The 71,398-nt window shown below is 37.3% G+C and overlaps 8 protein-coding genes across 9 annotated transcripts; 6 read left to right on the forward strand and 2 right to left on the reverse strand.

Annotated features, from left to right (window-relative positions):
* Window positions 1-16,243: 16,243 nt before the first annotated feature.
* On the forward strand, window positions 16,244-17,889 carry LOC141608000 (uncharacterized). The gene is made up of 2 exons (XM_074427353.1): window positions 16,244-16,449; window positions 17,161-17,889. The coding sequence occupies exons 1-2, from the start codon at window positions 16,372-16,374 to the stop codon at window positions 17,323-17,325; spliced, it is 243 nt and encodes an 80-aa protein (XP_074283454.1). The 5' UTR covers window positions 16,244-16,371; the 3' UTR covers window positions 17,326-17,889.
* Window positions 17,890-18,568: 679 nt separating this feature from the next.
* LOC141607209 (agamous-like MADS-box protein AGL61) lies at window positions 18,569-19,204 on the reverse strand. Its single transcript, XM_074426568.1, has one exon. The coding sequence runs from the start codon at window positions 19,202-19,204 to the stop codon at window positions 18,569-18,571; it is 636 nt and encodes a 211-aa protein (XP_074282669.1).
* A 3,572-nt stretch (window positions 19,205-22,776) lies between these two features.
* Window positions 22,777-32,246, forward strand: LOC141605270 (uncharacterized). 2 transcript variants are annotated; one of them, XM_074423969.1, is made up of 19 exons: window positions 22,777-23,135; window positions 24,410-24,591; window positions 24,796-24,874; window positions 24,983-25,060; window positions 25,146-25,205; window positions 25,309-25,413; window positions 26,545-26,655; window positions 26,784-26,816; window positions 27,303-27,404; window positions 27,493-27,616; window positions 28,260-28,369; window positions 28,466-28,508; window positions 28,892-28,983; window positions 29,591-29,639; window positions 29,746-29,816; window positions 30,247-30,366; window positions 30,721-30,809; window positions 31,610-31,655; window positions 31,881-32,246. In XM_074423969.1, the coding sequence occupies exons 2-19, from the start codon at window positions 24,557-24,559 to the stop codon at window positions 31,917-31,919; spliced, it is 1,386 nt and encodes a 461-aa protein (XP_074280070.1). In that variant the 5' UTR covers window positions 22,777-23,135; window positions 24,410-24,556; the 3' UTR covers window positions 31,920-32,246. The 2 variants fall into 2 exon arrangements, with proteins under 2 accessions (XP_074280070.1, XP_074280071.1); XM_074423970.1 differs by having other exon boundaries at window positions 22,838-23,135; window positions 25,146-25,200.
* An 866-nt stretch (window positions 32,247-33,112) lies between these two features.
* On the forward strand, window positions 33,113-36,820 carry LOC141605271 (ferredoxin--NADP reductase, root isozyme, chloroplastic-like). Its single transcript, XM_074423971.1, has 5 exons — window positions 33,113-33,391; window positions 34,013-34,069; window positions 34,996-35,325; window positions 35,827-36,046; window positions 36,172-36,820. The coding sequence occupies exons 1-5, from the start codon at window positions 33,368-33,370 to the stop codon at window positions 36,669-36,671; spliced, it is 1,131 nt and encodes a 376-aa protein (XP_074280072.1). The 5' UTR covers window positions 33,113-33,367; the 3' UTR covers window positions 36,672-36,820.
* A 6,269-nt stretch (window positions 36,821-43,089) lies between these two features.
* Window positions 43,090-43,398, forward strand: LOC141607210 (ferredoxin--NADP reductase, root isozyme 2, chloroplastic-like). The gene has a single exon (XM_074426569.1). The coding sequence runs from the start codon at window positions 43,090-43,092 to the stop codon at window positions 43,396-43,398; it is 309 nt and encodes a 102-aa protein (XP_074282670.1).
* Window positions 43,399-44,448: 1,050 nt separating this feature from the next.
* Window positions 44,449-46,872, forward strand: LOC141607211 (bifunctional phosphatase IMPL2, chloroplastic-like). Its single transcript, XM_074426571.1, has 2 exons — window positions 44,449-45,349; window positions 46,644-46,872. The coding sequence occupies exons 1-2, from the start codon at window positions 44,706-44,708 to the stop codon at window positions 46,870-46,872; spliced, it is 873 nt and encodes a 290-aa protein (XP_074282672.1). The 5' UTR covers window positions 44,449-44,705.
* Window positions 46,873-47,326: 454 nt separating this feature from the next.
* Window positions 47,327-51,497, forward strand: LOC141605272 (non-specific phospholipase C3-like). Its single transcript, XM_074423972.1, has 5 exons — window positions 47,327-47,785; window positions 49,152-49,531; window positions 49,606-50,015; window positions 50,575-50,745; window positions 50,854-51,497. The coding sequence occupies exons 1-5, from the start codon at window positions 47,531-47,533 to the stop codon at window positions 51,204-51,206; spliced, it is 1,569 nt and encodes a 522-aa protein (XP_074280073.1). The 5' UTR covers window positions 47,327-47,530; the 3' UTR covers window positions 51,207-51,497.
* Window positions 51,498-61,619: 10,122 nt separating this feature from the next.
* Window positions 61,620-63,214, reverse strand: LOC141607212 (uncharacterized). Its single transcript, XM_074426572.1, has 2 exons — window positions 62,032-63,214; window positions 61,620-61,948 (listed from the first exon to the last, which is right to left on the reverse strand). Exons 1-2 carry the CDS (start codon window positions 63,212-63,214, stop codon window positions 61,620-61,622), a joined length of 1,512 nt encoding a protein of 503 aa, XP_074282673.1.
* Between the last annotated feature and the right edge of the window lie 8,184 nt (window positions 63,215-71,398).

The raw sequence follows: 71,398 nt of genomic DNA on the forward strand, positions 1-71,398 counted from the left end.
TATAAGGTTGCACCTCATCTTCGTTGTTTAGCACATACATGTGTGCTAAATGCAACATTTCACGTGTCACAATTTTTTCAACCCGGCCCCTAATACCTTTTCCGGTCATCCAGTCACTATGACGATTCTTAGGAACGCCAATCAACTCCTTCGGGGAGAGATGAGCGTAACAATATGAAAGAGCTTCGTCTAAAATAGCGCGTTCAGCAATACAACCTTCCTGACGATACCGATTAGATGTATAGTCCTTGTAGACTTTCATCAATCTTTCGAAAGGATACTGGTATCTCAAGTACACGGGCCCAAGGTACAAAATCTCCCTAACCAAGTGAATGGTCGGATGAATCATGATAGTGAAGAAAGAGGGTGGAAAATACATTTCCAACCGACAAAGAGAGGTTACAACGAGGTCCCGCAATGAATCCGCGTCATCGGGATCGATGACTTTCTCGCATATGGACTGGAAGAAGAGACAGAATCTAGTTATAGCATATCTTACCTTTTCAGGTAAAATGGAACGAATAGCCACAGGTAGTAATTGTTGCATCAAAGTGTGACAATCATGTGACTTTAACCCGGTGAGTTTTAGGTCTTGCATCGACACTAGGCTTTTGATGTTCGACGAATAACCATGTGGCACTTTAATTCCATTCAAGCATGCACAGAACTCTTTTCTCTCATTCCGTGAAAGGGTAAAAGCTGCTGGCGGTAAAAATGTACGATTACCTCTCTTCCGTGGTGCCAACTCTAGCCTAATACCCATCATTTTCATATCTTCCCTAGCTGCGGCGTTATCCTTTGTTTTACCAGGAACATTCAGAAGGGTATTGATAATATTATCACGGACATTTTTCTCAATGTGCATGAAATCGAGGCAATGCCCGACCTTCGGTCGTGCCAATATGGAAGTTTATCAAAAAATATGGATCTTTTCTTATACCCACGAGTAGACAATTTAGAGCCGCTCTTCTTCCCATAATCTATCTCAATATGCTTTACTTTCTGATAAACTTCATGCCCACTCAAAATTCTAGGAGGTTGACGAAGTTCTTGTCTTTCATTGAATGCTTTCGTCTCTTGCGATAACAATGGTCATGATACAAGAACCTCCTATTTCCCATATACACATACTTACGAGAAGACTTCAAGTATTCAGACTCGATATCCTCCCCACACAATGGACAAGCCTCTTTCCCATGAACTGTGTGCCCAGAAAGGTCGCCATAAGCCGGATAGTCAGTTATTGTACACAATAACATCGCTCTCAAATTGAAAGTTTCGTTCTTATATGCATCAAATACTTCTATCCCACTATCCCACAACAATCGCAAATCATCTAGAAGAGGTTCCAAATATACATCTATATCATTTCCAAGTTGTTTAGGGCCGGAAATTAACAACGACAACATCAAATACTTTCTTTTCATGCACACATATGGAGGTAAGTTATAAATAGCCAACACTACTGGCCAAGTACTATGTTGGCTACTCATGTTTCCGTGTGGGTTCATTCCATCAGTGGACAGCGCTAGACGTAAGTTTCTAGGTTCATTGCCGAACTCGGGATACTTAGCGTCGAACGATTTCCATTGCTTACCATCTCAGGGTGTCTTTACTTTCCATCATTTATTCTTCCTGTTTCATGCCAAGTTAACATTTTTGCATCATCGGGATTCGCATAAATCCTTATGACTCTTGGTATCAATGGAAAATACCACAACACCTTAGCCGGGATCCCTTCCTTATCCTTATAACGCCACTCCAAACATTTAGGGCAATTGGTTAAGTTTTGATATAATTTCCGATACAATATGCAATCATTTGGACATGCATGTATTTTCTCATATTTCATACCCACTCCTCTTATTAGTTTTTTCGCCTCATATGTCTTAACAGGTAGAACATTACCATCGGGAAGCAACTCCTTTATCAAGGCTAAAAACTAGTGAAACACGTGTCACTCACCCCATTTGCCCCCTTGATATTATACAACTTCACCACAGCCGACATTTTTGTGAACTTACAACCAGGATAAAGAGGTGCTTCAGACTCACACAACTTCTCATACATATTGTTAAGGTCATCCCAATTACTAGTGTCATCACCTACATCTTCAAAAGCAATGGACTCATCATCATTCTCTTCATTATCTATAGACCCAACATTCAACTTCTCTACTTCCAACTCTTCCAACTCAAAAACTCGGCAAACTCGGGATCATCGCTTAGCCTTTCGTGTACATCAACATCATCTTCTTCAGAGTTATTCTCTTCCTCTAATGATTCCCCATGAAAAATCCAAAGTGTATAGGATCGACTAAATCTCCACTTTTCTAGGTGTATTTTAACGTCCGGAAAAGCCATATAGCTAATATTACCACATCTTTCACAAGGACATGCAATACTAGAAGAACCATTCAAATTGTTCGAAACGAATTCATAAAATTCAGCTAAACCATCCTTGTAGGTGCGGTCACTCATATTTGCATCAATCATCCAAGTTCGAGTCATTATTCTACATTCGTAATAATAGGCAACTAATTCAGAAAATACAATAATAGGCAAACAAATAAACGAAATTCAGGAAAGCAATTAAGCTAAATTATCAACAAATTAGATAATAACCCAAAAAATCCTATATCTAGTTATAATAAGCGTTGCTAAGAAACATATATATACCTGATTGATAAACACGCGCGATGAGGGAGAGAAGACGTGACAACAGTGACGGAGATGAAGACAGAGAGACGATCAGGGAGGAATGGAGGATGATATAGTAGCAGTATTAGCTTGTGTTTGTGTTTGTAGCGTATAGCAGAATAAAGCAATATGTTGTTCTTAAGATTTTCATAATATTAATAACAACGGTTATTGAGATTACAACCGTTGTTAAAAAGTATTAAAAACGGGTTCTAATATAACCGTTGTGATTACTTTTCACTAATTTGGCGCCAAACCATTAACAACGGTTAAAATTTAACCGTTGTTATTAGTTTTTTCATTAACAACGGTTGTTTAAGTATGACCCGTTGTTAAAACAAATAACAACGGCTAACAACACATAACCGTTGTAATTAAGTTTGGTAAAATTCGCGGAATAAATTCTACAACGTGTTTTGATGATTTTCGTGAATAAGCTTTGTTAAAGGGCCGTTGTGGTTGCCTGTATTTGTAGTAGTGAACTTTTCATAAGAATTTGCGGGGATCCTTAAAGTGGAACTACCACCTCCCTTTTCGGAGAACTCAAGAACCGACTTATTAGCACAAATACTTTGAACCTCCTTTCCTTCCATGTTCACACTCAGAGTATCATTAATACTCACATCCTTTATACTCACATCACTTTGTTCTTTCATCACCTCCGTAACCACGCTTTCACTATCTTTTATACCCTTACCAGATGCCGATGCCGAAACATGAACATGAACAGACTTCTTGTTGTTTCCATCCAAGCAATCTTCAGTAGCAACCTCGAGAACTCTTTTACCATTTTCCTTGATGAGAAGGTGACCGTTTACCACCTCTAACTCCCTTAAGACATCCTTATTACTAGGTTCAACCATTAAGGCCTGAACCAGATCCAATTCAGCTTTCGAAAACCTTTTCAACTTCATATAAGCAACCGCCCTACGAAAAAGTGCCTTAACATTACGAGGAAAAGTGTTCAAAATCAAGGAGCATAAACCCGAGGTAGCTCTGTATTCCTCAAGTTTCAAGGCACATGCAGCCATATTAGACATAAGAGAAACAACAAGATCAGATAGTGCTTGAATATCTTCACCTTCAATATTTCCCAAGCTCAGACTAAGCAATTTACAAGCTTCAACGTAACATGCTGCGGCACTATCAAAAATTTTTTGCCTAAAAAGACCATTCCCTTTATCTTTAAGCTCCTTCACCTGAGCTAAGATTAACGGTGCTGACCCGTGAAAATTCATAAAGTAGCCTAACATCCTATCCCCATCAGTCTCCATAAACCCATCGCTAACATGGGCACTAGCAAAAGCTTCAAGAAACTTATGATAAACGGTAGCGGAAGCCATAAATACACAGTTCCGAAAAAGGGGTACAATACACCACAACAAAACTACTCATAAAAGCTGATAAAAACGGAAGCAAAACCCCTCGACAGAGAGCAAACACCCAGCAACCAGGCTTGAAAAGAGAAAAACAATTACCCAGAAAAACAAGCTGACAACAACATAGAGAAGACGATTGGAGAAGACGGTGTCCCCGGTGATTTTCAGCCACGAAATTACCAACAACAGCGGGAAGCAATCGATCAGACGATCAGACTATACCGAAAAAGGAAACAAACCTGAACCTTAAAAAGACAAAGATCAATCTAGAGGGAAGAAACGGAGATGCGATGGTAGGTATTGACAACCGTCATGCTCGCAGGCGACAAAGCGCAAGTCCCCAAATCCCAATCGCGATTGACAAAATGAAGCAAAACTAATGCGATAAAAAACTCACCGGTTAACAGTGAGGGGAAGGAAAAGAGAAGGTTAAAAGAGTCTCGCCGGCAACCCAAAGTGGCAGCCGGAGTAGCCGCCGGCGAGGAGAAGGTGGATATTTTGGGGTTTTTATTTTTGGGTTTTTTTTGGATTTTCTCTCTCTTCGGTACTTGATTATTCCGAATGTCCCGTGTATTTTTTGAAAACACAAATAACGGTTTTAAATGACCCATAACCAAGATAGTCTCTCTATCCTGGACAAGTAGTTACCTTTTTTTTTTTTTTTTTTTTGGCAAGAGTAAATAAAGGTTTCACAGTCTACACTCTCATGGCCTGACGTGCCAGGCCATGAGCTATCTGATTAAGATGTCTAGGAACAAAACTAAAGCTTACACAATGAAAGAAAACATAAAGGCTCGTAGATCATCGATCACGCCTTTGATAAAGTGGCCTTCCTTTTCAAAACCTGCTACTTGGTTAATCAGCTTAAGGCAATCCGTTACCACCTCCAGATGAAGAACACCTCTATTCCTAGCCCAAACAAGAACCTCTCGCACACCCACCGCTTCTGCCTGTAAGGCCGATTTCGCGCTCATTTTTCTCCCACCCCTAGCGATCTCCATCCCCGAGAAATCATAGGCCACCCATCCACAAGCAGCGTCAAGGTTTTTTTTCCAACTTGCATCCACTTTCACCCTTATACCCCGACATTGACCCGGTTTTCCAATAACGAAAAAAGGATGTCCTTCACGCAAAGCCCTCACGTCACGCTCAAGATCATTACCCCCCGAAAACTGAGGACTTAGTTTTTTATTCCGCCGTTCCTCCTCCTGCTGAAGACCATTCAGACTAGCCTCAATATTCATATAAAGGGACTTGAAAAGTAACAAAGGATCCACAGTCGCTTCCCTAAAGGTGAGGTTATTCCGTAATAGCCAGATTCCCCAAAGGATACCCATGAACTTGAGGACCCTCTTCTCTCCTTCTTCTAGTTTTAATAGGAAACGTATGTAACACCCCCATACTCCAAGTGCCTTACCAGGACCACTCAGGTATGGAGACATCACCATCTCGGTTGCCCGAGGTATGATAATCAAATAGACAAAATAGAAACAACATTTATTATAATAGTTTAATGAAAGAATACAATCCTCGAAACCAAATCGAAAGTGCAATACATTATTCAAACTGTCTTCTCAACTCGAAATGTAAATAAAGACTAAACTACAAATGCGGAAGACTCTATCGTCATGTCGTGGCCATCCCCGGCTATCCACCATCTCTATACCGCTCAATATCTGCTCACCATCCCCGAATGGATCCCCGCAGGTTTTACAAAACAACACCGGGTCGCACTAATCACACAATCAATATACATAACAACAAGAAGACAAATAGACAATTTGAACGCCACACACACACACGCACACCAACCAACCAACCGTCTCAATCACCGATCGTCCACTGGACCGATCCCGCCATGGGGACCGCACTGTTCCCACCTAAGCCCCGCTCATCGTACGAGCGATAACCTCAGATTAATGTGCACATCCCTTCGTGGCGGGTTCCACGAAGGCGAAACTAGGGCGTGAGATCACTCCCGCAAGTGACCCCACTCAGCCGAGAACGCATCTCGAGAGCCATCAACGAACACAACCACAAACACAATCACAATTACAATCATCATATCAATCGGCTAATTACAAAGACATCACCAATATCCCATTATGGGACTAATACCGAGTAGGAAATCCTACCGGAAAGCAAACACGCAGACGATCTAAACAAATTGCCTCAAAACGGCTCCTCTACGAACTCTCCTCCTATCATACATAACACATAAAGACTACCATTCAATTCCTACTCATAAAATCCCCAAACCCCAAATTAGGGTTTGACCAAAACTAGCAAAACATTATAAAAATTATGCTAGAAGCTTACCCTCGACGCAAGGAATCCAACAACACGAAAAACAACGAGAATCGACCGTCGAACTCCGGAATCGTTAAGGATGCGATTAGGAAGAAGAATCTTTGCTTTCTCTCTTAAACAAGTCTTAGGTTTTGGTAAAAGTGTTTTAAAACAAAGACGAATTGGTTTAAATACCCTAATCGCATAATTAACAAAACCCGCGAAAACTCCCCGTAAAACCGGCGCTCGATCGAGTACCCAAGGTACTCGATCGAGTACCCCCCTACTCGATCGAGTGCCCGAGCTACTCGATCGAGTGCCCAACAAGTCAGAAACTATTTTATTCTGCAACATACCCTTACTCGACAGAGTAAGGGCTACTCGATAGAGTACCCCCAAGACCATAAATACGGAGTATTACAGTCTTCCCTCCTTAAAAGGAACTTCGTCCCCGAAGTTCAAACCACAACAAAAACAAAGGTACTCCCTCAACATTCCCGACTCAACCATCAAACAAAAACATGATACAAACCCAAGCCAAACATCCCGACACAACATATAAAAGGTGTATAGAATCCTAAAAACTCTCGCGATCATCTCCTACCCCCCTAAAAGAAACAAGGTTACGTCCCCGTAACCATACATACCTGATCAAAAAGGAAAGGGTAGCGCTCTTTCATTATGTCCTCGGCCTCCCATGTAGCTTCCTCGGTCTCGTGGTTAGACCACAGGATCTTAAGCAACACTGTCTCACCACTCCTAGTCTTTCTAACTTTTCGGTCTAGGATCTGCTTAGGTACCTCAAGATATGATAAAGACTCATCCAGCTCTAAGCTCTCTGCCTCTAACACATGTGACGGGTCACTCACATACTTCCGCAGCTGCGATACATGAAACACATTATGCACCCTCTCCAATGCAGCCGGTAAAGCCAACCGATAAGCCACTTCCCCAACTCGCTCTAAGATCTCATAAGGCCCTATAAACTTCTGACTTAACTTGCCTTTCTTCCCAAACCTCATAACTCCACGCATAGGGGACACTTTCAGAAGAACCTTGTCCCCAACCTGAAACTCGATGTCCCGACGATGTAGATCTGCATAACTCTTCTGTCGATCCTGGGCTGCTCTCATCCGTTCTCTGATCATCTTAATCTGTTCTACCATCTCATGTACCATCTCTGGTCCTAAAACCACTGCCTCAGCACTATCGTCCCAACAGATCGGACTCCTACATCTCCTCCCATACAGCGCCTCAAACGGTGCCATACCTATACTGGTGTGATAACTGTTGTTGTAAGAAAACTCTATCAAGTCCAACCTCTGCTCCCAGCTACCACCAAAATCCATCACACAAGCTCTCAACATGTCCTCCAAAGTCTTGATTGTTCTCTCGTCACCCATCTGTCCGCAGGATGAAATGCCGTACTCATCTTCAAAGTTGTTCCCAACGATTCCTGCAACTCCTTCCAAAACCTCGATATAAACCTCGCATCTCTGACACTATGTCCTTAGGGACTCCATGTAACTTAAGACGTTCTTTCGATAGGCCATAGCCAATTGTGCCTTAGTCCATGTATCTTTCATTGGAACAAAGTGAGCTGACTTGGTCAACCGATCCACTATTACCCAAATCATATTGTTACCTTGTTGACTCTTAGGTAAACCCACAATGAAATCCATGGAAATGGATTCCCACTTCCACTCAGGCACCTCCAAAGACTGAACCTTACCTTGTGGTCTTCTCTGTTCCCCTTTAACCCTTTGGCATGTCAAACAACGGGACACAAACTCACTGTCTCTTTCTTCATCCTGTGCCACCAAAACGTTTTCTTCAAATCCTTGTAAAGCTTGTCTCCACCGGATGAATCAATATGGTGTGCAATGAGCCTCTGTCATGATTGTCTTTTTCAACTCCTCATCATTAGGCACACACCACCTACCATCAAACCTCAAACTACCATCTCGTATGAATGGAAAATCGGGACACCGTCCCCTTTTTCTACTCCAGCTCTCCACTCAACTATCTTAGGATCCAAAGCCTGCTTATCCCGAATGTCATCGTAAAACTCCATATGTACTGTCATATCACCCATAGCATCTCCTTTCTGCATCATATGAATCCCAAAGCTCGCTACCTCATCCCTCAGCCTCATCAAAGATAGAGCTGTACACAAGGAATGTACACTCTTCCTACTCAAAGCATCAGCAACAACATTGGCCTTTCCTTCATGGTAGATGATTTCCATGTCGTAGTCGCCAATCAACTCCATCCACCTCCTCTGTCTCATGTTCAACTCCTTCTGCGTGAAGATGTACTTGAGACTCTTGTGATCCGAAAATACCTTAAAGATTGCTCCATACGGGTAATGTCTCCAAATCTTGAGAGCAAACACCACAAAGACCCAACTCCAGGTCATGAGTAGGGTAGTTCTCCTCATAAGGCTTCAACTGCCTAGAAGCATAGGCAATCACTTTACCATTCTGCATCAACACACATCCCAACCCATTCTTCGAAGCATCGGTATAAACCTCAAAATTCTCGCTTCCTTCAGGCAATGCTAAGACAGGAGCTGTGGTCAAACGCTCCTTTAATGTTTGGAACGCCGTCTCACAACCCTCATCCCAACGAAACCTGTTCTCTTTCCTCATCAACGCTGTCATCGGTCTAGCTATCTTGGAGAAATCTTTCACGAACCGCCTGTAGTATCCAGCTAAACCCAAGAAACTTCTAACCTCCGCAACATTCTTTGGTGCTTCCCATTTTGTCACTGCCTCAATCTTCGCCGGATCCACAAACTACTCCATCTTTAGAAATTACATGCCCCGAAAAAGCAACTTCCTCCAACCAAAACTCACACTTAGACAAACAGCATACAACTCATGATCTCTCAAAGTCTCGCAACACGATCCTCAGATGCTCCTCATGCTCCTCCTTAGTCTTAGAGTAGACTAGGATATCATCTATAAACACCACTACGAATCGATCCAAGAACGTCCTCAAGATCCTATTCATCAAGTCCATAAACACTGCCGGCGCATTAGACAACCCAAATGGCATCACCACATACTCATAATGGCCATACCTCGACGTGAAAGCTGTCTTCGGTATGTCCACATCTCTAATCTTTACCTGATGGTACCCCGACCTCAAATCGATCTTAGAAAAGACCGTTGCACCACTCAACTGATCAAACAGGTCATCTATCCTTGGCAAAGGATACTTGTTCCTTATCGTCACACGGTTCAACTCTCTGTAATCTATGCACAGCCTCATACTCCCATCTTTCTTCTTTACGAACAGAACTGGTGCTCCCCAAGGCGATACACTCGGTCTAATGTACCCCTTTTCTATCAAATCATCCAACTGCTTCCTAAGCTCCTCCATCTCCTTAGGACCCATACGGTACGGTGCCTTAGAGATTGGCCCCGTCCCTGGCTTCAACTCAACGGTGAAATCTATCTCCCTCTTCGGTGGCAACCCCGAATCTCCTCTGAAAAACATCTCGCAAACTCTCCCACCACCGGTATCTCGTCAATCACGGGCTCTCTATCCGGTCATCTCTCACATGGCACAAAATCGAGGGACATCCCTTCCTCGAATACGACTTCAAGGTGACAGCTGCAATCAACTTAACTTTGGGTTTGACTAGAAACCCACGATAAGACACACTTACACCCTTAGGACCTCTTAGGGACACTTTCTTTTGATGACAGTCTATCTTAGCCTTATACTTTCCTAACCAATCCATCCCAACTATCATCTCAAAACCATTAAAAGGAAACTCTAGCAAGTCTACAGGGAAATCGACTTGCCCAACTATTAAAGATACATCCCTAAACAACCTCCCACACGATACAGACTCACCTGAAGGTATGAATACTTGCTCTTTAACAGACTCATATACTCTCAAACCCAACTGCTTTACATGACTCGAAGACACAAACGATTGAGAAGCCCCCGAATCAAACAAAACAAACGTAGGAATACCATTAACAAGGAAAGTACCGGTGATAACGTGCGCATCCTCCTCAGCTGCCTTCTTCTCCATCATGAACAACTTGCCACTGGTCTTCTGCCCACCTCCCTGGACAGTACTAGCTGATGCGGTCGGCTTAGCACCCGACCCTTGATTGTTGTTGTTGTTCATCGGTGTCTTCTGATAAGAATTACCGCCGTTGCGGTTGCCTCCACTCTGGTAGCTCTGACTTCCCCGGTTTGGCCATGATCCCGCCGGTCTGTTGCTCGCAAAGCTCTGCGCAGGTCTCTGGAAAGATCCCGGTGCACTCGTGCACTCATGTCTCTTGTGGCCTACGCCACCACAACTAAAGCAGGTCACTCCCCAGCTGTTGCTCACACTCCCACGACCTCTCCCAAAGGAAGCTCCAGCACTAAACCCAGATCCAGAAGAAAACCCCTTAGACTGATTGTGGTTGCCCTTCTTGTAATTAGATTGGCCACCACCCTCGCTCTCCGACTTCCTCTTCTCACCACCAGACCTCTCCTGAGCCATCTCCACTAGTCTCTCAGCTCTCCCAGCCCTCTCATATGCCTCCTTCACATCAGTGAGGACTCCCACGGGTAACTTATCCATAATCTTCGTGGTTAGTCCACTCTCAAACCTCAAAGCCAAATTCTCGTCACTCAAACCCATGTCCTCAGCATATCTAGATTTCTCATTGAACTGTCTGTAGTATTCAGCCACAGACATCTCAGAAGTCATCTTAAACTTGTCGAACTCCTCCCTCAACTTACTCCTCACATGTTCTGGTACGAACTCCTTCCTCACAGCCCTACGAAACTCCTCCCAAGGTATAGCAGGTAATCCTTGGTTGGTATACAACTCCTTAGCACTCACCTTCACCGAATCCCACCACTTGCCACCGCCTCCCTCGGATAAAATGCAGCTGGTCCACTCTCATCTCATCCGGACAATGGACTGAGTCCAAGATGTTTTCCATCTCCCTCGGCAACTATCGAGAAGGTTAGGCTCCTCAACTCCCTTGTACTCTTTTGGGTTGAACCTTGCAATATAAAGGCTGACTTTAGCATGGTCAACTTCCTTCTCCTTTTCCTTATTCTTGTCCTCGTTCACTTTCTTCAGGGTCTCAGTAAGAGCGTCCTGGTGCTCTAACATCTTAACGATGTCATCCATAGTCATAAGCTCTTTCTAGCGTACAAGGCATTTTTCTTGGGCGGCATCTTGAAACTATACGTATACAAGAAAGGGTAAACATGAACATGCGTACTAAACTTCAAAACACGAAAACTCGCGCCCGAACCTACTCGATCGAGTATCCAAACCCACTCGATCGAGTGACGGGTTACTCGATCGAGTGCCCCTATGTACTCGATCGAGTACCCAAACTCCGAACCAAACAGGACCTTCCGATCTCTAACCCACTCGATCGAGTATATAGGCTACTCGATCGAGTGATTTCCTACTCGATCGAGTACCCCTGTTACTCGATCGAGTGCCCCAAAACGCGATTCGGACTCAATTTCGCTTAAAAACCTATCCGATCGAGTCAGTCTTACTCGATCAAGTACCACTAATACGTAATGGCTACCCGCATATTACGTCACATACTAGCATTGCTAACTTTATAAAAATCGCATGATATCATAATCAATATGCTACGCATCTATTCTACTCATCAATAAAATCAAATCATCATGTTATTAGAGCCACATCATAAATCATTCAACATGTTATCATCTCATTAACATGTTTCAACATATAATCATTTTCTTTCACATGCTCAACCTCCTATTTTCAACACCAAACAATCAACATACTTCATCACCTTGTTGCACAAGTTACTAAGCACACACATGACTCAACACACATTTCCCCCATGTGACCGGTTCAAAGTTTGTAGGGCGACCCCAGCGACTTTAGGACGTCTCCCAAGCCTTTGCACTAGCTCCTACAACTTTTACCCCGGGTTCATTTTAATTGACTCCCTATGTTCATTAAGTTCATTGGTTACAGGTTTCAGGATCGTCGCTCTGATACCATTTGTAACACCCCCATACTCCAAGTGCCTTACCAGGACCACTCAGGTATGGAGACATCACCATCTCGGTTGCCCGAGGTATGATAATCAAATAGACAAAATAGAAACAACATTTATTATAATAGTTTAATGAAAGAATACAATCCTCGAAACCAAATCGAAAGTGCAATACATTATTCAAACTGTCTGCTTCAATCGAAATGTAAATAAATACTAAACTACAGTGGAAGACTCTATCGTCATGTCGTGGCCATCCCAGCTATCCAAAGACCATCTCTATACCTGCTCAATATCTCGCTCACCATCCCGAATGGATCCCCGCAGTTTTACAAAACAACACCGGGTCGATACTAATCACACAATCAATATACATAACAACAAGAAGACAAATAGACAAACAATCGCCACACACACACACGCACACCAACCAACCAACCGTCTCAATCACCGATCGTCCACCGGACCGGCCCTCCCGATGGGGGACCGCAGCCCGTTCCCACCTAAGCCCCGCTCATCGTACGAGCGATAACCCTGTATCATTAATGTGCACATCCCCTTTCGTGGCGGGTTCCACGAAAGGCGAAACTAGGGCGTGAGATCACTCCCGCAAGTGACCCCACTCAGGTAGAGAACGCATCTCGAGAGCCATCAACGAACACAACCACAAACACAATCACAATTACAATCATCATATCAATCACTAATTACAAAGACATCACCAATATCCCATTATGGGACTAATACCGAGTAGGAAATCCTACCCGGAAAGCAAACACGCAGACGATCTAAACAATGTCTCAAAACGGCTCCTCTACGAACTCTCCTCCTATCATACATAACACATAAAGACTACCATTCAATTCCTACTCATAAAATCCCCAAACCCCAAATTAGGGTTTGACCAAAACTAGCAAAACATTATAAAAATTATGCTAGAAGCTTACCCTCGACGCAAGGAATCCAACAACACGAAAAACAACGAGAATCGACCGTCTGAACTCCGGGAATCGTTAAGGATGCGATTAGGAAGAAGAACTGCTGCTTTCTCTCTTAAACAAGTCTTAGGTTTTGGTAAAAGTGTTTTAAAACAAAGACGAATTGGTTTAAATACCCTAATCGCATAATTAACAAAACCCGCGAAAACTCCCCCCGTCAAAAACCGGCGCTCGATCGAGTACCCAAGGTACTCGATCGAGTACCCCCCTACTCGATCGAGTGCCCGAGCTACTCGATCGAGTGCCCAACAAGTCAGAAACTATTTTATTCTGCAACATACCCTTACTCGACAGAGTAAGGGCTACTCGATAGAGTACCCCCAAGACCATAAATACGGAGTATTACAACGTATCCAACTGATTATCCAATCACCAATCTTAATACCTGTAGCACTTTCACTTCTAATGCCCAACTCCGAACCTGCCCAACTCCTAGCTGTTATACTGCAATCCCTAAAGAGGTGTTCCAGAGTCTCCAAGCAAGGACCATAATCTGCACACATACTACACATAAAATTTTCTCCAATTTTCCTCTTTTCAAACTCATTTCCCACAGGCAAAGTGTTAGTGATAACTTCCATAAGAGGATTTTCCACATAGAGGGACCCGGCAACCGCCACAGTTTTCCCCTACAAAAGTCTTTACCATTCCCACTTATCCTCATCTTGTCAGTTATCGACCCCTTGGTATCCAAAAATTTCTCATGGATGATACCATACCCACTTTTAACAGTATAGGTGTCATTCTCCGTAAAGGGCCAAAACACTTCATCATTAGCCCGTGAACGAGCAATTGGAGAAGCCAAAATTCTTTTAGCATAATCTTCTTTAAAGAGGAAGTTAACCATGGAAACATTCCATGTCCAATTTGAAGTATACAGATGTTTTACCAGCAAATCCCCCAAGTGGAGAAATTGAGGTTCCAAAAGGCAATCCCGTGGCTCTGGACGCACGCCATTTACCCAGTTTGCAGTCCATATGTTAAGGCTCGACTCAATCCCTGGTTTTCACCCTACCTTTTCCATGATAAGTTCCAACCCATAGAGAACACTACGTTCCCCCCATGAAACCCCATTTGTATTCCTTGGGTACATCCCTGCCTTAATCACAGATTCCCCGAACAATTTTTTTCGGAAAACCTTACTAAAGAAAGATTCCTCCCCCGATACTAGTCTCCATCCATGTTTTGCCAAAAGAGCCTTATTTAAGCACTCTACATTCCTAATTCCAAGCCCTCCCCTGCATTTCGGAATGCTCAAAAACGTCTTACTACACCAGTGGATATTCTTTCCCAGTTTACTTCCCGCCCACCAAAATTGCGACAAGAGTGAATTTATCTTCCTTGCCACACTTACCGGTATTTTGAATACCGATAGAAAGTAATTTGATAAATTTGATAGGACCGAATAAATAAGAGTTAACCTCCCAACTGGTGATAGGAAAATTCCATTCCAAGAAGAAATACACCTTGTAACATACTCCAAAAGAGACCTAAAGATCCCTTGTTTAGAAGCCTGAAACTCAGCAGGTATTCCCAGGTATTTCCCAATACCCTTGCCATTTCTTATCCCAAAAATCCCCATAATCCGCTGAGCCTTAGCCAGGGTAGTGCTTGGGCTAAACAAGATACCAGATTTTTCCAAGTTCAACACCTGCCCCGATGCTTTACAATAACAGTCAATGATACCTTTTAGATGGGAAGCTGAGTCATCTCTATCATGGAAAAAGAAAATCGAGTCATCTGCAAAGAAAAGATGGGATAGGAGTCTAATTCCTCTACACAATTCGATACCCTTAATTCTTCCCAATTCCACAGCATTCTCAACAGACCCAGCCATCACCTCCATAAATAGAATAAAGAGAAAAGGGGATAGAGGATCACCTTGGCGCAGCCCACAACCTGGTTTGAATTGAGGCAATGGATACCCATTAAAAAGAACCTCATAACTCACCGTTATAACGCAATTCATTATGAGTGTAATAATGTTTCCAGGAAAACCAAACTTCACCAGAACTGCTTCCAAACTAGTTACCTAATACCTATGCACCCTAATCAATTGTCGCATTTTGTACATAAAAGTAATTGTGACGTTGGGAGTACATGTATAATTTAAAAAAAATCAGTAAAAAAAAATCAGTAAACTATGTATATCAGGTTAACCATTATTTTTAGAGGTAATACGCTCGATAACACGCACACTCTTTGTGAGGTTTTAAAACTCTTGAAAATTTCACCCAAATTTCAATCACTAAACTCACTTTCACAGGTAGGTCCATATATGTAACTTGATGAGTCTAAGTAACATCATCTCCAGAGTCCGAAACCGAACTAAATGACCCAAATTTTAACTGCTAAACCCACATCCACGATATTTTCCTCGGTGAAGACCAGTACAAAATAATTTGTCGTTCACAAGTATATGGGCAAGGCGGAATTTATTCTTTCATATATACATTGTAAAACGAGTTAACTTGGTAACAACTTTTCCGTTAATATGGATAGATCAGGATGTTTTTATGGTTAGGTCCATTTACACATTATTTTAAAACCGTCTTAAAAAACTAACTTGTCGTTTTATTTTATTTTTTTCTCTTCTTCTGTCGTTGGATCTAATTTTTGTGTAGATGTTTTCAAATTAATTTACAATCACAAAGAAACTACTCCGTAATTACCAAAAACTATATCTATACTATTTCAGAATCAAATAAGAAACGCACGTTTTGGTGTAATTTAGATTTTAGTGGAACCACTATTAAAAATGTGCCTTACAAATGTCATGATTATAATCGCATGCTCTTCGTCCATCAATTTAAAATCTTAGAAAACTATAAATGTAGCAAATATTTCTTCAAAAATAAAATAACATATATCATCATAAATCTTTGTAATTTGTTAATTTCACAAATTAATTTATCGTTAATCATATTTACCGGGAGATAGAAGGAGCACATATTTAAGTTTCATATAAACTAAAAAAAACAAACACAAAATGCAGGCTATTAAAGAGAAAATTAATGAATATAGCACCATGAAGAAGGTAAAAGCAGAGCTCAGGGCAGAAGAGAAGGTAAATTATATTCCGTCTACCCGACCAATTCTTTACGTTTTTTTATTGATAATTGTCTAAATGAATTGGTTGTTGCCTTTGCTTTTTGAGCATATCTTTAGTTTATCGCAAATAGTATATCAAAATGCCCTTTTAAAAGTCATATGCACCTAGACTGGTCAAACGGGACACCGTATCGAGTGTAGGGTCAGGTCATTTATGATTCTTCATATATTTGATCAAATTGTGTCGGTCTAGGTCATTTTGGGTTCTAGTCATTTGGATCCTGGGTTGAGTCATTCCGGGGGTGTGTCACTAGTAGGTCATTTTAAATCGTGATTAGGTGTGCTTGAGTTAGGTCAATCATAGGTTCAATACACACTCGTGACACTCCAGTTTTTTCATTTGACTTTTCTCTTTATTTTTTTTTAAATATTGTATTATATTTCATACCTCTCATTTTTTTTCCTTTATATTTTTTTTTTGCCGAGGAATTTTTATTTACGAAAATTGGATAGATAAAGTAAGCGTATATACAATTTTTTTTCTGACAATTGGATAGATAAAGTAAGCGCTCCTATAGTAGTCTAGCATTCTTGGCAATATTATACGCAAGAAAGCTATTTTTAGACCAACCAAAAGAAATTGTATGTATGTTTTCCCTTGAAACTAAACAAAACAATAATAATAATAATAATAATAAATTAATAATGCATGTATGGATGGTTGTAGGAAGAGGTAGAAAAAGCAGAAGCAAGAAAAGAAATAGCGAAAGAAGTGAGGAAAGCAAAAGAAGCAGAAGCAGAAATGGATATGCATGTTGCCAAGGCTGCTGATGTTGCTGATGACCACATTGCTAAGCAAGCTGCTCATCATCGTGATCATCGCTCCGCCTGACCGCTTCATCATATGTTGTTCCTCATTAGTGGATCTAGGGGGCTAGCAAAGACAATCGTCTAGTTTCGATTTTGAATAAATACATCAGTCTCTATATAGTTAGAAATTAAACTTAGAATTAAAACTTACAAGTTTTTGTTTTGGTTATTTAGAGGTTAAGACGAAAATACTTAAACATTATAAATTGTAGGTTTGAATTCCTCTCCGTTTATATTGTATTGTTATTTCGCACCTTATATATGACACAAGTACACAACTTTTCTCCTTTTACCATTTATTTATATAAATAAATGATCTCAATAATCTTCTCATTTGACCTTGTACCTTCTTCAAGACGCAATTTAACAATTTCTTTTATTTATTTAAAAAATATTTTCGTGAAATCCCTTTTGTCATAAATTTAAATGTTTTATCATCATTTTATAATTTTTAATTCTTTAACACTCACGAATTGGAGTATTTAAGGTTAAAATTTTAGGATTTTGACCATAAAAAGTCAAATGAGAAGGCTGTGTTGAGATGTACTCTCTGGTAATTTACTAACTTAAATGATTTTGCATTTGTTTATCTTGTGTTCTCTCGCAAAACAATAAATATGTTTATCTTGTGACAATGTCAATAATAAAACACGATACAATGTTAGAGTGTTTTTCGAACATGTTAGAGACCTATCCCAAATCAATATTTATTTATGAGGCGGAATGAGTCTTACTTTCCGATCAATCAACAAAATGTATCATACTCCTACGAAATATGTCTTAACTTGCTTTCGAGTTTATAGAAAACATTGATTTTCATACTATTTTCAGAGAACATGATTTTCTTCCTTTTACGAGCTACACGTTCGATTTGAATGAGGCTGTTTACTATACAATCTTTACGTACATGAATTGGCCAATTGCCGTACTTGGAAGCCGCTTACGGTTAACATCGATTGAGTTTTTACACACTAACAAAATTCGCGATTCCGATAAAGGCCCTAATGAATATAATTAATATTACTCCGTATACAAAGTAATTGTTATAGAAACCAAATACTGTGAATGATCATTTTGATTTATTTCACCATGTAAAATCGGAAATCTCGACTGAACGATCTATTGAAATGAAAAAGTTCAACTCTAAACTTGACAATAAAGAATATTATCCCCTACAACAACTTTCTTTGCAAAATCAATGTTATTTAATGGTAAAAAAATTAACTAGTGAGATGCTAGTTATTAATTAAGAGATGAAATTATGATTAGCAAAAGTTGGGAGGATGAAAGTTGTTGACTAGATGAGGAAGGCAAAATCCTTCAACTTTGGCCTCAAGAGACTTAAGGTCAAAATGTTGAGGAACTTCAATACCATTATTGTTATCCTTTTCCGAGAACATAGTTAGACTGGCTATATTCGTCTTAAGATTTTCCAATGAAGCACCCAACATCTCAAGTTCTTGCAAACCAAGCTTATCAATAGGTGCCTCCCACCAACATTGACTTGATTTTCTCATGTTGTTAAACATTTCTCCCCTATTTTTTTCGGCCTCCAGAAGATCGGTTATCCTAGTCAATTGTGAATTGAGATCGCGTAGATTAGGGCTTTGTGGAGTAGCCTCAGATTGGATTGAAGTACCCGCGGACATTTGAGAGGACGTGTTTCTACTAAGGAAACGATCCACTAAGGAATCGACATCAGGGTATCCGAAAGAAAAGATTTTTTGGCCTGGGGAATACACTATAATGAACACCTCCACTCCACAAAGAGTGCATATTTCACTAGCTTTTTTGAAGAGGCCTAGACGACGCTTAGAGAAGGTAACCTGACGATGGCTCGGATTTTTAATCTTAACCATTTTTATTTTTTGACGACCTCTTGATTCTTTCTTTAGTGCCATGGCCAAGTGACAAAAGAAGTGTGAATTTGTTGTTGTGGTAATAAGGCTCACAAAACGGGTGTATTTATACTTGCCCTAGCTTAATTATTCATAAGTGTTGTACCAATTATTGTAGATTTAGGAGTTACAAAAATCCTATCTATTTAATATTTTCTCATTATGGAGATTCATTTACTTTCTATTTGCTAACTAATTATGTATCATCAATGCACAATATGGATAGCCGGAGGACCTTAGTTGCGCCGGAAGGGGCCAGTCCACGTTGATTTTTCATATTTTTATGTAAAATTATTACCCGGCTCTCCTCGGCTCGGTGTTTAAATATTAAAAATTTATACATAAAATCAATAGCTTAAATCTCAGCCCTATGAGACTAATTATCAATAGGTACATAGAACACACAGACATATTTAGACCATATTAGCATTTTCTTTAGTTATGTTCCTAGAATTTGTAATAAAATGATTTATAGACTAGCTAAAAGAGTCATTAGTATGTAATCTCGTTCCTCATCCACCTGTCAAAAAAAATATAAATAAATAAAGTGACTATTACAAAATAAAAAAAAAATAGAGGTGAAATATACTAATGAGTGTAATGAGATATTTAATTTAGTTCAATGGTTTTAATGTTATTATTAGTGCTTTGGATTCCTTCTTTCTATTTAGTTTGTTGGTTTAATTTTATGTTCAATTTTACTTAATTAGGGTACTAAATTACTAATAGACTGTTACGTTTTCTTCACCTTGATTACCCTAAGTTACTAATGTTCCTATCCATTATGCATTTTACATCATGTATCCTGCTTATGCAGCTAATGAGATTTGTTTCCCCTAGGAGAAGGATAATATAATATGTGTAGTAACATTGAACAAGTTTGTGTACTTCGCTTTTTAATTCATGATTTAAATCATATTTGTATTATGAGACGATTTTATTCGAGAAGGTAACAAATCACTTACGACGTAATTACGAGTCCAAATTAAGTTGGAAATTATCGACACGATTTCATTACCATATTGATTCACATTATTAAGTTAAAGAAGTTTTATTTGGAGTAGGGAGTAAAAATTATGGAGGATAATTGTAAAAAGGACCATTTGTATAAGCCACATTATAAGCTGAAAAAATAAGTCTTGTGGTTCAATTGATCGAGAGAAATTGCCAAACATATCATCAACATTTTGATTTGTATAATTATTAAAATTTGACAAGAAAAATTAGGGGTTGTTGCTCACTTGCTCCAGTCAAACACCCCTTAGTACCTCACTAGTATAAATCCATGGTAAATATTACACGATTTTTTTTTTTGGAGAAGTCTTATTCTTTTAGTATAAGGGGATTAGTTGCGTCATTGCATATTACACGAAAGAATACTTGCACCTACTCGCTTATTCGTAACTAGTACGGATCCCGCGCATACATGCGCGGTATTCATAGATCTGTTACTTTATAATGTATTATTTAAGATATAAAATTGACGTATTATTAATTTTTCATATTTTAATATGAGAATAAAAAATTGAAATGAAAAATTAATTAAAAGAATTAAGTAAATACATGAAATGTATATTTTAATGAAATTTTTCATCACAAAACTAATGATTACAATTTATAAATTTTCTCAAATAATTTTAAAGATTTTTTTTGTCAAGAAATTAATAATATAAGTTTATAATTTTTTTATACGAATTAAATACTCGTAGTTGGTAAAAAAAACATTATGCGAAACTAATAATATCAAATTTTTCGGTTTTTCATGTACGAATTTTAGATTTATACCAGTTTTGTTTTATTTTTAAATTAAAAGATTATAATTTAATTAAAAAAAATTATAATGGTTAAAGATTATATCTTAACTAAAAGATAATAATTTAATAAAAATAGAGTTTTATTTCTTTATTTAGCCAACTTCCTTTGGAGGGAAAACTATTGAAATTTTTTATTCTCATAGTAGTAAATAAAGGGGAATGCAAGTTGAAAAAATATTCCCCTTTTTAAATGTCATAGAATTATTTATTATATGAAATAAATCAGTATGACCTACTCAAACATAAGATATAATGAAGCCCAAAGCAACTCATTTAGGCGGGAAAACTTGAGAATCTCTTATTCTTTTAGTTTAAGGGGGATTATAGTAAAATATTTATTTCATATCATACTTATAATTCGTACAATTTCATTTATGTAACAAAATAAGAAGGGTGTTGATTTTCGCAGTACACATTTTACTCATCGCAGTACGCATTTAACAATTATACCCCTCTCATTTCCCCACCCATTTTCCCTCTCTAACTCATCACTAATCTCTTCTCTCTAATTTTACAACCCCATTCTCCTCTGATTTCATCCACCTATGGCTTGTCTTGTCAAACGATATCATAGATCAATAATTTTTTTCATACAACAAACAAATAGAAGTTGCACACAGATGCAATTCGGAAGTTAACAATCAATTATAAGAGCGGTGTTCCCAAAAAAACATAAAAGGAGAAGTAGCCATCTAATTTGTTATTTTTCCATTTACTCTCTAACCCACCACCACGTTAACCACCGCTATTTGTTACCGCGATCAACCACCATCGTATTCCACCGAGGACAACTATTATCGCCCAACATGGGTCCACCGATGTAAAAAATGACGGGTTTTTGCGTGGGTGGGGAAGGACGAATTGGTTAACGGGCTTCCGGTAAAAGGGGCTGAAAGTATGGTGCGTGACCGGTGGCTGGCGGTGATATGACGGTGGGGAAACGGGGGTGTATGGTGATGGTGGGTAGGAGTTGCGAATACTACGTAGAACAATTTTTGTGATTTTTCTTTTTTTTTTTGGTGAATGTAGTACACTAGTTTTTATCCAAGGGTATATAATGGAAAATAGTTGGTAAAAAGTACTATAATGAGTAAAAATTGTACTGCGAAAATAAATTGCGAATAAGAATATTCTATTAATATGTCTAATCAAATTGAATTTTTTTTATCCCTTTTAAATGGGCTAGAATTATATATTTATTACTTTGTATATGAAATTAGACAATATGGCCCAATTTAGATATGACATAATTAAGTCCAATTATAGAGTGGTTTCATTTTGGCGGGAAAATATTGGAGATCTCTTATTCTTTTAGTATAAGGGGGATTAGACCTGGCAAAAGCAACCCGATCCGATTGATCCGACCCGACCCGAAAACGACCCGAGCTTCTTGACCCGTAACTGACCCGACCCGAAAATGGCCCAATCCTAAACCACCAAACCCGAAAATGACCCGATAAAATATAACTGTAATTGAACAGAAAAGACTTAAAATGACTATTTCTTTATTATTTATTGACCCGAAAATGACTCGACCCAAAACATACCCGACCATCAACCCGTAACAGACCCGAAACCCAAAATGACCCGTCTCGACCCGAATTAACCCGAAATTAATGAAAGACCCGGCCCGAACCCGACCCATTGACCCGTTTTATCAGGTCTATTCGTAATCCACACATAATATGTTTTTGACCCGACCCGTACCCAACCTGATTAAAGCAGGAGTAGAAGTGTAGAACTAGGATTCTAGGAATATGTACTACATTTGTGTTCAATCAAATGCACCTGTACCTCTCTGGCTCTCTGTCACAAACAATCTAAGAAGTAACAACATACTTTCACTCACATCTTCTTCTTCTTCTTGGTCGTCGTCGTCGTCATCTTCTTCACCCTTCATCTTCTCATTATACAATTATTATCACAAATATCTCCATTGTCAAATTTCTGAACATTCATACCTATTCTTTTTGTATTGTTGTATATCTTGAATTCTTGATTGACCCACCTCATAGAATTTTCAAACCTCCAAAATATCCCCCAAATATTACATTTTAGCATAAACCCAATTCAATATATTGAATTACAAGCTTAATACATTATTATTTTAATGAATTAAGGTCAGTATCGATACCCTTTTTTTTATTTTGATTAATTTTATTAGTTTCATGCTCAAATTTCTAATGTTATTGTTTAATTGTATTGTTTGTGTATCCATGTTTAAATTAATTTGTTTGAGGTTATATATGTGCTTGAATCAAATTCATGTTGTTTTAAAAATTTAGTGATAATGTTACTTTGAACTTGTCTGATTGGAAAGTGTCAAAGGTGATTTTTTTTTTGTTTCTGTAGTGAAAACTTTGATTAAAATGCACCCACAGAAAATAAAAATGGTAAACAAATGATCGGGACGGAGGGAGTATATTGATTGACTTGTAAATTCAGGAAAAATGGTCAATAAAGAGCCAAATACTAGTGGTGTGGTATAAGTTTATTGGGAATGTTTCGTTCGGATTGCTTTGCCATGTTTGAGTAATCATGACCTTCTGTTTGTACCCGAAATGAATGATCTTTGCTGGATTAATTCTGAGCAATCATGGCCTTCTGTTGTACCCGAAATGAAGGATCTTTGCTGGATTAATTCTGAGCAATCATGGCCTTCTGTTGTACCCGAAATGAAGGATCTTTGCTGGATAAATTCTGAGCATTTAGCCAGTAAAGGGTGTAAAGAGTCTTTGCCAAATGCTGGTGGTGTTGTCTCATAGTTCTTGGTGTATTATAATGGTGGTTTAGATTCATTTTCGCTGTTGTCGAGTAGTCAGTGAAATTTTGAAATCTTGAAAATATGACCTGTTGTACAGCGTACCGATAATGCTGTCTTAGGATGTTTAGGTGTATTCCAAAAGTTTCGTTTGGATGTGCTTTTGTCATGTCAAGTATCTGTGTTCTCTTTTTATATAGAATAGTTTCTTGCTTCATCGTGCACAAGTGCTCCCGCGAATTGAGGAGTAAGGGGGTGGGATGTACAAAGTCTTACCTTTGTGTTAGCAACACGAGGCTGTTTCTGAATTACCCAAAATGAAAGTTGCTTTGAGAATTGCATTGAATGATTGCTAGTTCACCATTAAAAGAAGTGCAACCAGAAACATTTTGCTTTACTCCACCATAATCCAGAACCAAAAAATAAAAAGACCTTGGCAAATGAAAATGGGCATAAAATTTTACGCATCAGACACTATATGGAGTACGCATTGCATATCGGAGGTTATGTATGCATTAATGCATATTTTGTTACAACTTTGGGGAAAGAATTTTGCGAGGGAGAGGAATGAATTGATAGGCTATGCTGTTACTTACATCTTTCTTCTTGTAATCATCATTCCTCATTTTCCAGTGTATCAAGCTGTCTGGCGCAAACAATAAGGTGATCAGGCAGCATAAACTGTAACATGCAACATTCATGTGGTGGTTACGGAGATGAACTGCCCTTAAACTGTTTGGTGTTCTTTGTTTGAGTAAGTTTGGATTTCAGCGTGGTCTAATGTCTACTGATAGAAGTCCGGAGCAAATAAACAGGTTTGTCTCTTATAGAGCCTTGCAAATGCATTATTATTTTTCACCAGTGTGTATTACGTGCTTCTCGTTACTTTGCACGGTCATTGTGTATGTTAAGCTAATGAAGTTGGTGCAAATTAGTAATTTCGTTTTAATCTGCTGATGAGCTTTTAGTAAAGATTACTCTATAAAGCATGCATTGTTATATTTTCTCTATTTCTGTAGGAATGGTAATGGTAATCCTGCTTCGTGGAACTCAAAAGGAGATTCCAGCCTACATAACTCTCAGGAGCAAAACGCGGCGGTGTGTGTTCTTGACTATCGGATGTATCTGTGTTATGTTTAATCGACTGATAGATTTCAATCCTCAAACATCAATGAGCTCGAACTTGTATTGATTAAAAAAGAGCAGGAACTTACTGCAAAAGCCAGGGAACAAGAACGTGAGGTCTCCTTGCTAAGGAGTCAAATAGCTCAAGCCTACATCAAGGTAAAATAGGGCTCATTCAGGAATTTCGCCTAGTATTTGTATTTATTTCTTCTGAAAGGCAATCCCTTGTGTCCAAAAATAACAGGAGATGCAGTTACTGAATGAGAAATATGCACTGGAGAGAAAATATTCTGACTTGCGTATGGTTTGTGCTCTAGAAACTTACGTTCCTGCTTTTGTTTTAATTGTTGAATTTCATCTTCTAGAATAATTACGATTTAATGTGTATCAATCATGTTAACTGATAGGCCATGGACGAGAGGCAAAAGGAAAGTATAAGTTCAGACTTGAAAGATCTAGCTGACAGAAGAAGTGATCTTAATGAGTATGTGAGATTGACAAATGATTTGAAGGTAACAAGAATCTCTTTTCTCCATACAGTAGAAGAGTTATTCCTGTGCTTCTTCCCCATTCACCCAAAATCAGTATTTTTCGTTTCTTTATTTCTCTGCTTCAAGTCTTCAACTAGTAGGCTGACGTGAGATGATGTTTCTCGTATTCAAGTGATAAAAGACTTAAATAATCGTGAGTGGGGGTTTCTTTCGGGATATGGTGTTCCTTACACGAGTTGGATTTGTAATCAATCTCTTATTATATTACAGTTAAGTCTTATAAGAAATTACCGGGAAAAGAGAACGAATGGGCTATTAAATTTAAATTCTACACCTAATGGAAACTTTTTTTGATCTAGGGGTGAGGGATGGGGTAAGTGCTATCGGCTGGGACTATGGTGATAGCGTTTGGATGGTGTGGGGGATGTGGTTCGCTAGGGTTGACGTTGATTTTGGTGAAATAGGGGTAGTGGTGAGTGTTGGGTTTTGTAGGATAGGATTAGCTGGTGGTTGGGTTTGGATATGTGTTGGTGGGATGAGTCACCGATAGTAGTTGGGGTGCTAGGGTTCAACGGTGGTTTGGGTTGAGCTGTAATGAATTGGTGATAAAGTAGGTAGAGAAAAAATGTCGAGATAAGGGTGACAACTGACAAGCAGGGGTAAAGTAATGATTTGGTTTGTCACTAGAGCTCACCTAATTTAGAAATGTAAACTGTTGGACGAGATGAGGACCAAATGGAACATGCAAATTATTTGACTGAGCAAAGGGAGTTGGCACCTTGGCGGGAAACAGACCGTGCTACACATTTAAAGCTTATGTTGGCTGTTTTATTTGCTCAGACCAGCTGAAGTTAACAAATTTATCTTATACTCTTTCCATTCCATTTGATTCTATGCATTTGATTAAAATATACTTCATATATATTACACAAACATATAGAATCAAATGGAATGGACGGAGTTTCTCAAAAAAAAAAAAAATGGAATGGAGGAAGTACCATTTAAGCTTTCTCCATCCTTTATTCCTTGTTGCTTTATGTAGGTACATACGGAAAATATATTTTCATGTTTCTTGGTCTCACTACAAAATACTTGTGCATAGTTGTTGTTTGTGAATTTAAAGTTATTTCATTCATTTATATTCCAAAATAGGATGTAGAAGATGAGAGATATATCTTCATGACTTCATTGCTTGGATTATTGGCAGAGCATGGCATATGGCCCAATGTGACAAATGCCTCGTCCATTTCCATGTATGTCAAGGTAGGTGGTACAGCTGTAGAAGTGGCTTTCTATCCACTCTGGTAGATCTGATTAATAAGGACACTTTATGGGATGCCTGAAGTATAAGTTGACTATTGATACGTTTCTTTTTGTTATAATACTTGCAGCATGTATATGATGTATTGCAGTGGAAGACTGAGGTGAGCCTCTCAAGTCTCAACATACGTTTCACACACCATTGTATTTCTGTCAATCATATGTTAGCATCATCATATAAAATCCTAGTGTATTTGCATGAAAATTTTAACTGACGGACTTAAACTATGAGTGTGATTATATGAAAGTGATTCAAAGTAGTAAATGCTGCTAGAACTCTCTGGATGTGTGCACAGATTTGTCTCTCAAGAGACTGTCTCATACATTTAAAATGCCAGAGAGAGATCCGTTTTCCCATTTATAAACCCATATTAATCGGTAATTTGTGGGAAAGTAGAACAGCCTCACCCCAAACAAATTGTGTAAGTCAGTCTCTTTTAAGTATTTGTGGTGTACTTGTTGCAAAATTTGACTCGTTGCAATTAGGTAATCATAGTATTTAGTAAATGTGGTAATTTATGCTATACCCATCTGGATAATTCTTGAATCTTGACTGGGTACAAAGTTAGTTAATAAACCTGTTGCTGCAGGAAAAGACAAAGGAATTGAGCTCTATCCACGGAATGAACGCCCCGAATCAATACTACGAGGACAACTCTCTATTCAGTACTCGGTCTCCTTACACCCCCGGGGTAATTTTTAAATATTGATAATTCCATGTCTATATAATCATTTTAGCATTTTATCAACCTTCCCTCATAATATTGTTGATTAATGCAGAGGGAAACAGGAGTGCCTTCACCCGGTAATTATAAACCTAAAGACCACTTGCCAGCCTCCAATAATACACCACAATATGCGCATGATGACTATAGTAGGGATACTGGGCTGTTGATACTGAACGGTGAGATACTTCAGCCAACTAACACCTTTTTGAGAAGTTGCTCCGCAAACCTGTGTTACTAGGACACGCCGACACGTGTCGGTGTCCGACACGTGTCGGCGTGTCGGACACGGCTATTTGGTGTGAATTTTCCTGTTTTGTGGTCTAAATTGAAGTGTTGGAGTGTCGTGTCGTGTCGGACACCGACACGTGTCTTACACGCGACACGGCAATTAAGTGAAGTGTCGAAGTAACATAGCCGCAAACTTATTCGGCTTGCTATTCCTGAACATTGTAAAATAAACGCTACCAATATTTTTATTACCAAAATTACCATTGTTCTTTTATGCTATTCAATGTGTAGAATGGAGATTGCAACTTGGCCATTCTCTAATCTCTATTATGTTTAGCCATCATTAATCATGCTTACATACTACTACCTTTCATTTCTGTTTTGGCTGCAAAAACGGTCAAGGTTCGTGGTTTTAGGAGACACATTTAATGTAGGCCTGGTCAGAGAGTAATATTTCATGGTCAATTTGTTTCTAATCATTATCAAACCTTTAAGTGAGAAGTTCCTTTTTTCCCCTTTCATGTTATGAATGTACTAATCTGTTTGTTTCATAATATAAAAATTTCTCAATATATTTTCTTTCTTTTTTAGACGAGGGCCCTGGAATAGAAGGTTTTCAAATCATTGGTGAGGCTAAGCCAGGATGCAAGCTTCTTGGTTGTGGATACCCAGTACGAGGAACTTCTCTCTGCATCTTTCAGGTAATAACAAACAATTTTTCAGATGATTAATACAATTTTACTGCTCTTTTTAGATTTTGTTCTTAATAGCTAAATTGAAACACTTCTGTGTACTAGTGGCTTCGTCATCTCCAAGATGGTACCAGGCACTACATTGAGGGTAAGTACTGAGCATCTGAAATTCTGAATCATTGCGCTGCTTTTGTTATTTAAATCGTTTACATTTACTTACGGAACAGAGCTTTAGAAGAGAGGCTTGCAAGTGGGGCTGGGAACTTTTGAACTAGTAAGTTACAAAGTATGATACCCATGTGAATACGTTGGGGTTACGGTGAGGCTCATGGGACATGAGTTTGCTGTTTAAAAGATTTTTGGTAATTTGGCATGGCAAGATTTGTCCAAAACAGATATGTAAACAATTATGAGTAGATGAAACGGCTTGAAAGGAAACATAAACAAGCAAAAGGACCAGAAAGAATGGCCGAGAATAAGGCCCTTCATGTGAGTATTTTGCTGCTTGATCATCTTGTGTCCATTTGGCAGGTGCTACCAACCCCGAGTATGTTGTAACAGCAGATGACATTGACAAATATATTGCTGTTGAGTGCATACCAATGGATGAGAATGGCCGCCAGGTATTCTAAAATCTTCTGTTGTCTTTTGGATTTCCACTTATCTTTTCAAATTCCATGTTTGGCATGTATGCTGAATTGCAATATTGAATTTATGTTCGTGAGATGAACCAAACAACCTAAGCATTGCAAAATTGCATTAGACGTAATTTAACAATAGTGCATGCTTCTCGAAGAACAAGCATGAAGCATCCTTGTAAGAAACTATTATGAGAATATTCTTCTCTGACCAGCCCATATTGCGTTCATAAATGCCTGAAATATTTAAGGCATTGTTTAGACAGAGTATTAAGGGGAAAGGGGAGAGGAGGCAAAGGGAGTGAGGGTGAGGGGAGGGAGAATGGAGCAATGATGTTTTCCTTCCAAATCCTTCCTATTTTTGATTGGAAGGATTTTGATTATGCATTGGTAATATGGTCGTAGTTACGTGCTGTTACTTTTGATAATTTATTTTGCCACTGGTTTAGTGCATTTGGTTCCAAAAATTTCTTTATGATTTGAACACGGGGGTAAGGTTGCATTCATCAGTTCTGCTTAACCAACCATTGGTGGGAGCCTTTGATACACTCCGTTATATTTATTATCCCTTTTGTTCTGCTGTCATTGTCAGGGGGATATAGTAAGACGCGTCGCCAATGATCAGAACAAAATAACATGCGGTAAGCCTATCTGCTCTATATTAGTAGTTATATGTTTGATATGCTATCGTCCTTTTAAACCGTATGTGATTGTTTAGTTCTTGATGGTTGTCTTTATCTTAACTAGACCCAGAAATGCAAGAGGAGATTGATTCATATGTTTCTAGAGGTCAAGCTCAATTCATCGTTTTGGTGCTGGTAGGTTTTTGTGTTCCTTTTAGGTTATCTTTCACTGATACATTTACATCACATCAAAGCACTAAATGCTCCGTATTAATCTATAAATACTAAATCTCGTGGTTGATTTTGTTGGCTGTTATATCTGCGTCAGGGTGAATGCTAACCTAAAAGTCATTAGGTTTCATAGGGACTGATTTTACCGTCTTTTGGTACTATTGACCATGGTTTTGAGCTTGAGAAATCGCAAGTTCACAACCGTTATGTTATTTTCATTAATTGTTCTTTTTTAGTGTGAAAGGACATCATGGCAGTTTTCATGATGACAGATTTCAAACCTAGGTCATGAGTAACATCACTCATTGACTTTGTTAAGCTTCTGGGTTTGTATGAGGGGTCTATGCTTTCTACGAGACTCAAATGATACTTTCTGATACTTTTCATGCAACAGTTTGGGTCATTGGAGCAATGGGAAGCAGCCACTTTCATTTTGCATCGGTCTGGCTTTCAAGTTAAGAACAACGAAACAGGAGCTATTCAAATTGCTGAGAAGTTCTCTGAGAATTTGTCGGTATGTTTGGCTAAATTCCACATTTTCTTCAAAGTTAGTCATGAGTTATTGAAGTTCTCAGGCCAAGTTTGCCTTGGAAACCAACAAAACACACTGTTTAATGATGTACAAGTAAAATAAATGTTATATATTGACTTTCCCCAAATGATAAGGGTTTGGGCGCTTGGTCCCTGTCCAATCCTTCTAAACTCCATCGTTGGTGATTGAGATAGATAATTAAATTTTCGTCTTACTACTGTCTTACAAATGCCGGGGTCTGACTATGTAATACAGTATAATGGATCATAAGTAGTTTGGGTTTGTTTTAGTTCTTATGTGCGTATGATGCAATGAGCCAATGATTTGTGGTTGCAGATCAAGATTCCAGGAGGATTGTCAGCACAGTTCGTTGTAACATGCTCTGATGGAAATTCACACCCTTTTAAAACCTACAATGACCTTAGGTAAGACTGCATAATGCTGCTACAATACACAAATATTATGCAAGTCGGTGTTACATAAGTACTACTGTAAAATCGTATGTCCACTTGATCCAAATACAATGGTGCTGAGACTCGAGAACATGGTTCCTAAAAAACAATTAAAAGTAATATGCAGATATGGTGAAACAAGTGTCTTGGCCAATTATTAGACACATACATGACTCGTTTTGTAAATTACATAGGCTACCAATCCTCCATGCAACAGCCAACATAGAAGAAAGAAAGGAAACTTGATTGACCTTTTTGTTTCAACAAGTGTCTTCTCCTTATTCTGCTTCAAAGGGTTTTTAATTACATGATTGTACTCTTTTCTTTCTCTTTTGCTCTAATTTGATTCCATTGAAATCTCAATCTGAGTAATTAGTGAAGTGTCACTGTCGTGCCTCATTTTGCGCGTCGGACACATCTCGTGTCATGTCGGCCGCAAGACATATCAGACACACGACATGGTGACTAGGTGAAGTGTAGAGGTAATATGGCCCAAATAGGCAAATACCCTATGAAGTTGTGGTATGTCATGTGTATATGTATCTTTGCATGATGGTCTTACGACATCTTAGTACAAAACCGTTTTACAAGAGCCATTTTGTCAACAATATTACTTTTTGAGGGTCATTTTTTCATTTTATTCTATTTCTTTTTTTTTTCTCCTAATAATTGACCAGATCACGAACATCGGAAAGTTTGCTTCTCTGTGCCTTCGTTTTTGTCTCTTTTTATTTTCTAATCTAATCACATATGTTACTGTATTTTTGATGCAGAATGCGGGATACTATTGTGCTAACTATAAGAATGTTCCAAAGCAAGGTAAGTTTCCCCATCTTCTGAACAACAGTTTATTCGTCAAAACCTTTGTATGCTTATTTACCTCAAAACCTTCGTGTTTACCTTGGGGTAATTTTAATTTTAACATTTAAGTGTGAAATTATTTTTTAGGAATCGGCCTCATGTAAATTGTTTTTTTTAAAGAACTCCACTGTTATTCAAATAGACGTATGTCGTATGTTTGTGTAATGATTCGTCATGAAACAGGCTCTGGATGACAGGAGGAAAGGAAAGGCTCATTCTTGAGTAGACTTCATTCACCGATTGACGTAGACAAATTCATGTAATACTATCTTGTACTCCGTACAAGTTTTTCGTTTCATTTCCATTTCCTTAAATAGCTGTTTGTAGTTTATAATTGGTCGAGTTTAGTCAAATGTTGTATTGTAATTTAATGTACGAGAATCATCAATTTTGTGTTCGATGATGTATATGTTTGTTCATTCTTTAGGGAGGTATATATATCCCTAAAACCGGGTACTCTCAAGAGTCTCACTGTATGAATTTGTAGAACTACACCTTTTGGATATTGTATTCCTTTATACTCCTATATGATTATCGGATTATGCTTGATTTTGGGTTTCGATTGTTTTCTATCATCATATGAAAGTAATAATCAACAAAATTAAAACCGACTTTTCTATACCCATTTGAAGCAATGTACTCATTTTTCTATGCAAAACCAAATTTCTGCAATTTAATCTGCATTCCAAGGTATGGAATGATCGAGCATGTATCCTCTTCATTTCCTTCCATTTTCTCTAATACAACAATATAAAATCATTGTTTACTATCCACCTCACTAAATAGTTTATTGCTGGATTGTTTCGGGATAAAATCTAGGCTATTGAAAGGTAATGGAAGAAAATGGAGAGGGAAAGAAATGGAGAGGATCATAATTAGGAAAAATTATTGACAATATTCTTCACCTATTTGTGTAATTTTAACAATGCCCAAGTTCATTGAAAGTTTCCAGTTTCTTGTACTAGTGAATTCAGTCAGAAAAAGGAACAAACCGATCCTTATACTTTTCCTAAAATATAAACTCTAATCTACTCTGTTTGCTCAAAACGAACTGAAAAGTTTGCTGATATTTAGTAAAATGATAAAATAAGCTTATTATACATACACTTACACAAAATTAAGTTAGCTGAAATTTTGGTTAAATAACTGGACTTTGATGAAATAAGCTTATTTGATCACCAATCAAGTAATGACATAAAATTTAATAAAATTAGCAAAACAATCAACAAAATTAGCAAAAAAAATCAACAAAATTAGATGACCAATCAGTTAATGACATAAAATTGGCCCTTAGTAGATTCATTAAGCTAAGTGATGAAGACCTCAAAATTAGGCTCATTGGCCAAAATAGGCTCAATTGGCCACTTGCCCTACAGAATTGGTCACTAATCATATGAACCAACATTATTATAATCAGGAAAGACAGTGAAAAGAGAGATGCAGAGACTAGACCAGAGGGGAAGAACATAAACAAGTAGAGAAGCAAAACAAGAATAACACACTAGAGTACTATTGCTACAACTCTGCACCCATTAATCTGCCCTTTGCTTCTTCCAAAGGCTCCCTCTTCTCTTGTTAAATCCGCACTATTTGCTGCACTCTCTCTTTCTCTCTCTAAATCTACCTTGTAGTCTCTCTTTAATCTCTAATCTTTCTGTGTTTGTTTGTTCATGGCTCATTCCGCCATTGCTAAGGTTAGTGCTTTTACTCTTTCATAGCGTTTTCATGCACAAATGGTGGAAACTTTTAATGGGTTTTCAGAAAGTTTCAGTCTTTGGTACTCCTTTCGTCTCAATCATTTGTTTACGGTTTTTTAATCTTTGTAAGGGGTATTTTAATTAACACAAAGTTAAACAGATTATCGAGACGGAGGGAGCAGTTCATCAAAACTTTCTTGATAAATGAATGAGAATCTTCGTGGGGTGATCATAAAATTTCAATTTTTGTTAGTTGATTGATATTTTGAACAAAATTTGCTTGATAAATGCATGAGAATTTTAGTAGAAAATCATAAGTTTCAATTTTTTTTACTTGGATTGTTCCTAGAATCCAATCTGGTTTTGGGGTTCCTTTCAATTGATTGTAATTTTTCACAATTGTTTGTCCTTTTTGTGGGGTTTATTTCACAAAAAAAAAAAAAAAAAAAAGTCAAAACCCTTTTTTTGGGGTTTTTGTTTTCCTATGAATTATTACCAATTGTTTTACCAAGACATAATTAGCTTGATCAAGATGATTTAGCTTATGATTTTTTTTATCAATGTATCATATATCATTAGCTTGATACAGATGTCTTATACTTTGTTATCTGTGTATAGATTTCTGTTGCTGCTCCTGTGACAAATGATTACTTTGTGAAAGGATCTACTTATAAGGTATGGAATCGGTTTCGGGGTTTAAATTGTTCTTCTTGGTTATCACTCAGAATATTGATTATTGTGTCTTGTTGATTGGGCTTCTCTTGAATGTGATTTAATCATCTGATACAAATTGCTATGACAGCTTAATTATTAATTTCAGTTATTATTAACCTCCTTGCTACATATATATTCTTCATGGACAATTGGCTCACCTAAACTACTGATAGATACGAAAATGTCAATTCGACAACCTGAAAGTTGGCCTATAAGTTTGTATTTGCATAATTTGGGATATGCTTGTTTTGATGGTGTTATCATAGGCTATCATTTTCAGTGTTTAAATCAATGTTCCATTACCAAACTCTTTTCTCTTTTGTGCATTTTGTCTTTCTGTAAAGTCTCTGTCTGTGGGTTTTACACAAAGACATGTAAAACCGCTTGTTAACCTGAATAACCCTATTAAAGAACATTGTCCTTATTGTGCATTTTGTCTGCAATTTCGAAATAATGCTTATGTAAACCTGCCCTACATAAGTATGTAGCTTTTGAAGCATGTAGCCATTTGATGATATGAAACTTCCACCTTGGTATACGTTGGAGTTGGATGAATTCGAGTCATAATAGGAGGGTTATAGTGTATAAAATGGCTGACTGTAAATTACATTGTATTGCTTTTCGGTTGTATGACTTACAATTAAGCTTATAAGTTCGTCCTAGTTTATCCTAGCCATGGATTAAATCATGGTTTGAGACTTGATCTGAAAACTAATGCGACTTGTGCTGTCTCAAAAATGCGGCCGCTGATCACCTTCAAAATCTTGATAACTTTGTGGCAATACGGTGTCGCCACCGGTATTCGAAACCATGATCCTATCTTATACTTGTAATTTATAAACATTGCTCAAACAAACAAGATGTGTAACATGTAGCCTCCTCTGCAGACTTCAAATGTTAGTTTTGGAAGCAAATCATGGGCAGCGGCCTACACAGTAGATCTGAGAAAGAACTCAAGACTGAGAAATCAGTCGGTAGTATGCATGTCTGTGCAGCAAACTGCCACACCTAAAGTTGCAGTTACGCCACTACATCTTGAAGAGACTAAAGAACCTCCCATGCACCTGTACAAGGCTAAGGAACCATACACTGCAACCATTGTTTCTGTTGACAGGATTGTGGGTCCAAAGGCTCCTGGAGAAACATGCCATATTGTGATAGATCATGATGGTAATGTTCCCTACTGGGAAGGACAGAGTTATGGTGTTATCCCTCCGGTAGGTCTTTCAGTTTCCGATTATTATTATTCAATTTTAGTTATAGGTAGTGCAACCTTTCTCCATGGCCAATTCGGGTATAGGGTATGTAATATACATGGGGTTGGATATCATGTTTATTAGGGTTTGTGTCATTTGTTACGTAGATAAACATTGGCGTAATTTAAATTAGTCATCTCGAGCCAACCTTGGTCATTTTGGATCATGTCTTTTTTGGGTACGTGGTTTTGAATTGGGTCAGTTTCGGGTCAAATAAAGTTCAAACCACTTTGTTACTGGTTCAATTCGGTTCGGTTCATTTTCGTGTCACTCTATTTGGGTCTGATTCGGTGTCCGGTAAGGGTTTTTCTTGGATCAGATGTTTTTTTAGCGTGCGTCACTGAGTGTTCTTTTATCGTTGTTGCTATGTTGTACTCATCTATCTTTAGAGACATCAAACATGGTCTTCTTGGTTATCAGTTTATCACTATCAGTTAAATGACCTCGATTTTGATCAAACAGGGCGAGAATCCCAAAAAGCCTGGAAATCCTCACAATGTGCGTCTTTATTCCATTGCCTCTACAAGGTATGGAGACAATTTTGATGGAAAAACTGCAAGTTTGTGTGTTCGTCGCGCTGTCTACTATGATCCTGAGACTGGCAAAGAAGATCCTTCAAAGAACGGTATATGCAGCAATTTCCTCTGCAATGCCAAGCCTGGAGACAAGGTCCAAATTGCAGGTAAGCTGCACCTAACTGTGCACAAATTCTTGAATGCCGCTATTGTTATTTGTGATTTTCTTTGTCGATTTTTCCCAGTATCCTTACAAAGTTTCAGCAATTAATGAGAAGTGATATTTTTACAGGTCCTTCCGGCAAGGTAATGCTTTTGCCTGAAGAGGATCCAGCAGCCACCCACATAATGATAGCAACAGGAACGGGCGTTGCTCCATACAGAGGCTATCTCCGGCGCATGTTCATGGAAAACGTTCCCACATACAAGTTTAAAGGCCTTGCTTGGCTTTTCCTCGGGGTGGCCAATAATGACAGTCTTTTATACGACGAAGAATTCACTAAATATTTACAAGACCACCCGGAAAATTTCCGTTATGACAAGGCTCTTAGCAGGGAGCAAAACAACAAGAAAGGCGGAAAAATGTATGTTCAAGACAAGATCGAGGAGTACAGCGATGAAATCTTTAAGCTGCTCGACAATGGGGCCCACATTTACTTCTGTGGGCTGAAAGGAATGATGCCCGGGATTCAAGAAACCCTGAAGAGAGTTGCTGAGGAGAGAGGCGAGAGCTGGGACGTGAAACTTTCTCAGTTGAAGAAGAACAAGCAGTGGCATGTAGAGGTATATTGATACTCTACTTGTTCTGGTTATTCTTGTAGGAAGGCGGCTATACTATGGCTTTCGAAGCTCTGCCCATTTTCATTCATTTGAATGCTAAACTTCCCAAAATTTGTGTAATTGGGATTTGATGAATTAAATAAAGTTATTGACTTGATCAATTAGCTTCTTTTCTTTTCTTAATTCTAGCTCCTGATATGTTTTTGATGATCATATAATTTGAGTATGATGTTTAAGCGTGGTTGCCTAATTGTTGAGATTCACAGTTTTTCAGTCCAATTGTTTGGAGCAAGGAAAAGTCTAATGAGTAGATTATATAACCTGTTGTATGCAGTTGTATGATGTAGAATCCGATCTGTATACTAAAGTTTTCGAATTTTGTTTAAAAGAATCTGAGCTATGCTGTAAAGTATTTGAACTCACACACTTAAACATACAAAAAATAAACTCTTACAAAACTCAGAAAAATTACACATAAGCTCGGATTAATGTATAGAGTTGTACAATGCTTAGTATACAATTGGTTGTATAGTAGTATTTGTGGGAAAAGTCGCCATGTTTGTTTTTGCGCGTAGAAGTGTGTGCCAAATTCACATGAATTTTAGGCGGGAATTTTGCCCATGAATTGGATGTTCCTATGAAATTGTAATCCAGAGGTCAACTAAACAATAAATTAGGGTTTTTTTTCCATTTTTTTTGCGAGGAAATCCACAGCCGCTATTTTTGACGGCACTAGGTAATCCATCGGGTGTACCGTATACGTGATAACCTGCAAATCATGTATACCAGGTAAGCCACCCGGAGGTGACAGACTCGAAGTCTATAAAACATAGATAGTAGTGAGCTTATTCTTGTAACTTACAAAATACGTATATCGGTAAGCCAATCAATCTATATAAAATAATAAAACAACAACCATAACATATTTTTTTCCCTCCAAAACTTCACTCCACATTTAACATAGATTTTAGGATTCCTTAAAAATAGGCCCACTAACTAAATAGCCCAATATATAAAATTTATTTTACACTTATTTATACCACCATATTGAAAATATGTCCAATATTAAAGAAATCCAAAAATTAATTCACTCATGACAAAATTTCAGACATGAATAAAGAAAATATGGATTAAAAGTTAACATAACATACTTTCGAAACTAAATTATTAATCCAAGCAACCTTGACATTGTTGACATTATCGGATTTGATGCGACTGATGAGAGGAAGAGTGATTTCATGAGAGATTGGCCATCAAATGTTGAACAAGATCGACGATGAGAGAGTTGATGTAAGTGAGTATGACGGTGGCGTCGGAGATTAGAGAGTGTGAGAAAGAGAGAGAATAGGGAGGCGGATTGTAAGAGTGAGGTTTAAAATTAAGGTTTCAGGGTGAGGGTGTGTATATATAGGTTATTAGGTTTTTTTTATTAATTGGGCCAATTAGTGTATTGGGTCAAATAGAAAAAACGGATTAGTTATTTGGGCCAGCACTATGGGTCCAATTGCACGGGTTCAATTTTCATGTAGGCTAATGCTTTCAAATCGAGAATTTACGACTATTTCAGTGATTATTTGCAGAAACATTACTCTCAAATATCGTATGTCATAATTTTTCTACGACTTTATGCATGACAAATATAGATGATCTAATCCACATAGAAGCTTGGTGATTAGAGACAATACCCAATAATCAATGTCAAATCTCTGAGAACCGCTCTCTGACATTACGAATGGTACTTTTGTCTTGTATTTTATTAAGATTTTAAAAACATATATTACATATTTGCAAACAAAATATATACCTTTTCATTTGCGCGGGATAAAATTTTAAAATACCTCATTACCGATTGTCAAAATTTCAGTTTCTCATACCTCATCCCGTTGAAGAAGAAACGTACCTGAAAAGATAAACATCACAATATCGCCAATTAATGTTTCTACTGATCCTAATTCATCATATGCCAACGCTCTTACCCTAATGCCTAATCAGTTACGGGCGAAAACGGCAAAAGAAAAAAGACAGTCAGTTCCACTAAAAAACGTGCTTAAACCATTGCATTTCTGCTTAAACCGTTGCATTTGTATTTACAATAGTATATTACGTTATTTCATCTTTGCTAATTGTATTTATAGTAGTCACGTTCCACTAAAAAATGTGCTTAACCCATCTTTGCTAATTGTATTTACAATAGTATAGTAGTTATTTCTGCTTAAACTATTACATTTGAACACGTATTTAAACAAGAAGTGTAAACATTAATCATGTAGATCACGAAGTTAGAACGATTAGATTATTATAATAGAAACGCAAATAAAAAATTTCATCAAAAAAACATTCATACCAACCTAAATACATACCCGTGCAATTCTCATTAATGATGTGTGAGAATAATTAATTATGTGTTGGCGTCACTAATTATATGTGAGAGTTCTTATAAATCGACTTTTATTGATTCATTCATCATACTAACTATATAAAATGTTGTTTAATGTGCTTAAATGATGATTTATATCGACCTTTATTTGTTGGTGTGTTTACTAACAACATGGTTAATATAATGTTAAACATTAGATATCTTCGAATGTTGTATTATCATTTATGTACAATTCGACAATATGTGGAGGAAGTAGATTAATGTTCCATCTATTACATATTTACATAGATAAGATTTATAAAGTTTTGTCCATCCTCGATCTTTAAGTTGTGAAAAACGTATCCCTTATGTGATGTACTCGAATATATATGGAGCGTGTTAAAGGAAAATATTGTATGGTTTTGTGAAATACAAAATTGGATCTAATATAATTTGTTATATATAGGTTGTTATGACATTGAAAAATTTGGTATCTTGACTTATGATGTTAATAATTTCCTATATGACAATGTTGGTCTCTGGTGGTGACATGTTTCAGAAGGGTAATTTTTGTTAACCGTCTTATGTCATTTTGAATATTAGCTTTGAGCCATATATATTGTCCATTTTCACTGCTTTGAAGTTTTGTTGTTGAGTCGGACATTTTATAAACTTTATGTAATATTACATTGTCAATTCTTATGAGAGTGCTTTTATTGAAATAACAATAAAAAGCATATAAAAAAACGAGACGGAGAGAGCATAATAATAAAAAATGGGGGAAAAAAAATAGAAAACAATAATCTTTGCAAAAACACTAACAAATGTAGCAATATTCGTGATAAACCGTGGCAAAAGTTTAGTAAATTGTGGCCATATATGTAACAATAAATACATTTTATATGTAACAATAAATTAATACTATAATTTAAATATGTAGATTATACTGTTATAGAAGTATTGTATTTGTAATTATAACTGTCAAGTATATAACTTCCATGTAACATATGAGAAATTTATTATCTCAAATAAGAAACCAAAACAATGTTGTAAATCTAAGAATTTACGAAAAATTTCAAGTATATAATCTATACACGCTCGTGCAACTTTACACGGGTCCTAAACTAGTAATCTTATAAAATATAACGGAGCAGGAGATATAAAATATAATTTCTAAATATATGGGCTATCGTATTTCCTAATCCTATCACTTTCCTAAATCATAATCCTATACATTCATTGAGGTAAAAACTAATTTTGTTCTTCAATTTTGTATTCATATTCCATCTAGCTACGGTGTGCTTTTACTCCTCCACACATATATGTATATATTTACAAAGTATTTGCTTAGAATCTGCTCTTTTTGCTCAAGACAATTGTAGTAATTTTATTTTATTTTAATCCCTTTATTGGTTGGTTGTTTAATCGCATCATTTCGAATTTTATTGATAGATTTTTTTTATTGACCGTTTTTGTATAAACAGGTTAGAGATGGACGATCATTTTCCTTATTTTCCTTCTCCTATGAAAGTAGACGATGAATTGAAAGAAATTGGTTATGCCCCTTATGAGTTTAGTAACGAAGACGAGGAAATAAAAATTGGTATTAATTTTGATTTGTGTTCACTCTTCACCCCTACCCGAAATTTCTTGATCCGCAATAATGGAGACAAAATATTTGTGCATGATCTCGCTGGAAAATATATTGTTATTATTGGGTTTTATATACCAATGCCCAAACAATCTTTTATGGCTCATTTATGCAAAGACGTAATCGAAACCTACGATGAACTCAAGAGTAAAGAAATAAATGACTTTGAGTTTGTGTTGGTCACACAAATGAGGCCTGATTTCCCTGAATTTAAACAAGATCGGGTAATTGAAAGTTGTCTCAGCAATTTCTTCTCCGCTTTCCCGTGTCTTGGAGTTCCTATTTTTGATATTACATGTTCAAAGAAACTCCTACAAGCTATGGGCATATATGACTCTTATCATAATAGATGCTTATTCTTATCTCCAGACGGGGAGGTTTTGCATAATGATCTCTTAAAATTCAGGGATTATGGTGCCAAGTGTTATCCTTTCGCCCATGAACAATTCAATCTTCTAAGCTGTTTAATGGATAACATACCCCACGGAGTTGTGTCACTCAATGATATATTATGCACCACTACCTGTGATGTATTATCGGTGCCCGATTGTTTGATTTCAGCCAGCCAAATGCCTTTATACAAAATTAGGAAAAGATATGTCTGGTTGTACTTGTTCAACGATGCCACTTTATTTGCACAACTCCTTTCAATGTGGGCTCGTTATCACGAGGAGGTTGAGCTTGTCCTTATCTTTCCCCTTCACGCTGACCTGGAATATAGGGAGTTCATTCGGAATACTTGTAGGGAGAAAATGAGGAGGTTTGATATATTTCAGACTCACGGCAACAAATTTAGAATACTGGAATGTCGTATGAGTCGATTCTTATGGCGTTACAGTGGTCGTCGCACATTTGACCAGATGATTGTTTTCGGTCTTGGTTTGTGGATCTCCATGGTGCCGAGCTTTCTATTCATTACGTTGATCAGACTTTTCCTTTTTCTAAGAAATTGCTATATAACAGCATCGTGGGAAAGTTGCGCTCTGTTACCATAGGAGAAGTAAGTTTTATGCTTCCGCGTGGTTTGGATCTTCATGGTCGGTATGTATTCCTTTACATAGGATGTTCATCCAGGGAACTTGTGTGGGAGCATCATTTGGCCGAGTGGTGTGCCGCGATGAAGAGATTATTCCGGTCAAACCTTCAGTTGGTATTTCTTTGCATAGATGATAAGGAAGTTGAAGCCCCGGATAATTCTTGGATTTCGATTCCGTATGAGCATAGCAGGAAGGTATATGACATGTTTCAGAGTTTGAAATTTGGGAGCGCCCCTACAATCTATGCTTATGGAGCTGACGGTAATATTTTTTCCATTCGGGCTCAACAATATCTATTGAACTCGGACTCTACACCTTCTGCCACATTTCCTGATTTTTCTTATCTAGAAGAAGAAGTTGCAGTACATCTAAGGAACACCGCTCATTATTGGAGTGAACTTTTTCAGCCTACATGTGAGAAGCCAAGAAGCCAACTCCATCTCTTGTAGTATAAATGTATGTTAGTATTTAAACTATTTATGCAGTAGCTTAGTTGGCAGCTTAGTTTGCTTGTATGTCTGATGGGAAACTATTAATTATTTGTACTTTTATTCGATCACTGACTTAAATCATTGTAATGTTGCATGGTGTGTTGCTCTTTTAATTCACAGTGAGATTTCAAGTTCGTTGTCTATGTTCTGTTTACTTGCTTAGCATGTTCAAATATTTAAATCTCTGACCAATAAACAAACCTTGTCGCATATAGCTTGGATCGCCAGAGAAGAACATGTATGGTGAGCTTTGTGGTTGAAGGGGATGGAGGCTTGGAGGGAAGATGAAAGAGGAGGGCGCGAGTGTTTTGGATGGTAGCAAATAAGCAGGTAGCTGGGTGGGGTAGGTAGGATTTAGTAAAAGAATTGTTTCCTCTTAAAAAAAGTAATGGTGGGTGGGTGGGGTAGGTAGGGTTTAGTAAAAGAATTGTTTCCTCTTAAAAAAAAGTAACGGTGAGATTTGACGATTGGTTTATTCTCCACATTTAAAAAGGGCAATTTGATCCATTACATTACTTTCATTAATAATGATACTCTGTCTACCTTTTTAACTTCTCTCATTGGAATAGTGGTAAATTAGTATAGTACACTTTCCAAAGACACCAGAAAAAGAGACTAAAAAAAAGCAGACTATCTGTCATTTAATTTCAACTGTTGCTTGAATATAAGCAATTTTATCAAAAAAAAAATATTAATTTGTATTATAATATGTAGTTTTATCAATTTAAAATTATACGTAACATATGAACAAAATGGTTTTCATAATTGAGAAAACAGCTATCAATGTTTTCTTTCCCATTTTCCTTCACGTCGACTTCTCTGTCTCTTCTATCCAAAATTTGTCTCGACTTACCGCCTCGTGAGCCATGTCTCTGAGAAGAGCCAAATGCAGATAATGCAAGTTCCCACATACAAGTTCAAAGGCCTTGCTTGGCTTTTCCTCGGGGTGGCCAATAATGACAGTCTTTTATACGACGAAGAATTCACTAAATATTTACAAGACCACCCGGAAAATTTCCGTTATGACAAGGCTCTTAGCAGAGAGCAAAACAACAAGAAAGGCAGAAAAATTTATGTTCAGGACAAGATCGAGGAGTATAGTGATGAAATCTTTAAGCTGCTCGACAATGGGGCTCACATTTACTTCTGTGGGCTGAAAGGAATGATGCCCGGGATTCAAGATACCCTGAAGAGAGTTGCTTAGGAGAGAGGCGAGAGCTGGGACGTGAAACTTTCTCAGTTGAAGAAGAACAAGCAGTGGCATGTAGAGGTATATTGATACTACTTGTTCCGGTATTCTTGTAGGAAGGCGGCTATACTATGGTTTTCGAAGCTTTGCCCATTTTCATTCATTTGAATGCTAAGATTCCCAAAATTTGTGTATTTGGGATTTGATGAATTAAATAAAGTTATTGACTTGATCAATTAGCTTCTTTTCTTTTCTTAATTCTAACTCCTGATATGTTTATTTGATGATCATATAATTTGAGTATGATGTTTAAGCGTGGTTGCCTAATTGTTGAGATTCACAGTTTTTCAGTCCAATTGTTTGGAGCAAGGAAAAGTATGTCTTATAATGGTATGCAGACACAGTCGAAGAAGAAGATCCTGCAGATTATGGTTTTGATGCCATGTTTGTTTTTGCGCGTAGAAGTGTGTGCCAAATTCACATGAATTTTAGGCGGGAATTTTTCCCATGAATTGGATGTTCCTATGAAATTGTAATCCAGAGGTCAACTAAACAATAAATTAGGTTTTTTTTTTCCAATTTTTTGCGAGGAAATCCACAGCCGCTATTTTTGGCGGCACTAGGTAAACCATTGGGTATACCATATACATGATAACCTGCAAATCACGTATATCAGGTAAGCTACCCGGAGGTGACAGACTCGAAGTCTATAAAACATACTAGATAGTAGTGAGCTTATTCTTGTAACTTACAAAATACGTATATGGGTAAGCCAACCAATAATCTTATACTCCCTTCAATTTTCTTTTATCTTCCCCTTTCTTTTGGGCACAAAAAAATTAAGTAGAATAAAGTATTGTAAGTTGTGAAATTTATAGGGAGAGAAAATAATAAAGAATGAATAATGAATAAAGAATAGATAAAGTAATGGAAGTTGTTGATTTTTTAGGAGAGGGAAATTAATAAAAAAATGAATGAAACTTATCAAAAAAAAAAAAAAGGAAAGAGAGAAGATAATCAAACTTGTGTGAAAAAGAAAAGAGGGAAGATAATAGAAAATTGGAGGGTGTAAAATATAACGGAGCAAGAGATATAAAATATAATTCCTAAATATATGGGCTCTTATCGTATTTCCTAATCCTATCACTTCCCTAAATCCTAATCCTAGTAATTCTCCAAGTTACTCTATGCCTATATCTACACACACAGTAAATTTGTAACCTATCAACAATTAATAAGTCGATATATTAATCTATCTCTACACAAAAGAAGCCCTAAACCAAGAAAAAGAAATTAACAAACCCCCGTTCCCTTTGTCTTCGATGGCTTCACCTAGCAATGTTGACGAAGTTGATGAACAACTACTGGATGAGTTCGTTGCGGTGGCCAACCAAGCCGTCGACGCGGCCGGCGAGATAATCAAGAAGTACTACCGAAACCCCCAAGCGATGAAAACAATGGATAAACGCGACGAGAATGGATGTATCACTGAGCAAGTCACAGCAGCCGACGTAGCTGCCGAGGATGCCATCGTTTCAATCTTATTGGACCGCTTTCCAGACCATGTTATTTACGGCGAGGAAAGCGGTTGGGTAATGTCTAAAAACAAATTAGCAGACTTTGTATGGGTCATTGATCCAATCGACGGAACCACAAGCTTCAAGAACGGGTTACCTTTATTCGGCACACTCGTAGCTCTTCTTTACAAAAGTAAGCCAATTATCGGGATTATCGATCAGCCGATATTAAAGGACCGATGGGTTGGCGTTCAAGGAAGAATAACAACCCTGAACGGAGTCAATACACATACGCGAACCTGTGAAGAATTGTCGAGGGCAACATTGTACTCTTGTAGTCCGTTGCATTTCAGTGACGAAGAATACAAAGCATTTACTCGCGTCACAGACAAGGTTCAAGAGCCTTTATATGGGGCCGAGTGTCTAACTTACGGTCTATTGGCTTCCGGGTTTAGGCCTGCTTTTTTCGCTTATTTCCAAATTTACTTGATTCGATTACTTTCGATTCGATTCGATTCGATTAATTTCGATTGATTCGATTCACTCCATTCGATTGATTCGATTGATTCGATTCTCCATTTCATTCGATTCGATTAAACTCACTTCACTCCATTCGATTCGATTGATTGATTGATTCCATTCCATTCATTCAAATTTCATTTATTTCACTTTACTCATCTTAAATTTAATAGTTATTATTAATTTTGTTATCAATAATACTATTTTTTAATATTATTTTTTATTATTATTATTATTATTATTATTATTATTATATTTAATAATAATGTTATTAATAATTTATTTATTATTATTATTATTATTATTATGAATATTATTATTAAAATGAATAATAATGTTGTTGTTGTTGTTGTTGTTGTTGTTGTTGTTAAAATGAATAATAATGTATTAATGTTAATAATAATATTATTTATTATTATTATTGTTATTATTATTATTATTAGTATTGTTGTTGTTGTGGTTGTTATAATTATTGGTATTATTATTAAAATTAATAACATTTATTATTAATATTATTGATGGGGCAACGCTTGACCCGACCCTGATTCGAGCAACGCTTACTTGAGTGTTTTTATTCGAAACAATTATTTTTACTAATATCATTATTAATATTGACATTATTATTTATTATTGTTATTAAGAATATTATTAGTAAAAAATTACTATTTTTTCATTATTATAATTTATGATTATTCATATACTCCTCCCTCTATCCCGGTCAATTGTTGTCCTTTGGTTTTTGGCACAAAGACCAAGGAAAGAGGAGGGGCCAATTATAAATGACAAGCGGACCAAATTGAGTGTGAATGATCAAATTGCTCATCAAGTTCATTCTTAAAATAGAAAGGACCATAATTGAATGAACCCCAAAATGAAATAGACAACAAATTACCTATTAGGAGTATAATATTATAATTTTTTTTCTTAAAAATATTAATTTTAGTATAAATAGTATTATACTATGAATATTATTATTAGTACAGTTGATAATAACAATAATATTAAATATTATTATTATTAATATTAATATGATTATTTCGATTGATTAAATTTCAATTCACTTTTTATTCATTGATTGATTGATTCGATTCATTCAAATCTATTGATTCGATTGATCACTCAAATCCATTTCGATTGATTGATTCATTCCTTCCATTGATTCGATTCATTTCGATTCGATTCGATTCATTCCATTCATTCGATTGATTCGATTCAATTAAAAAGCGGAAAAAATGGCCTTAATGATCTTATTATACAATCGTTCCTTGGTCCGTATGATTTTCTTGCTTTTATTCCGATTATTGAAGGCGCTGGTGGTGTGATAACTGATTGGAAGGGCGAAAAGCTTTACTGGGAAGCTTCACCGCTGTTTGAAGCCCCGTCTTATTATCGTATCATTGCTGCTGGTGATGAACGAGTTCATAAATCCGCCTTGGATTATTTAAATGCGTGATTAGGACCAATTCAAGGCAATGGTGATAGGTTGGTCCTAGATGATTAATCTAGTTTTCTTACTTTTAAAAAAAAAAAATTAAAGGCATTGGTGAACTTATTTTCACATAATTGATACTCGCCTACTCTGTAGTTTATTAACTACAGAATTGTAGAAACAATTATGTTTGTATTGATAATTTAGAAGAATGAAGTTTTTTAAATTTTTACGCGACAATTTTTGATACTTCGTTACTTTTAATGGTTTATACTTTATACTGAATAGTCCCTTTTATGACACTTTTGTTGTCTATGAGTTGGAGTAAATAAGTATTGATATTTATAATCACAATGACTGTAATATGAGACGATATTAACTAGTTTTGGAGCCCATAACCTCACTACATCACCCATGTTTTTCGAAACAGAATACAGTTGATCACCGACGATTATGGAAGGAAGTGCCATCTTTTCAATTAAAAATAATAAACAGTTCAACCTTTAACATGTGATTGTGATCTAATTATTCAAAGACTGTTGTTGGTCAAATATGCCGACTAAACTTTCACATAAAACCAAAACATTCCCAACTACACCACTCGTCCAGTAGTCCTAGCATAGTTCCATATATCATCTACTAGAAACTTGGAATTGAAGTGGAGGAAACAAATCAAGCGAAAATGACGAGCAACCCGAGTCCAAACCCGAACCCAATAAAGACGGTAGTAGTGTTGGTGATGGAGAACAGATCATTTGATCACATTCTAGGATGGATGAAGCAACACAACCCGGAATTGGATGGTGTTTCGGATCCTCTTGAGTTTTCCAACCCGGTGGACACTGCGGATCCTAACTCTGCCCGTATCCACTTTGGTGATGGGTCTGTTTATGTTGATCCGAATCCGGGTCATGAGCTTCAAGATATCTATGAGCAGGTTTGTTGTTACACTTTTTTACTGACTCTTCTTTCAATTCTAGTGTAACCATGATTTAATCTTGTTTAATCAAATCATAAAATTTGAAGAGATATTAGCTTACTGAGTTTAGGCCCGTTCTTTCTAGCTTAAACTTTATTCAGTTTAGTTCAACTCTTTTCCGTGGAAAAGAACATAACCTTATTCTTTTGAATTACAACCTTATTGAGTACTCCCTCCATTCAACTCCGCTTTGCAACTTTCTATTTTACGCACTAATTACAAGCGGACATTCAACTTCAATTTTCTCTCGATACATAAGTGAAAATATATTCATGTGAGATCTTATTTGATTTGTCTTTAAGAGTACATTAAAAATATCTAACTTATACTCCCTCCAATTCGTTATATTGTTCCCATTTGCTTTTGGCACGATACTTAAGAAATACTATTAAAAATGAATAAAGGACATTGGTGGGGTTGATGTTAGGAGAGAGAGATGAATTAATAGGAGTTAAATAATGAGTTGTGGGGCCAAAACATTAAGAAAAGTAATAAAATAGGAATAAAAAAGTTGTGTGAGGTTTGATTATAGGAGAGAGAAATGAATAAAATAAGAGAAAAAAGTTACCAAAAAAGAAAAGGGGAACATTACTTGAATAATCCGTTTTGGGAAATAGGGAACATTATAGCGAATTGGAGGGAGTATAATTTTTGCAAATACGCAGCTAATGATATTTATCGTGTAAAAGCTGCGTTGACAAACGTGATAAAAGAAACTTGGAAAGTGGAGATGAATGGAGGGAGTAGTTAAAAGGATATGCAACACTAGTTTGGTCAAACAATGTTCCATTTGTTTGACTTTTGTGACAAAGGAGGTAGGAGTATGAGTCAATAAAGTTTTTTTTTTTTGATAGTAGTCAATAAAGTTGAAGCATTACTTCTACTTACAAATTACTAACATTGAACAGTTGGTCTCTCTTGTGACGGTCCCAAATATGACAACTTTATGATAAAAAGTAACCACTCATAAAATGTTACCTATTAGGTCACATTTTCTCATAGAAATGGTCACATTTGGATCCGTCAGAATTTGTGACGAAAAGAGCCCGTCACAAATGAGAATTTGTGAACATTGAATAATGAGGGCACCAAGCCACCAATGTGTGGTTATCGATATCACCCTCTCGTATGCATAGAGGTTTTCCCTTCTGTTTATGCGAATTTGTGTTTCCTATATGTGATAGAAGTGCTATGTCCTTTCAATATAAGTATATAACGTGAGACCAATCTAATTAACTTAGAATCGGCACATTATATAATAAAATGATTTATGAAAATTTGTGCCCTCCAAATTTTTTTCTGACTCTGAAGAACTAATGAGTAGATATATGGAGAACCATGGAGTGCAGAATCAGCACAAAAGAAGCAACACCCAACAATGCAGGGATTCGCTCAGAATGCAAACCGGATCCAACCCGGCATGGCAGACACCGTAATGAACGGGTTCAAACCTGATCTATTACCCGTTTACAAGGAACTGGTATCTCAATTTGCGGTCTGCGACAGGTGGTTTTCTTCTGCACCTGCAGCTACACATCCAAACAGACTGTACATCCACTCAGCCACTTCACACGGCTTAACCACGAATGACAGCTCAAAGCTTGATCTAGGATTGCCTCAGAAAACCATTTTTGATTCTTTACATGAAAGTGGTTACAGTTTTGGGATTTATTACAAGTCTGCTCCATCTACCTTATATTACAGGTATTCTTATCTTTAAGAAAACCATAAGACGGTTTTACACAAGACTTTCTAATTCGATGGGTTGTGGTATGCAGGAATTTAAGGAAACTGAAATACCTAACAAAATTTCACCAATTTGATCTCGAGTTCAAGCACCATTGCAAAGAAGGGAAGTTACCTAACTATGTGGTAATCGAACCAAACTACTTCGACTTACCTGAATCTCCAGGGGACGATGATCATCCGTCACATGATGTGTCCAGAGGACAAAGGTTTGTCAAGGAAGTATATGAAGCATTGAGGTCAAGTCCTCAGTGGAATGAAATGTTGTTCCTTATCATTTATGATGAGCATGGTGGCTTCTTTGATCATGTCCCTACTCCTGTAGATGGTGTGCCTTCCCCTGATGCAATTCCTGGTCCTGCTCCGTACAATTTCCAGTTTGATCGACTTGGGGTTCGAGTTCCTGCTATTTTTGTCTCCCCATGGATTGAGCCTAGGACAGGTATTCACTAAATTGTTTGTTCCTTTTCATAGTAGGAAGTTGCTAGTGTGCTATGCCCGAATTACATTAATCAGAACATTTACTTCAAACACATAATTTGTCAACACTACTCTCTGTAGGTCTCTGGGATTTTATCCCTTCTATTAATCAAAAAAAAAAAACACATAATTTGTCAATATAGGAGTAGCCCTGTTCTTTTGGACTTAATTTCAGCTCATTTCAGTTCAGTTGAGCTTCATTCAGTTCAGTTCCGCTCTTCTCTTCACAAATTAACTCTTACTTCACTTTAGTTCAGTTCAACGTCATTCAGTTCAGTTCAATTCAGCTCTTCACTTCACAAATTAACTCTTACTTCACATCAGTTCAGTTCAACTCCATTAAGTTCAGATAAGTTCAATTTAGTTCAGTTCAAACAGTTTCAATTCAAAAGAAAAGGGCAAGAATTCATGTTCAGAGACATATTATCCATGTTACCTCGTTCGTAATCACTAGGCTAAGGCGTCTTCAGTGGTGAGAATTTTCTCTGTATATACTGAATAAGGACTCTTCTGAAATGCAGTGATACACAGTCCTTCAGGGCCAGAAACAACATCACAGTATGAGCATTCTTCAATCCCGGCTACCGTCAAGAAAATATTCAACTTAAAGAACTTCCTAACCAAGAGAGATTCTTGGGCTGGTACTTTTGAGTCTGTCATTAACAGAACCACTCCAAGAACTGATTGCCCAGGTATGCATTCAAATTAATCCGAAACAAATTTCTGAGAGATTCTTGAGTTGTCAAAGTGTTGCTGAATCTAATACGACAACTCATCATATGCTGCTGAACTATGTGTAGTTACATTGCCTGAGCCGGTATCACTAAGAGACATTGACCCGAATGAACACAATGAGCTATCAGATTTCCAAGAAGACTTGGTTCAACTTGCAGCATGCATAAGAGGAGACCATAAGAAAGATAATTACCCAGGCAAGTTTCTGAAGGGAATGACTGTAGGCAAAGCTGCAACATACTGTAATAGCACCTTCAAGATTTTACAGGCAGAATGTGAAAAATCAAGGCAAAATGGTGTCGATGAAGATACTGTGGTAGATGTGCAAAGTATTGAACAAGATGCTACTAGCAAGGAACATAGCAGCGGCAGATCATTCATTGAGAAGTTGTCCTCTTGCTTGATCTGCGATAATTAAGCCCTTCAGGACTGTTGCGTATATCCAGCCCCTCTTACGCTGCCATTCGTAGGACTCTTGAAGCACAGAGTGCTGTTGCTGTTGATGCTGATAAGAATAGAAAGCGCGATTTTACACCTGAATGCTTGCTTTTATATCATTCAATGTTCAAACTATGTTTTCATTGTGTTAGGTCTCATTTTCGGATGATTCAATGAAATTGCAACATTACTATAAACTGTTAAAAGCTGAATGACGAAGAATTAGAGGAAGTACGATTGGTATAGAAAGAATGCACTCTTTATTCATCAATAATAGATCGAGTATTACTAAGTATTGTACAAAAACTTCGCGACAAATAATCAAATTAGAAAGAATATATACTTGGCAAAATTCTCACTGAACAAATATGCTGGTTGTTTTACAATGCCCTTTTTACTTCAGTTTCTTCTGGCTTTCGATTCTTTGAACTGAGCTTCAATGGCTCGTAAATCAGTTAGGATGGCCTTCATAGTAGGCCGTTCATCAGGGTTTTCCCTAATGCACCATTTTGCCCGCTCCCCGATCTTCTCAATCTCCTTACCATATTTCCTCATGTCTTCATCCAAATTCTGGATTAGATCATTCAACTTAACCTCCTCTGTTTTGTTATGTTGATCCAAGGTGACAAGATACTTATAGCGTTTCCCAAACATAACTTCTAGAGCGACAATTCCAAAACTGTAGACATCGACTTTGTCAGTAATCCTCATACCTTTCATGACTTCCGGGGCCATATACCCACGAGTACCCGCCCAATTAGTCGAAGTACTAGTTTGATCCTTGTTCAGAAGCTTTGCTAACCCGAAATCACACAACTTGGCATTCTTTTTCTAATCCAAAAGTACATTGTGTGGCTTCAAATCTCGATGCAATACCGTCTTCTCATATTTTTCATGGAGGTACACTAGGCCTTTAGCAATGCCTTTGATGATGTTCTTCATTTCCGACCAAGCCAGGTATTTACTGGAATTGGGACGGAAGATCCATTTATCCAACGAACCATTACTCATATACTCGTACACTAGAATTTTAGTCATACCATCAGTACAATACCCGATTAGTTTCACCAAATTAGAATGATCTGCTCGGCCTAAGGCCTCAACCTCGTTCTTAAAGTCGTCAATCTTCCCTCCGTATATCAAACATTTTGCTGCAATCATGGTGCCATCTATTAAAGTACCTTTGTAAACGATGCCAAAACCACCACCTCCAATCTTATTCTTAGGATCAAAGTAGTCGGTCACCAATTGCAAGTACCTAAGAGTGTATTTATTTGGTAATCCTAAGGAATTCTGATGTTCAAGACCAGCTGCTTGTTGAGGTTGCTTCCCATTCCGAACATTCCTCCGTTGTTCTTCAACTTCTTCCTTTTCAGGTTGTTTCCCATTTTGCCCTCCAAAGTTCTCATTGCGGAGCTCCTCCTTATTTGCCTCCTTTCCTCTCTTTTGCTGTCTGCCAACATCTTCCTCTAGAGGATTCGGCTGCTTCGCCTCCCTATCTCTTTTCTTTCGCGGTTCATTTTTGTCAACTTGGTTTTTCCCCTCATTTCCCCTGTCATCTTGTCCTTCAACTTTTTCGCCTTCTGGTGGATTACGTAGTTCATTTCTCTTTCGACGTCTCTCTTTTTTACCTTCATCTTTTTCATCCTCTAAGGGCTCAGGTTGTTTATTTTTCTCTTTGCCTTTTCCATCCTTACGGTTTCTTTTCAGTCCCCCAGCATTTAAATCTTCTGGTAGATCAACTTGCTGGTTTTTCTCTTTACCTTTCCCATCCTGTCCTCGAACCTTTGCACCTTCTACTGGCTCCGGTCGTTGATTTCTCTCTTTACCTCTTCCATCTTGTCCCCTAACTTCTTCTACTGGCTCCGGTCGTTGATTTCTCTCTTTACCTTTCCCATTTTGTCCCCTAATGTTTATGTCATCGATTGGATCCGGTCGTTGATTTCTCTCTTTACCTCTCCCATTTTGTCCCCCAACATTTATGTATTCGATTGGATCCAGTCGTTGATTTCTCTCTTTAAGTCTCCCTTTTAGTACCTCATCTAACTTCATTTTGTCATCTCTACCCAATTCTCCGCTACGTTGACCTTGACCTTGTTGCCTATGTTCCACCTTAACCTCAACCCGTCCTTGAGGCGGGTTTTCTTTCTTAGGTACACTAGCTTGTACCACCACTTGATGCTGACGGGTACTTCCCCGACTACCCGTCCTCCTCAACCGATATACACATACAAAAAAACACACAAGGATAAATACAAGTAAGAAAGTAAATCCTACTACAGCACCCACATTAGGCTTCTTTTCTGATACTTCTTTTTCTGGTGGAGCTAGAGGTACTCCACCAATACTACCAACCCTTACGTCAACCAAACACCGTCGACATTTTAATGTCGCATTTGTGGCCGAGACGAGGATGGTGGTGTTAGTTAGGATGAGGATGGTGAGAAGGAATTGAAGGATCGATCTCATTCGTTTTTTTTTTGATAAAAATTGATGGACGGAATTAAGGAAAAGGACAAATTATGAGATCATTACAGAAACAGAAATGAGATTTTTATAGTTAATAGTGATTAAATGAAGCTAATGATGCAACTGTTAATACAAAAAGTAAGAGTAGAATGAAGGACAAACAATGGCGACCTAACAAGTAGGAGTAGAAAATTGAAGTTTGGAGTCAACAGTCAATTATAATCTAATACTCCCTCCCAGTCACTATAATGTTCCCTCTTTCCCAAAACGGATTATTCAAGTAATGTTCCCCTTTCTATTTTTAGAAACTTTTACTCTTATTTTATTCATTTCTCTCTCCTATCACCAAACCCCACACAACTCTTTTACTCCTATTTTATTACTTTCTTTTATGTTTTGGCCCCACAATTCTTATTTAACTACTAATAATTCATCTCTCTCCTACCACCAACCCCACACAACTCTTTTACTAATATTTTAATACTTTTCCTTAAGTATCGTGCCCATATCAAAGGGGAACATTATAACGACTGGGAGGGAGTAGTAGTAATAACAGTTAGTCTTACTGAAGACGGGTTGGAGCAAGTGACGGGTAATGTCACTCACAAAACGGATAGGGAGGACAAGGTGGGGGCACCCCATGTGCTTCCCTCTCTCCTCTATTTGGGTCATTTGTGAGAGAAAATGGTATCCGTCATTCCAAATTGACGGATACATGCCGTCTTCAATGAGATTTTGTGTAGTAATAATTATGTTCCAATAATTTGCATTGTGTTAATTCTCATTTTAGACAGACCATTCCATTTTAATATTTCAAACGACCTTATATGGCTATTTTTTTGGTAAAATAGTGAACAAAATTTTATTGCCAATATTCATTATTCAAGTAACTTTTTATCAAAAAATAATCACATTTGATTATAAATGAATCACGTTTAATCGATTTAAAACCTTCCCACGAAAATCAGGGAAGACCTTTTAATTGTTAATGTAATAGTCACTAATACAATGTCTACACTCGTATTCCTTTGTTAAGACACAAATTCTCATTATAGACGGACACTATCCGTCTATACGTATAGACGGATACCATTTTCCCTCACAAAATACCCATTTGTCATAAAGTGGAAAGCACATGGGGGTGCCCCACCTTGTCCCCCCTACCCATTTTATTAGAGGTCTTTACCCGTCTATTCGCCCCACCCGTCTATACCAAGACCTATTGTTGTTAAGAAGTTACCTTGGTCTTTCCCATTTGAATTTTCTGTCTTATCATTGAGGGCCTACAAGGCTATAAGTGAGGTGGCTATCTCAAAACTCAATTTGAATACTGCATTTGTGATAAGTCACATCCTCTCGTTTAAGATACGCATATCAATCTTAATTTTAAAATAGGTTAAGTTTTACACATAAAATAAAAAAGAAATGTACTAATATTAGCTAATGACGTGTTATTAACCTATTTTATTCTTAAAAAAAAACTATGATATTAATCAAAATTGGGCATGACCGTTTTATTCTGACCTCTTTCCGTCATTTTCACTTTTCCGTGTTTGTGACATTTTCACTTTTGCATATTGAGGTATTTAAAGATCAATGAGATTTAGGTATTAATCAAATCATGGACCATCCGATGTTGTTTTATATATTTACTTAAAGATTTATATTTAAAAATTTTGGGATATCAAAAAATGATAATCTTGACTGTTTTTTGGAAATTTTAGATATCGAGTGTTATCCTTTATTACTAGTTAGGTTCCCTGTATGTGACAAGTGTAAAAAAGGTGTCGATCCGTCGATAACGATGATAATCCCTTCGCCATGGGTCTTTCTCACGAAGAGGTAAACGGCTGGCCAAAGAGTTTGCTCCATTCCCATGGGCAGGGATCGAACCCCTGACCTCATGGTTAAGGGATGAAGTGAGCAACCACTACACCAAACCCATTTGGTTTATGTTGGGACACTATAGTTAGGGCCTTTGGATTAAAAGACGACACTCGATACGCGTACAATATCAAACACGCATCACCCACGTTTTACACATGTTGTCATAATTCATAACATCCGAACAAGTGAACATGAATTTAATGTGATGTACCTTTTAATAGCATATAAAATTAAATTGGTTATACAATTGTTAATACACAAAACTATACAATTGGATCGAAGTTTGGGGTCAACCGTCAATTATATTATAATCTAATTGTTTTCTAATATTGATAAAGCCTACCCTCTATCACAAAATCTCATTATAGACGGTACATATCCGTCTATAACTAAAGACGGGTCAAATACAATACTAAATTCCTAATAGAACAAACAACAAATGGGATGGTGGGGGCCAAAAATATCACCACTTTCAAGCTATTTGACCCGTCTTTAGTTATAGACGGATATATCCGTCTATAGCAAGACTGGCTGTCTATTTATATATACTAGTTGGTTGCACGTCCCCCAAGTTATTTTAATCGTTTACGTTTCAAATGCATATCAGCGAATCTTGATTTGGTTTGGTTTTCTATACATTTTGATTGGCGATCATAATGAAATTCTTGTCGTTATAATTCTTTGAAAATTTGAATCGATTGCAAATTAGATCACATTTGTAAATATTTCGTATCTAACTTTGTTGAGAGCATAAATATACGATATGGTTCGGTTTTCAAGTACTTCTCCTTCTCCATATCTTTCACTTTCTCCTCCCCCTTCCTCCCTCTTTCCCTTTTCTCTTATCGTCCGCATCTTTTCATTTTCTCCTCTCAACCTCATCTTCTTTACCCTTACTCTCTTTCTTGACCTTCATCCATTTCTCTTTCATCCTCCCTTTTAACTACCATTTTTCCTCCTCCTCCTCCATTTGCTCGCATATTATTACTCCAATTTTTCCTCGCAGTACTCCTCCCCCTCCCTTCCTCTTAGCGTTCACATTCTTCCATTTCCCTCTCCTTGCCTCCTATTACTTCCCTTTGTTCTCTTCGTCGACCTCCATCCCTTTCTCTTTTCCCCATTTGTATTTTCTGATTTCCCTTCTCCTTCTATTATTTGTCATACTCCCCTTTTTCCCCATTTTTTTCATTCTTTATCAAATGAGACTAATATCAATATGTTTAAATTTAAAAGGTATATGACTTTGTAAAAAGAAAAAAATGAGATTAAAAAAAAAGATATCTAAGAATATCGTTAATTTATACTCAAAAAACCGTAAAGAAAAGGAAATTCGACTTTCCAACAATAACGATAAATATAACAAATTATAAAACCCAAATATTTATATAACTGCAAATAATGATAATGAAGTCAAATTAATATAAGTGTGAAATAGTAGAATGTAGATATGGATAGTGCGAGGTATAATAAAGTATGAGAGAGAAGGAAAGTGGAGTGAAAATTTGTGAGAATTAACTAATGCGGATGTTCTAATGCTGAGAAAATGTGAGTTGCGAAATTTGGTGATGCTATAATACTGAGAAAATGTCAGTTGGGAAATTTGGTACTTGTTTTGTTTGTGTAATGAGCAACAAACATTAACATGTGATGATGAAATAAGAAAAGGGAAACAAAGGGCCAATACTAAGTTGAGGAACTAAGCCCCAAATTTTAATAGGAAAAAGGTCAATTGAAAATGTAACTTGTTAAACAATCAGCCCAAACAAAACCTACGTAAAAAAAAAAAAAAAAAAAAAAAAAATAGAAGGTCATGGATCCTCTCCATTTCCTTCCATTTCCTTTAATACAACAATATTAAATCATAATATTGTTGTATTATGATTTAATATTATAATAACTCATCAAACAATCAACCGTTGGATCGTTTTAAAACGAAATCTTGAACGTTAATAAGAAATGGAAGGAAATGGAGAGAGGCATAAATGGAGAGAATCCCAATTGATCTTAGGGACTTTTAATAAGGTGTTGATGTTGATGTTGCTTTCTTCATATCATCACATGTTACTTTGGTCTATTCCTTGTTGAATTTTTTTGTCTTATTACTAATTTTTAATTAGTTTATTGATAATGTAGAGTAGGCAATCTCAAAATTGGAAACTACATACATTAGGGATTAGTACTTGGGAGCAAAAGTTGTTAACCTCGACCAGTTTGGATCGGATAATTTCGAGTTGAGTGGTATTATTCTGTGTAATATCAATTTCAATTTAATCCAGTTTTGATTTATAGATAAACTACAAAGATTAAGGTCATTATAGGCTATAGTATTTTAGGCCGGAAAATTAGAAATTTCCCTATTTTCTTCGGGAAAAGGAAATGAGAATATAGAAACCTGTTAGATAAATCGATCTCATTCAAAACCAATAGAATGAGTTCAAGTGTTAACTTATTTACGCTCACAAAAAATTTAGGATTAATTAACAGCAATAATCCAAACTATTGACCGTCTTCTCATATTAATCCGAACTTTATTTTAACTCAGAATAAAGTATACTATTGCTTCCTCTTCTTAAAATACACTTGTCTAATTTGTAACCTGTAAAATCAGGTCAAAAACTATATTTTATTTAAAGTGCAATCTCCTCCATTAACAACCATCATTTCACCCTACCCACCAACCACCACCACTCCACCACCCTCAATCCACCAAATACTTTCTCACAATTCATAGAACACATCTCAAGCAACTCCAAAGCCAGTATCTGCTGCGCTTTTGCTTCGTCGTCGTCGCAATTAACAATCCTCCGCTTGATTGTGAGCACTACCTCCGTGCGCCAAGCTCGACGCCGTTGATCAGGAGCATATACGGAGGTTAATATTAAACTGATGATTGTAATAACATGATTCTAGAGAGAATGAGAATGTAAGAATTATGATTTTATTATTCTGAAAAGGTGAATGATGATATGTACATGATCAGCTATATATAGCAGTAGCTTCTAACAACTCTCTAACCAACTCAAGTTAACTTTAACTAAATATGAGTCAGCTTAACTAATCATGTAACTAATTCTTGATTTGTATAACTAACTTATCTATATTAGTTACACTGTCTAATATTCCCCCCTCAAGCTTGAGCTGGGGAAGATACTAGACCAAGCTTGGATGAAAGGAAGGTATGCTGATCAGATCCCAATGCCTTTGTCATAAGATCTGCAAGCTGTAATCCCGTCCTCACATGTTTAGTTAACAGGAAACCTGCCAATTGTTTCTCCCTGACATAGTGGCAGTCTATTGACAGATGCTTTGTTCTCTCATGAAAAATAGGATTGTGAGTCAAATGTTCTGCTGCCTTGCTATCACACATTAAGGAAATAGGCTTGGGCACCTGAATTTTCATGTCTTGTAGAATGTTATCAAGCCAAACAATTTCTGAAGAAGTATAGGACAAGCTCCTGTACTCGGATTCAGCAGAACTCTTACTAACAGTTCTCTGTTTCTTAGTCTTCCATGATATCAGAGAATTACCCAAGAATATGCAATATCCACTCAGTGACCTACTGGTGAATGCACACTGACCCCAGTCTGCATCACTGTAGGCTGTCAGTGTAAGGTCAGACTTGGCACTGTAAAACAGTCCTGTATTAATAGTACCTCTAAGATATCGAAGGACATGCAAAGCTGCTTGTAAGTGAGGCATCCTGGGTTCACTTATAAATTGACTAAGGTGCTGTACAGAATATGACAGGTCAGGTCTTGAAGAGTTCAGATACAAGAGCCTTCCTACTAATCTTCTGTACACTTCAGGATTATCCAAGACTTGGCCATCATCAGTAGATAATTTTAATCCTCTTGGCAAAGGAAACTTAGCAACTTTGCAGTCTTCCATCTTCATGTCCTTCAGAATATCCAGAATGTACTTTCGTTGATTAATTAGTATCCCTGATTCATTCCTGGCCACTTCTAATCCAAGGAAATATCTCATATGGCCAAGATCCTTGATGGAGAACATGGAATCTAAGCCTTGCTTGATATGTGCAATATGGTCTTCATTTGTACCAGACAGCAACACATCATCCACATAGACGAGAGCAACAGTAAATGAGTGAGTCTTAGGATCCTGTCTTGTGAATAAGGAATAATCAAACTTAGACTGTGTAAAACCAGCCCCAACCAAATACTTTGTGAGCTCTTTATTCCACTGACGACTAGCCTGCTTCAACCCATAAAGAGATCTCTTCAGTCTGCAAACCTGACCTGGCTGTGCTTTATAACCTTCAGGAGGAGACATATACACCTCTTCATCCAGATACCCATGCAAGAATGCATTGTTGATATCCAGCTGATGCAAACTCCACCCTTTTGCTGCAGCTATGGCCAACAAAGCTCTTACTGTGGTGAACTTTGCTACAGGAGAAAAAGTATCTTTATAATCCTTATCTTTAACTTGGTTATAGCCTTTTGCCACTAACCGAGCTTTATGTCTTTCAATTGATCCATCTGCTTTGTATTTGATCTTGAATATCCATTTTGATCCAATTGGTTTCTTACCCTCTGGTAAATCCACCATTTCCCATGTCTGATTTTGTTCCAGGGCTTGGATCTCCTTATTCATTGCAGCAATCCACTCAGGTTGAGAGCTTGCTTGTTTAAAGGTATATGGCTCCTTTTCAACCAGAACACTAGCCATAGAAGCTACATAGTCTGAAGAAAAATGCCTCAAATCTTGAAGTATTGCTGCTGTATTTGATGCAGGTGCTAAACTTGATAATTTCAGAGGACAATGATACTGTTGTAAGAGTACAGATGGTTGCCTCGGTCTTGTAGATTTTCTAATATTATTATCTTGTTGAGTCTCAGTTGAAATAGACTCATCAGAAGTAGGTTGTAGAGTATTGGCATTTGTATCTATGTTAATATTATTATCAGACTGACTTTGACCATGTGGAGTCTCAGAAATGTCAGCTGGTACTCTATTATTTGTAGTACTATTGTCTTTTGGATTATAACCTTTGGATATTAGAATAGTAGAAGTAGCTGGATTGACCAACTTATCATGTGAGACTGTGTCAGAAATTTTTTGTTTAAAAGGAAACTCATCTTCCCTAAAAACAACATCTCTATTAACAAATATTTTATGAGTAGACAGGTCATAAAGCCTGTAGCCTTTTTGCTGGTGAGGGTATCCAAGAAACACACATTTCCTGGCCCTAGTACCTAGTTTATCAGCATAGGTAGGAGGCATAGTTGCATAACAACAACACCCAAACACCTTTAAAGTCCCTACTGGTGGATCTTTGCCAAACAACAGCTTAAAAGGAGTTTGCCATTGAAGTACAGAAGATGGCATCATATTAATCAAATGAGTAGCTGTCAATAAACAGTCTCCCCAAAATTTTATAGGTAAACCAGCATGTATCCTGATAGCCCTAGCAGTCTCAAGAAGGTGTCTGTGCTTACGTTCAACCCTCCCATTTTGCTGTGGTCTTCCTACAATACTTGTCTGATGAACAAGACCCATATCTTTGAATAAATTGCCACACATATGATGTAAGAACTCAGATCCATTATCTGACCTTATTATTTTGAGTTTAGCATTAAACTGTGTGCTAATATATGCAAAAAAATATTTAATTAACTTAAACACTTGATCTTTTGTCTGGAACAAAACAGTCCATGTATTGCGTGAGAAATCATCTAAAATGGTAAGAAAGTACTTAGCACCAGATAAAGCAGGGGTTTTATATGGTCCCCAAACATCCATATGCAATAATTCAAACAAACTGGAAGCTCTAGAATAACTGTTTGGAAAAGGCAACACATGATGCTTGGACAAAATACATGATTCACAATTCAAAGTTTTATTCTTATTACCATGTACAGCTGTTACAAATTTCAATTTATCATAACCAACATGTCCTAATCTGGCATGTAACAACTCAACAGACTGAGAATTTGAACAACTATTAGCAGAATGTAAAGACATTGCCTGATCAACTAAAATTTTGGAAACTAAGGAAACGACTTTATTCACTAATTATTTAGTACTAGCATTTTGAAATCTATACAAATCTCCTATCCTGCTGCCAGTAGCAACGATCTTTTTAGTGGAAAGGTCCTGAAAAGAACAATCAGCAGCAGAAAACACAGCAAACAACTTGTTATTATCAATTAGCTTAGTGACAGACAGCAAATTTTGTTTGAAATCAGGTATTAACAAAACATTAAGCAACACAATATCATTAGTTAGCTGCACACTGCCAATTTTGGAAACATACTTGATACTACCATCAGGAAGACCAATTTGTAAGGGCTTAGGCAAAATTCGAATATCATGCATCAAACTGACATTAAAGGTCATGTGATCTGAAGCACCAGAGTATCAATGATCCAGTCATGTAACAGCAAGGACTTATTAGTAGCATTAGCATGAAAAAGGGAAAGAATACCTGCAAAGTTAGAGGAGGAAAGAGAAGGAACATTATCAGAAATCCTTTTCAGCACTTGATCAACCACAGAATTGACCAAACCATCCAACATAGTAGAATCAAAAGCTTGTGAAGTGCTAGCACCATCTGAAGAAACCAATGGATTATCTTCTGGAGAGTTATCAAGAATCTCAGCAGTATTAGCAGACTTCTTGAAACCAGACTTGCCTTTAAAGAACTTAGGCTTAGGCTTTGCAGATTTGTCAGCTTGCTTGCCAGTTTTATCAGAAGGAAAACCCACTAAACGATAACACTTGTCAATCTTATGACCTGGCTTCCCACAGTGTGCACACCCATTTGCCCAAAAACACTCATCCAGGTTGTGATTGTTCATTTCACAATGACTGCAATACTTCCTGGTCTTCTTGTCAGCAGTAGTATTGTCAGAGGACTTGAACACAGCATACGCAGAAGCCTCATTCAGAACTTCAACAGATTCAACCACTTGTTTCTGTTTCTCAATTTTTTGCAACAATCCTAATGCTCTATTAATTGTAGGCAAAGGATCTAAAGATATAATTTGAGTTCTGACAGTGTCAAAACTGTTGTTCAAACCCATTAAGAACTGAATCAATTTGGAGTTATTCTCTCTTGCTACAATTCTTTTCATGAGAGTACAAGTGCAGAGTGAAATTTTACCACATGAACATTGAGGAAGTGGGTCTAAACTGTCTAAAGTCTCCCAATAATTCTTTAACTTGCTGTAATACTCGACCAAAGACATGTTAGACTGACTTACATCATCAAGATCTTTCCTCAGCTGATAGATCTCAACTGCATTTGCTTGCTCATACCTCTCCAGTAATTCTTCCCAAAGCTCTTGTGCAGACTTGACATACTTGAGATTATCACGAATGGATTTATCCAAAGAATTAAGGATCCATTTCATGACCATCAGATCACAACGGACCCACTGGTGAAATTTCTTGTCAGTCTTTGGTGGCCTGGTGAAGGTGCCATCTATGAAACAGTCCTTGTTCTTCGATGCCAGTGCCATCAAAACATCTTGTTTCCAACCCAAAAAATCCGTACCATCAAACAGTGGAGTGACCAGATGTGAGAATGGTTGATCAGACGAAGATAAGTAAAGTGGATCATCATAGTAGTCGTAACTATGATCATTGTTTTCTGTTTCTTCAGGCATAGTGATTGATTGAAAGAAAGTTTGTTTTAATTGATAAGATTTTCTTGATCTTTTGTGAAAGCGGAAGCGAATTTATGATGATGATGAATAAATTTGATGATAAAGATGAAGATTGTGATGAAGAATTGGGATGAAGAAGATGAAGATCGTGAGGATCGAATGTTATCTGGTAACTGATACCATATTAAACTGATGATTGTAATAACATGATTCTAGAGAGAATGAGAATGTAAGAATTATGATTTTATTATTCTGAAAAGGTGAATGATGATATGTACATGATCAGCTATATATAGCAGTAGCTTCTAACAACTCTCTAACCAACTCAAGTTAACTTTAACTAAATATGAGTCAGCTTAACTAATCATGTAACTAATTCTTGATTTGTATAACTAACTTATCTATATTAGTTACACTGTCTAATAGTTAAGACCCCAGTCACGTGATTCTAAGGATGGTGAAGTGGCTTGGTCAACGATACGAGATTCTGGAGGAGTTGGGGTTTGGAGAAATTCCTTCATTTGATTCATTTCAAGGGTTATGATTCTTGACATTTGTGAGCTGCTTGATTTTAGGCATTCTCCTACTGTCATTTTGATTTGTCCATGTTTTTTAGGGAAATTTTAGGGTTTGATTATTGATTATTTGATTGGTTTTGTGAAATCAGCATAGCAAAAGAAAAGCTTACAAAATAAATCAATACATTACTCAATGGTTATATTAAAGTGGTGATTTATGGCTTTAGGTGGTCACGGGTGATGTAGTTATGGCGGTCACAGAGTGGTGGTGGATTAGTTGTTGGGGCTGAGGATATGGGCGTAGGTGATGGGGGAGATTGGTTTATTGAATGGGTTTGTGAAGAGAATAAGGGAAGTGACTTGTTCAGTAGGTAGCTGGTCACCCAAGAGGCCAAGAGTGTTATGGGAAAATAGTGCAGTAGCATGGTTTATTATGATTTAAAATGAAGTTTGAATTATTATTAGAATTAGGTTTGGTGTCCGGCTTTGTCCGGGCTACCTCTATTTACCGTTAAATTTTATTTTCAATGAAATAAACTATGTTGGAGTTGTCTAACTCACACGTTTACTATTTGTCATATATTTTTCTACGGCATATCTTGTAATTATGATGAAATGTAAAATTTATTTTCAAATTATGAGACACGTTCACTACCCCGCTATTAATATTATTACTTTCACGACATTTTTTCTTAATATCATTACGTTCACTACTCCCGTGGTTACTATTGTTTTTTTTACTAATTCCTCTATTTTTTCCTGTTAAATTCATTATTCCCGTTAATTTTATCCGGCCTATATTTAAATAAATAAAATATTTCCTTGAGTCGGTTGGTTATTTAATTGTTCATACTTTTTCTCATTGTTACCACTGTTACTTTCACTACATTCTTAGTTACTTTCATTACTCTCACTATCATTATTATAACTGTCACTACTCCCAAATTAATACCGTTAATTTTGTTAATCTCGTTGCTGCTACTATTACTTTTACTACATTTAAACTAATGTACTCCCTCCATACCAATCCAAAGGTAACATTGACTTTTTCACACTTGCCGATACACGTTTTGCAACGTGAATATCTTTAGTTACATTATTAAAAATTATAAAAAATTGATATTCTTATAGCATTCATGACGATAAATCAAGCAAGATCTCACATGACTATATTTTGTCTTATAGATTAAGAATAATATCGAAGATTCCCAACAACCATGAATAGTGCCATTTTGGTCAATGTTACCTTTGGATTGGTATGGAGGGAGTATAATTCTATGATGATTCTAATTAATCCATAAGTGGGGCATGTTAATTTTAAGGAAAATCACTATATTCTTATGTTTTCTAAATTTAATTACTTTAATTTAATGTAATTTCCATAAATATTCTTTATCAAGGCATCTCTATATTATACGTTTAACCAAAACTATATAATATTTACATTGAGATCCCTTTATCAGGTCCATCACGCGGTGCTATCGATTTAAAACTATACTAGTTGAGATCCCGTGCTAAAGCACGGTAATTGTGAGGGTTGAATATATAGAGGTCGTATAAATTTAAAATGTTTACATAAATGAGTTGTACTCATAATAGAATGTTGAAATGTACTCCTTATAATGTTAGTAATATTATTAAAAAAAAGTTTACTAGTCAAAGGACTTTTAGATTAAATTATTTTTTTGTGAACCTATTTCTATTATTAAAAAAATGATAGTTGACTATTATGGAATAATATAATCTAATACTCCGATTATAGTCACTACTTTCTTATTGAATTGATCGGAAAATTTTATAGACTTAATCTTTTAGTTTTAGTTATAATAGGATTATAGGGGGATAAGAGGATTGATTACTATAATATGTTATTATGAAACTGTTTTTTTAGGATATGCCGCAATAAAGTTATATAGTATTATAATTTTGTAGTATATTATGCTTATTTTTTCTTTTTGTTTCTATTTTAAAATATGAAATTATAAAATATTTTTGTAAAATATGTTAGGGAGATGCTTAATCTTTTTAAAATATCAGTATGTTATCTTTTTGTTTTTGTCTTGTGCTTAATCTTATGGTTTTTAATATTAAAATATCAGTATGTTATCTTTTTTATTTCGTGTTTTACATTAATATATTTTTTTTATTTATTTTCAGGTTTTATGTGAAGATTGACGGTGTGAATGCTTTATTAAATAGGAAGTTGATTAAAAGATTTGTTCGGTATAGGCCCATTTGTGTCAATCAATTGTGTGTTAAAGATTTTATTAAATATGGAAGGAAAAAGTTGAGCAATCTTTCGCGTCTCTATTAATTGTGTACAAATATTTTATGTACGTACAAAGATTTTTTATTTCCTAATTGCCTCTTTATTAATTGTGTATCAATCAATAAAAGAATATTTTCAATAGGGGCCAAACTGAGCGGGAAAATTTTAGCAATCCTTATTCTTTTAGTTTAGTGGGGATAGTATAATTAATTTGTATAGATTTCTTTAATTACATTGAAGTCCTTGGTTTCTGGAATTAATATATAGTATTGATTGATTGATTGATACCACTAAAAGTTTGGATTATTGTTGTTAATTAATCCAAAAATTTATCCTTTCGTTCTTCTTAAGATTTTTTAAATTTTGTCCTCCGAAATATATATGGGTTTAGTTTCGGTATATATCATCATCTATCAAGGGGCCTTTAGTCCTCAACCAAACTATCTGGCTATACAATTTCCACACATTTTCTACGATTTTTAAATTAGGGCCTTTCGATCACGAGTCTCCATGCGCTTGTTCTTACTAAATTAGACCACAAAATCTCATTATAGATGACAAATATCTGTCTATAACTAAAGACGGGCCAAATACAATACCACATTCCTAACAGGACAAGCAACAAGTGGGGGCAAAAAATGTCACCACTTTCAAGCTATTTGACCCGTCTTTAGATATAGACGGATATATCCGTCTATAGCGAGACTAGCTGAAATTAGACACGCTTCACGCCTTCACCCATGGTCGGACGTGCATCATAACATTACTACATTTCAAGCTCCTCTAGAGTGGCAAGCAGGTGGCTCGTGTCGGGTTTGTGGTTCAAATTATATTTGTAACACCCCCATATCCAGAGGAGCCTTAACTAGGCATTCCTTAGCATATAAGGGCATTACCATCTCGGTTACCCGAGGACAGTAATAATCAAATGTCGATAAAAGAACTATTATGTTATACTACAAGTGATTTAAAACCAACTGACGATATAAAAGATACAACTCAAAGGCTACTCGCTATAACTATCAAATCTCGTGAAGACTCATCCCTGCCCGGACTCCAGCTATCAACGATATCAACACCTGCTAAGACAGACTGCTCACCATAAGGGATCACGATAGACACATAACAAACAAAACAACCACACAAGGTCAGTACTGAAATAAGATACATAAAACCAACAACACCTAACGATTCAACACAACACAATCAGTCACACACAAACACCCCCACACCGTTCAATCTCCGTCACCGACTGTCCACTGGACCAGCCCTGCCAGTGGGGGACCGCAGCCGTACCCACCAAATCCCCGCTCACCATACCGAGCGATAACCCTGTCCCATTAATGTGCACATCCCCTTCCGTGGTGGGTTCCACGAAGGGCGAAACTAGGGCGTGAAGCCACTCCCGCAAGTGACTCCACTCAGCCGAGAACGCATCTCGAGAACCATAGACAAACAATCACAATCACAATATCAACAACCGTCAACACGAATACGACAACACACAACAACCACAATACAACCACAACAACCGACACACTAGACCATCTACAGAAACTGAGTAGGCGAACCTACCTTTACGCAACTGCAACCAATCCATGCCAACATATGACATATCCAGCAATCAAGCAAGGCCTATAAGCACAACACGATCATCTATTACTACCAAGCAAACCCTAATTGCAAAGATGAGGATAGTGATGATGATTATGACATACCTATAAGGAGAAACCCGGCAAAAGACCGCTACCCGACTCAAGCTATGCTTTCCTAAGGCACAAGGACCTTCCAAAAGGCTTCCATGGAGGTTTTGTGGTGAAGGGAAGGGAAAGAGGCGACTGAAGGATAGGAGGAATGAGGCGAAAATGATTTGCGGTTTTAACAAAACGCGATTAAAACCCTCGCTGAAAACCCGATACTCAATCGAGTACCCAACATACTCAATCGAGTGACCCCCTACTCGATCGAGTAACCACGCTACTCGATCAAATAGCCTCTACTCTATCGAGTACCACTCATAACTCGTAACCTAAGATGGCTTTGGCACGCACTTCTAAGGACTATTCCCGTTCCCAAGGTCAGTCAACGCTGGTCAAAGGGTCCCTAAAAGGACGGGTATTACAATATTAATTTTGAAATAATGTGTGTTTGGGTTCAGTTTGGGATATATAAAAGCTCCGTTGGGTCAATGTGTTGGGGGTCTTGGGTTTCGAGACTTTGAAATGTTCAATGATGCTCTCTTAGGGAAGCAGGCGTGGCGTTTGGTGGCTGAACCGGAGTGTCTTTGGGCTCGGGTTATGAAGGCTAGGTATTACCATTTGAGGGACTTTATGACCGCGGATGTGGGGCAAAGGCCGAGCTATACCTGGCGCAGCATCATTGGTGCACGGGAGGTCTTGGAGCGTGGGTTGCGAAAGAGGATAGGTGATGGGCGAGACACGCGAGTGTGGGGACAAGCGTGGGTCGAGGGGTGCCAGAGGGGGAAGATTATTTCTCCATGTGGGCTCGGGAACGAGCTGATGTATGTGGCTGAACTGCTTCACGCCGACGGTAGGGGATGGGATGTGGAGGCTCTAAATCGTCATTTCTTACCCTTTGAAGTCCAACGCATTCTTAATATCCGAATTAGCCCTAATATGCCGCGAGATATGTGGTACTGGTGCCTTGAGAAATATGGGGAGTACTCGGTGAAGACTGCTTATGCGTGCTTGGTTGGGGATGTTAGTAGATCAGGGAGCCCGTCAAACTGGGAGAAGGAAAAGTGGTTGTGGAATCGTCTGTGGAAGGTTCGAGTATGGCCTCGCGTTAAGCTTTTCTTTTGGCAGCTGTGCAGTGGAGCATTGGCGACCTTGGACAACATTGCAAGTCGAACTAGAGGTGAGTCTTCTTCATGTTACTTTTGTCAATCGTTTTCTGAGTCGTCTTTACATTTGTTTCGAGATTGCAGCGTGGCGAGGTGGGTGTGGAATGCTCTCGGTCTGGAGGGGAGAGGGAGTGTCGATGGGACGGGGCTGGGGGAGAATATGCGTGATTTGGTGGAGGGTCGATGGGGGGAGCTTGAGGCGAGTGAATACGGAGCTTTCATGATTGGGTGTTGGGCAATTTGGGAGCATAGAAATAAGGTGGTCTTCGAAGGAGTGCAGGTAGATCCGGACAGAGTAGTGCAGCGGGTCAGGGACATTCTTCATGAAGAGAGTGGGAGTATGGGGCATGGAGTAGGCTGTGCAAGGAGGAAGGCGAAGGACACGAGTGGCACAGAGAATGAAGGTTGGAAGCCGGCTGCTGAAGGATATCTTAAAATTAACGTGGATGCGGGGATTAAGGACGAGGAAGGGGTCAGCTCGGGAGTAGTGTGTCGAGATGTCGGAGGCAGAGTCTTGTGGGGGTTAACGGTGGTACGAGAAGTTGAATGGGATCCTCGGTTTGCGGAGGCAGCGGCTGTGTTGGACGGGCTTCAAGAAGCACGGGGACGAGGACATCAACGGGTGGTGTTGGAGAGCGACTGTCTTCAAGTGATCGATGCGCTTGTGGAGAAACGCAAAGGACGGAGCTCGTTTTCCCTTCTAATTGCTGATATTTTATTTCTTTGTAATTCTTTTAGTTCGGTTATTTGGTCTCATACGAGTCGGATAAACAATTCGGTAGCTCATGCTTTAGCTCATATCTTACCTAGGGTAGCTGGAAAAACTGTTTGGTCGGATGTGTTACCTCCTGTTGCGGATTCTGCAGCAGGCTATGATTTATCGTTAATGAATTAATACCCTTCGGGGTGTTTTCCTCAAAAAAAAAAAGCTATGTTGGGTCGTGTTGAATCATAACCCGGGTTGAGATATTATTGGGTTATCAAATATAACTGGGTCAGATTAAGACATTAAAGTTTTATGCCAGATCAATTCATGTTTGATTTTATTCTAATATATTGACTATATAAGATATCCCTTTTTGTAATTTTTATTGGGGATTTAGTAACCAGGAAAGTGGTGATTAATCCCCAATATCCTATCAAGGTTATTAAAAAAACAGAAATCCAATCAACATCAAAACTATTTATTACTCATAAATATCATTTTTTTCCTAAGCAAATTGCAATAGGTTTAACTTTAAATTGGGTTTTATATCGGATATCCAACCATATTGGGCTGGGTGTAATTGATTTTCCGTTCAATTATTTATAGGGCGATATTGGGTCGAATTAGATCCAAGCGGATCAGATCGCGCTCAACACTTTTTCAAGTTTCCATCAAGCTCAACTTTGTGTTAATTGTGTTAGGCTTGTTGGATTGGCTCGGCTTTTGTCTACTCTTGTGTATCTCTGTAAATACCCGGTATTTGTGGAATCCCAATAAACACCCGACAATTATTGTTAAATCATGCAAAATGGGTCTGTGCCTTACCCGAATGGAGGAGAGACAGACCACTTAACAACATAAGGTAGGTTACATCTTAAAACCAATTGGCAATAGGAGGAGTAGCCCCCTTGGTTATAAAGTGGTACAATCCCTCTTTTTTTTCATCAATGTGGGATACTCACATGTGGGTTAATATGAGATTCTTCACACTCCCAACCCCCCCCCCCCCCCCTACATGTGAGGCCCATTTAAATCAGACCAGAGCAATCAACAGATGGAATTTTCTCCGACTGCAAACAAGCTCAGACTGGGCCAAATAAGAGGTACACAAAGCCTCGGCTCCAGCTGGCAAACTGTTGGAATATGTGTCCTCCGACAATAATGCGATCACAACTGTTGATCATGATGATCACATGTTTAAGTCTCATTTTAAAGAATACAATTGGGAAGTAATTTTTACTGTCAACTGGTCCACACATATCGGTAATGATTGACTGACTAGAGTTTGACATTACTGTCGTGAGACGGTGGTGACCAGTTGATCCCCTTAGGTCATACCTAAAGGGTACCACTCTTAATTGATCATTTAATTGATCGTATGACGATACGGGTCAATTAAATTACTTAAAACTGACGGACGATTTTGGAAGTAATATTTACGTGTCTCATTGTAATTTGATTAAATAAGATACGGTCTAAGTAATCGAATTATTTTATTACTTAGATGAAATTATTGTTTAAGGAAACAATTGCATTTGAATGAATAAATTATTATAAATACAAGATGTTGTGATTTATAATTGGTAAAATATTTTGGTACAAGTAATTATGAATTACTAAGTCGATTTTGTATATGACGTATTTTTATTAATACATTGATTTTTAATATGTTAAAAATACATAACAATTTTATGTGACATGTGACAAATTGACAAAATAATGTGTAAAATGGATTTTCCATTTTACACCATATGTACCGAAATTTAGGGTGTATTAGGCAAAATATTGTGTTGATTATTTTATATAGAAAACACAATGATTAACCTAA

Source organism: Silene latifolia, chromosome 10, assembly GCF_048544455.1.
Source record: "Silene latifolia isolate original U9 population chromosome 10, ASM4854445v1, whole genome shotgun sequence".
Lineage (NCBI taxonomy): Eukaryota > Viridiplantae > Streptophyta > Magnoliopsida > Caryophyllales > Caryophyllaceae > Silene > Silene latifolia.

Excerpts from the sequence above, each read along its gene's own strand:
- LOC141607209 (XM_074426568.1), bottom strand. The coding sequence starts at position 19,204 with ATGGCACTAAAGAAAGAATCAAGAGGTCGTCAAAAAATAAAAATGGTT.
- LOC141605271 (XM_074423971.1), top strand. The coding sequence starts at position 33,368 with ATGGCTCATTCCGCCATTGCTAAG. Across the intron at positions 34,070-34,995 it reads TGAAAGGATCTACTTATAAG|ACTTCAAATGTTAGTTTTGG; the intron begins GTATGGAATCGG and ends CCTCCTCTGCAG. Across the intron at positions 36,047-36,171 it reads AGACAAGGTCCAAATTGCAG|GTCCTTCCGGCAAGGTAATG; the intron begins GTAAGCTGCACC and ends ATATTTTTACAG.
- LOC141607212 (XM_074426572.1), bottom strand. The coding sequence starts at position 63,214 with ATGCCTGAAGAAACAGAAAACAATGATCATAGTTACGACTACTATGAT. Across the intron at positions 61,949-62,031 it reads TTCCTCCTCTAACTTTGCAG|ATCACATGACCTTTAATGTC; the intron begins GTATTCTTTCCC and ends CTGGTGCTTCAG.
- LOC141605270 (XM_074423969.1), top strand. The coding sequence starts at position 24,557 with ATGTCTACTGATAGAAGTCCGGAGCAAATAAACAG. Across the intron at positions 25,414-26,544 it reads GATTGACAAATGATTTGAAG|GATGTAGAAGATGAGAGATA; the intron begins GTAACAAGAATC and ends ATTCCAAAATAG. Across the intron at positions 28,509-28,891 it reads TACCAGGCACTACATTGAGG|GTGCTACCAACCCCGAGTAT; the intron begins GTAAGTACTGAG and ends TCCATTTGGCAG.
- LOC141607210 (XM_074426569.1), top strand. The coding sequence starts at position 43,090 with ATGCAAGTTCCCACATACAAGTTCAAAGGCCTTGCTTGGCTTTTCCTC.
- LOC141608000 (XM_074427353.1), top strand. The coding sequence starts at position 16,372 with ATGCAGGCTATTAAAGAGAAAATTAATGAATATAGCACCATGAAGAAG. Across the intron at positions 16,450-17,160 it reads AGCTCAGGGCAGAAGAGAAG|GAAGAGGTAGAAAAAGCAGA; the intron begins GTAAATTATATT and ends GGATGGTTGTAG.
- LOC141605272 (XM_074423972.1), top strand. The coding sequence starts at position 47,531 with ATGACGAGCAACCCGAGTCCAAACCCGAACCCAATAAAGACGGTAGTA. Across the intron at positions 47,786-49,151 it reads TTCAAGATATCTATGAGCAG|ATATATGGAGAACCATGGAG; the intron begins GTTTGTTGTTAC and ends ACTAATGAGTAG. Across the intron at positions 50,016-50,574 it reads ATGGATTGAGCCTAGGACAG|TGATACACAGTCCTTCAGGG; the intron begins GTATTCACTAAA and ends TCTGAAATGCAG.
- LOC141607211 (XM_074426571.1), top strand. The coding sequence starts at position 44,706 with ATGGCTTCACCTAGCAATGTTGACGAAGTTGATGAACAACTACTGGAT. Across the intron at positions 45,350-46,643 it reads TACGGTCTATTGGCTTCCGG|CGGAAAAAATGGCCTTAATG; the intron begins GTTTAGGCCTGC and ends TCAATTAAAAAG.